The following is a 72,089-nucleotide window of genomic DNA, read 5'->3' as shown; positions in this document are numbered from 1 at the left end:
ATAAGGAGAGAAGAGTTAATCACTTACTTAAAAAACATCCAAATTTTAGCTATTAAGCTTGCCCAAATACTCCTTGTCAAAATCCCTAATATATTCAAACATTAATCTTAGGGCTCCAATGATAAACTCAACTCAAAAAGAGTGAAATATAGAGGTTAAACTCACCTAGAATACTCTAATAGCTTTGAGATCTAAGCTTGAAGAAGATGGAGATCAAAGTTTCAAGGTTTTTCCTTCCCCTATCTCTCTAGCCAATCCTCTTGTTTTTTTTTTTTTTTTTTTTTTTTTTTCTTCTTTGAAATGATATCTTTCTCCAAAAGCCAAAGTGGTTCCTTATCCTTTAAGTTTTGAGAAGGGTAATTTGATAATTTTATCCAATATCAAAATAAGAAACTTTGACTTGTTGACTTCACTTAATAAAACTTAAGTATAATTGCATTTATAAGAAACTGGGTATTACATATATAGCAATGAGTACTTAAAATTTACCAAGAACTTATTTGATCCTTGTAACCTACCATTATCTCGATGTCTGAGGGTGGTTTTATTATCACCATTGTTGTCTTTTTTTTCTGGGTGAGTATCGCAGTATAAACTCAAAAAAATCTGAGATATTTTCTTAATAACTTTTTCTCCCCTTGTTGAATTATTCGTTACAACTTGAGTAATAATTTGTCAACTTCTTATATCGCACAAGTTTTTTCTGAAACCCAAATTGCTTATACATGGTGATTAAAAATTTTTAGAAAAGTGTATCTCTTGCATACTTGGAGTGGTTTGATTTTTTGTTTTCCTTGTATTTTTCCTAACATTGTTCTCATTTTTGAGAATAAAAAGACGTGATTGTAGAAAAGTTGAAGTATAAAGCTACAGAATAGAGGTGTGTTGAAACTGATATTACAACAATCTTAACACCAGACAGGAAAAATAAAAAGAAAAGAACGGAAAGAATGAATGAATATATATAGGACCGCGTTCAAATGAGAACGGTGCGCCCATGAGAGAATATCAGAACGCATGACATCCATCCACGTGTCCAGATCTAATAGATCAGGAACACTGATTTTAAAAGAAAAACACGACGACATTTTTGTAAATAATTGAACATCGAAGTGCAAGTAAAATATACACTGATCATAAATATTAAGTGCACCTAACTTTATAACAAGTTGCACCTAACATTATAATTAGTTGCACCTAGGTGCACGAATGTTAACAAGGTAAATTGCTTGCACTTGTAAGTGATTTTATTTGCACTTTTTACTTGTAAAGGTGCATCAATTACTTGCACTTGTAACACATTTACTTGCAAAGGTGCACCACACCAATTACTTGCAAGTTCGAGTTATTTACGGAAATGCCACCATGTCGTTTTTTTAAAATTACATTTGATCTGTTAATCTGGACACGTGGACAGCTGTAAATAGTTCTTATTTCTCTTATGTGCTCTTGTTCGCATTAGAGCATGCCTATATATATATATATATATATAGAGAAAATTTCAATTCTGGTCCATTGACTATTAGTGGTCTATTAATTGCAGCACTTGACTATTAAAACTGTTAATGTAGTACCTTGACTATGCGATTTCTATCAATTTTGGTCACTCCGGCCAAATCAATGGCGAATTTCCACCGGAAAAATTTTAGTCAAACATTTCTCCGATTTGGCAGGGGCAAATAAGACATTTCATGTGCTAATATGGTTTGTATATCCGGGTTGTTGACCCTGTAAATACCCGACCCGTTTCCGAGTCATATTTCTCGCCGGGGCGGCTCATCCAGCGGCGACCTCAGGAGGAAGGCCAGCAACCGCAGCCTCAAGGCGGCTGCAGAAACAACGCCGCCGCCGCCTGACGCCGCAGAGAATGTCATCCTAAAGGACACATTAACATCCACCACGGAAGTAGTGATGAAGGAGACTGTAAACGTGGATTCCGTTTCGCGGCCGGGATCGCCTACGTCGGTGCCGGCAACAGAGCAGTTCATCAAAGACTTGGGCGTTCAATCTGAAGTAGCAGAGAGCATGACGAAGAAGCTGGGGGAAGAATGCTCCACCTTAAAGGACAAATTGGCGGAGAAAGAAGAACAGCTTTTGTCTGTTACCAAGACATACGAGCTATGAGCGAAGGAATTAGAGGATGAAGCTGCCAATTTGAAGCAGAAACTGGAAACCTCCATGGCTCAAACCAGAACCCTATAAGAGAAAATGGAGTCCAAATCAAACGATGTAAAGCAATTGGAAGAGAGTAAGCTACAAACATTGGCTCAGGCGAAAACTCTAGAGGATCAAGTTGCAGGTTTGAAGCACAAACTAGACACTTCATCTGCTCAGAAGAAAGAAACGGGTCGGGTATTTACAGGGTCAACAATCCGGATATACAAACCATATTAGCACATGAAATGTCTTATTTGCCCCTGCCAAATCGGAGAAATGTTTGACTAAAATTTTTCCGGTGGAAATTCGCCATTGATTTGGCCGGAGTGACCAAAATTGATAGAAATCGCATAGTCAAGGTACTACATTAACAGTTTTAATAGTCAAGTGCTGCAATTAATAGACAACTAATAGTCAATGGACCAGAATTGAAATTTTCTCATATATATATATATATATATATATATATATATATATATATATGGGGATGCACTCTCAGGTGCGAATAAGTGTTCATGAGGGAAATGCGAACGAATCAGCGCGCGACACGTGTCCAGATCTAATAACTTAAAAAAAAATGCGGAGGCATTTTCGTAAATAATTGAACATCGAAGTGCAAGTAAAATCACTTACAAGTGCACCTACTTTCACCTATAAGTGCATGTAATTTTTCCTTGTTAGCATTCACTTTCCGCAAACATTCATGCACTTGGGTGTGCTTATAACTCTATGTGCAACTATTTATAACTATAGGTGCAACTATTTATAACTATAGGTGCACATACTTTCACCTATAAGTGCATGTAATTTTGCCTTGTTAACATTCATTGATCTGAGTTCAGCGGGTAGTAATACCCCTGAAAATCACTCGCAAACATTCATACACCTGGGTGCAACTACTTATAACTATAGGTGCAACTATTTAGAACTATAGGTGCAACTACTTAGAACTATAGGTGCAACTAAGTATTGATTCTCAGTGTAAATTTTTACTTGCACCTATAATACATTTTACATGCACTTGTAATACATTTTACTTACACTTCGATGTTCAATTATATACGAAAATGCCACCGCGTTTTTAAAAAAAATCAGTGTTTCTCATCCATTAGATCTGGACACGTGGACGGACAGAATCCATTCCTATTTCGCGCCTGGGCTCGATATAACTTTGATTGAGACTTATTATGTTTTTAGATTATATTGAATAATTGTATATTTAATTTTTGCAGTAATTAATCAATGCCAACATTCATTCTTAAATTGTTGCAGAGGTTCTAACATCTACAGTTTGAGTGAAAGATGAAGCAAAAGGCCGCATGGTTCAGAAAGCCCGGGTAATTTAATCACATCACATTTCTTCTTTTACCCTTTCTTATATTGACCATATAATATATAAACATAAATGTGCAATTCAACTCCCAACTAAAATTTATCATAAGAAATAAGGATAGATCAAGTCTCACAATGTGAGAACAACCTCTCAAGATGAGAGAGGCTTTTTGTGCGCGCAAAAGTCTAGGCTATGTTGATCAGTTGAGTTACCATGATTTACCCTTCCACAATCCTGTCTGGTCGGGGTGTGAGGACGTCTAAGTGGATGATTCCACCTTTTTATCACAAGTTTAGACTTTTATTTGCTGCATTTTACTGGTATTACAAATAATTATTACTTCTGATCTACTAGTAAAGTACTCCAACGCCATATTACTTCTGATCTACTAGTAAAGTACTCCAACGCCAACTTATCATACAGTTATGAGTGCTCTGCATCACTAGTGGTGAAAGGATCAGAAGTCTCCGTGGTACGAATTCTAAAGCTCTACACCACCATCGACATATCAAGTAACATGTTCTGTGGAGAGATTCCTATTTCTATAGGAAACCTTTATACTCTTAGACTTCTCAATTTGTCTCACAACAGGCTCACTGGCCAAATACCTCCATCAATCGGACATCTAACTTTGCTCGAGGCCCTACACATCTCCAACAACCAACTCACAGGGAATATTCCGTGGCAACTCTCAAACCTTGGATTCCTTGGTGTTCTAAACCTCTCCTATAATCACTTTTCTGGAGCAATACCCCGCAGCAGACACCTTGATACATTCGGCAACGATTCCTATTTGGGAAACACAGCATTGTATGGGTTTCCATTGACACTAGAATGTGAAGCTAAAAACCCACTTGTGCACTCAAAAGAAGAGGAGGACGAAGAGGATTCAGGTTTTTTTAATGGATTTTCTTGGCAGAGCATGACGATAGGATCCTGCTGTTCATTTCCATTTGGAGTTTGTGTGGGATATTTTGCTTTGCGAAATGGAAAACTCAACTGGTTGGTAAGGAAACTTACATGGAAGAGAGGAAAGGGTTCCAAAACTACTGTTCCAAGAAGACATGGCAGAAGAAGAACAAATTAACTTAAATTTGCAAAGGTAATTAAATTAAAACGTACGTACTGCTTTTTCTATTGCATATAAAACAACCTTACGTTGTTGCATTTCATAGACCTTAAGCTTGTGATTGCAGGCAGATTAAAGGGCAGCATACGTGCACACAACTTTACACTTCTGAATTGCTTCTACTAATTGGCCATGGGAACCTTACTTGATGGAGTGCAGTACTACTTTTAATTTGTATAATTGTATGTCTTTTCCCTATTGTTTGTTGTGTTTTTTTAATTTCCAGTAATTTTAGTATACTCTGCAGATTTGAAGCTATTTTAAAACTGTTATCACAGTGTTTTTTTTTTTTTTTTTGTACTTGTTATAATAATTTTCAGACCTTTAATAAATAATTAAAAAAAAAAAAAAAAAAAAAAGAAGACAAAAGGCATGCAGAATCAATGTGTATTAAGACAGCTTGTTGGTTTCTCATTTAATTTGAGCATATTTTAGTCCTATTTTTCACTTGGGACTTTTAAAACCTATTTCGAACAAGCTATTTAGGACCTATATGGGTCGTTAAAGTATGGATTCCACCTCTTTGATTGATATGTTAATAATAATTGTAGCACATTTTTTTTTATTTTTCTTATAACATGTTTATTAAGTTTTAATTATTACTAACTACCGTATTTTGTTAACGGTATTTGTTGTTGGTAATAACATCAAGTTTGGATCTATTTCAACACTAGACCATTTATTATTCATGTTATAATTAACTTGGGACATTAAGGTTTATGGGCCTGACTTAAGCAATTTTGTGCTATAATTATTATCATTGTCTGATTTTGAGTCATTAAGTATCTAAGGATTACAATTACGATTTGAGGTCATTAAGACTTATAATTATTATTTTGGCCATTAAGAATTATAACTATTGTTTAAGTTAATTATAGTTTTAAGGGCATTAACAATAATATTCTGTTTTCTTAATGGTAAGCAATGTACATAGTTATGTTGCCTTTACATTATTGATAATTTGGTTATACCTTAATTTTAGTCCCCGACTCATTACAGTCTTGATTAATTATTATGTGGTAAATTGAGATTAGTATTTAGCATCTCTTAATTACAATTTTACATTTATTGTAATTATTATTAATTTACATTATTAATTAGTGTTATTAAGTTGAGGGGCTAATCTCATTTATTACCTTTCATAATAATTATTCATTCATGGTAATCTACTATATTTGGTACATTGGTAAGATTACCCATGTCACTTCATTTTTCCATTATTATTAATAATGGTAATTAAGTGTTACCATTAAACTGTTGCGTACCATTGGACGATTCAACTAAACTCTCCGTGAATATGGGAGATTTTGGAGGTTTTTCTTCGCTATCGCTGTTAGTGCTATTGATAGATGCAGTTTGCATCATTAAGGTACGCAAATCATTAATTACAGTTTATTATTATTGGTAACTACTGTTATAGCTGTTAACCATTTTGAACTAGTCACATTTTATCCTTAAGAATATGGAAACATTAAGATATGTATTACCATGTTTGTCATTATTAAAAATGTTCATAGTGATTATAATGCTCCTTATTACTATTAATATTTTATTTAATGATAACATCATTTTTATGGTATTAAGTCATGAATTGTTTCCAAATTGATTTATGTGGCATTTATTTTCGGACTTCAGTTTTATTAAATTTTGAAGTGATATCCAAAAATGTTTTAAAGGTTAACAAGTTTTAACTATTGTTTTTCATATTTAGTCTCCAAATTAACATAATACTATTATTATGGCTATTTATTGCCTTTTTGGTTATTTGCAATTTTATGCCATTAATAATATTATTAATTGAGTTTTGGAGAGTGATTTTTTAATCAATTCAGATTTTTGGAAAAACATGTTTTCTTGGCAATTTATTTAGTATTTGAATTATGATTTTAGATGCCATTGCCCACATTTAGTTAAGTATGAATAATTGAATACACATTTGATGTTTTTTCATACTTTTAGATTGTTTTATGCCTTTAATCACATTAAGTGCATAACATTAAGTTTAATTATGCATTAGGATTTGTGGGTTTTTTATTTACGAATAAACATATACTATGGCTTGATATTTGTGAATTCAGCCTGCTTCTCACAAATTTGATTTTATGCAATTAAAACATTTTCACGTGGGCTAGTTTTTAACCTTTCAAAGTATATATCTATTATATTATTATTCAAATTTTGGATTTCTTTTGGTTAGAAGTCATACTTGTTTTGGATATTAATTGTATACTTGAGGTTATTGCTCATATTAAAATTGTTTTCATTTATGCAATTTATTTAGAATATATGGGTTTAATGTTCGATTTTATGCATACTTGTCCACCGCATAATATTATGTTTTTTTTTTAAATTATGCAATTTTACTATGCCTTTAGAAATGCATACTTTAGGATGGAATTATATTAGTTCCTTATTAAGTTGGACCTATGCATAAACTTTAGCTGCGGTAGTGCCTGAATTTAAGAACGTTTAGTCCGCTAATTTAGTTCATCAATTTAAAGCCTTATCCATAAGTGAATCTACAATTGAATAGATCTCCCAAACGATTTTACTTCAAACATGAGAACACATGACTTAGGGAAGTTTCTTGGGGAGGAATACTAGTTCTATGGCCCTGGCTTAAAAGCCTTGTTGCTACTAGTCCCCTTGCGACGCTACTCTGTCTAAGGAGTTGGTATTTAACCGAGCTTCGTCTCGACCAACTTTCCTGGGAGTATACCTAATAATTGGCTATCATGTGTTGGTTTAATTTGTTTGTTAGGCTTTAACTTCCCCTTTGCCAAGTGATTACAATTTCTAGATTAATTAAAGAGTAGCCACAGCATCTTTAATTTACTAAAAATTGTCTAAAGTTCAAATCACATAAAGATGGCAATGATAAATGCCTAGTGGTCCTATAATTTTAATTAGTTGGGGAGTAGCCACAGCATCCTTAATTAGTTAAAATTATATATTGAGTTGTTGGGTCACATAAAATTTGATAAATGTCTAGTGATCTTATAATTTTAATTAGTTGGGGAGTAGCCACAGCATCCTTAATCAGTTAAAATTATATATTGAGATGTTAGGGTCACATAAAGTTTTAGACATATCAATTGTGATTAATTGTATGTAATATGATGGAATTTAGCCCACAGGCAATTTCGTTATATTTGTATGATTAATTAGGATGAAATACTGAACTATGATCATAATTTAGCCCACAGGCAATTATGTATCGGGATGTAGTTTAGCAGTTTTATCAGTGATGATAGGAATAAAGATTCACCTCTATCATGAAGTTTAATTTTATGATGTAAACTTTAGGTCATATATCTTAATTTGCCCACAGGGATTAAGATAAGGAACATGATCTCTTAAGTTTTTTGTCATAATGGTTGTAATGAATCTAATTGAATTAAAACTTCAGCCCATAGGCAAGTTTTATGTCACTTGATTCTTCAATCCATTTGATAATTGTATGGTTGTAATGAATCTAATTGAATTGAAACTTTAGCCCACAGGCAAGTTTTATGTCACTTGATTCTTCAACTCATTTGCTACTTGTTTCATCATAAAATTTCAGTTGGATCTAATTGAGTAGAACTTTAGCCCACAGGCAAGTTTTATGTCACTAGATTCTTCTGACTATTTAGTAATTGAGATAAAAATACTATCATAAGTGTTTAATTGAATTTAATAGAATTAAAACTTTAGCCCACAGGCAAGTTTTATGTCAATAAATTCATCAACCCATTAGATAATAACTTTATCTCAATTTCTTAGAATTTATAAATTTAGTTCAATTATAATTCTAAGTTTCGTGGTTTGCATTGGCAAAACATGTATTTAGTCACTTCCCAAAATTTAGATACACCTTTTATTAATTATTTTTCATGAAGCTTACTTGGTTATTTGGATTAACTATAGTAAGTTGCGTGGTATGATATACTTCTTTTGGATTCCAATAATAAAATATATCTTCTGAGCCGAATTCCAACTTGGTTTTGGAAGGCGTATTTTATTATTTTAGTATGTCCAACTATGGTGGAGAATCATGTCCTCATTAATCATTCATTTAGTTGGACTATAATTGAAACCAAATATTGATTATTTAGTGTGCCCAACTAATGGTGGAGAATTATATCTTCATTATTTAGTTGGTCAAATCAATTATGAGTGTTATATCATTAATTTGGCTAAAGAATATCTTAATCAGTGGGAGTGATCATTTAGAAAAAGATCATTAAAATACTCCACTAAAACTGATGGATTTAATTGTTTTCATACATTCCAAATTGGGTTGTGCGTCCAACAATAAGTCCAAAAGTTTCCACAAGTATTAATTAATTTTTTGTTCTTATAATTCATAAGTTCATTTCATTGAACGTTTGGCTGTACAACATATTTATGAAAATGTTGTAACAATATTAATGAATTTATTAGAACGAAATCATTTAACTTGTGGTGCACTGCCAATTAATAAATTCTTTAGCAATTAACAGAGTCTTTAGTTTCTTCAAAATTGATCTTGGGCCATTTTTGGTTTGTAAGGCTCAAAACAATTTTGCAAGACCTATAAGTAAGACTTGTAATGTTCAATTAATTTCGAGGGGGACCTTGAGATTATTTGGGAAGTTGGTGTATGTTTAAGATTCCAAATTATTGACTTAGACCTTATGGTTTATGTTATTGGAATGTTTCTGTGACTTGACTATCTTTTGGGCTATCTTAATGAGTGGGAGTGACAGACGTGTCAACTCCAAGCTCTTAGCCGTTAGAGGTAGTGTTTATGTTAACTTATAAACAAGTCATAGAATATAGTTAGCATTATGCTAACATTAAGAGATCTCTACTTAAGGCATGCTTCTAAGATTTTGGAGATCATACAGTGAATTTGGATGGTTTCTTCCTTCAGTTGTGCACATAATATATTTTGAGAAACATCCATTAAGGGACTAAGAATAAACGTAGGGTTTGTTCATAAAGAACCTAAGTTAGAGAATTTTAAATGCATGTGATCATAGTAGATACTACTCACTTGATTAGTAGATGACGTATTACTATGGTTCTTGTATTTTGTTCTTTAATGAAGGTTGTGCCAGTACTTGCACCAAGTGGGAGAATGTAAGTATTTTCCCTAAATACAATATATTATAATATATTGTATTATTGGGTGGTTGTGGTGCAAGTAGGAGATTGAGTCAATTAGTGACTTAATCTGTTATGCAACTCAGGATATTCAGTTAAGCTTTAACTGAATATCTGCCTATGTTGATGGCATGTAGGCTTCTAAGCAAAATAGTCCTCCCACAGCTCCCGAGTTCAGGACACGCACCATCACGTATTCGGGAGAGAAGTGGTAGACAAAATGACACTAATCTCTATTCTGCAGGTTTACCATCCCAGAGACAATACCAACAACCATGGCTGGAGATATTCGGGCGATCCTAAAGCTTCCGCTGCAACGAGACAGGTTACTCGTTTACTACAGTTCATGTTAGTTTAATATTATTATCTAACATATTTCTATTTGTTGTAAAACTAACATATACTCGCATGAATGTTGTATCATCACGATTGTCGAAAAGTAATAGGAATACAATAAAGTAAGAGAAACGTGATACAAGAAGAAAATCATCAATCTTTTATTATTCATCTTTCAATCAAATATATATATATACATGACGTACAAAATTATACTATAAATGATGAAGAATTATTATCATAATATAATACCTCTTAGATAGTAATGTCCACTTATATTTATTTACAACATTCCTCCTTGAATATTACTATATCATGCTTATGTCACGTAAAAATGGCCTAATGAGAAGGTGATGCTTCAAAGAGCCATATAATGGAAGTTCCCACGGAAGAGAGATTAATGCTAAAGTGAGGGACTATTATATTGGTCTGAACTCTGAAGAGAATCGGTAGAATCTTCAAAGACTGAAAGTGTTACTGCCTCCTCGGCTCCTCACATTATTATAAAAAAACATAGAGGACGGAGTTTTAAAAATATTGATTGGAATGATTACCAATATTGATGTAAGTTATGTTAGAATTTATAATGGGAATAAAAGTTTTAAAAATACAAAAATAAAAAATTAAGGTAATTTTCTTTTGAAAGGAAAAATCAAGGTAATTAATCCTATTATAATGATATCTATCCAAAATATCAATATGAACAAAAAATCAAAACAATTGCCTGAGCCTACCTGTTACTCTCAGGCGGTCAAGTTTCTTGAGTGGCGTGATGCAATGGACGCGGAGTTCAATGCCTTGGTCCATATGTGAGATTTAAATATACGAAGCATAATCTACGAGAAACTTAACTCGTAGTAGCGGAAGCGGAAGCATTGTAGATCTCCAACCATGGTTGATATCATGTTGTATTGCCTCTTGAATGATAGATCTGCAGAATAGGGTTAGCCGTTTTGTCTCATACTTGACTCAGAACCCTAGATGGTGTATTGGTATTTTCTGAGCAGTATGAGTACCATATAATATTCATGTATCTTGTATCCCATCAATACAAGCTTTATATAGGCACATTGGTGGAATACAGACTTAAACCTAAAAGTCTAACCCAACCAATTACTTAATGGGCCTAGTCCACTTGCACCACATAAGTAAGACCCATAATATATGTAAGTGTAAAATTTGATACACTTTGAAACCCTTTGTGTTGGCTAATTTATTTGTCAAATTAATTAGAATGTGTATATGAAGCACTTGGACCATCTCCTATCAAAGTTTTGTCTTCTTCTACTAGCACAGTGCATGGATCGAAAGTCAGGGAGTATACATTATGAAATGGCAGTCAACGAGCTAAGTGCTAATTTGATTTGTTATAAAGGGATTAATATTTTATTGTGGTCATGGTAATCAGCTCCATTATAAAGGGATTAATACTTTATTGTGGTCATGGTAATTTGCTCTATTATAAAGGGATTAATACTTTATTGTGGTCATGGTAATTTGCTCTATTATAAAGGGATTAACATTTTATTGTGGTCATGGTCTTTCTTCAATGAGTGGACAACATGCGTTTTGGGGGAGGTTGGTTGAAGAAGGAATTGCTATAAAAGGAAAGACTTTCTTTATTGATAGTATGGATTTTCACTTGCTAAATTGAGAGAAGCCAAATTATATTTATTACAGTTTTATTATGCTGAATTGAATATTGATATTTTGAGTGAAAGACATCCTAGAAAGCTACTGTATTAATCTTCATTATTATTATATTATTTCTTGAGAATTTCTGTCTGAGCTGCACAGTCAGTACCTGGTACAGCTGAAGCTTCGGTTGAAGATCGTCACGGCATGCACGTACAATCCTGAGTAGATGTTAGGAAGGTGTGGTAGTGGTAAAGGCTGAGGGCCATTTGTACTTACCTCTTGTAATACTCCTTTTGGTGAACATCTATAGTGGATTGGGCAGACGTGGGTTGCCCCGCAGACGTAGGAGAAGGAGCTCCGAACTGCGTGATCAATCTCTGAGTACTTGTTTTATTTTTATGCTTTTATATTTTGTTATGTATGTTCATTAAATAACCTAATTAATTGATAATGCAATATCTCTTCTAAAAACAAGTAGAACATTAAAGGTGTAATTGAATTCAAGACTCACGGTGCAATTTCAATTGGTATCAAAGCCTGTAGACTTAATTTATTAGTCTATCGATCTGGCGATTCCGTGCCTCTTGAATTCATATCTTCATCGGCTTTTATTATTTATCTGTTTATTACTTATTTGTTTGATCTCACGGGGTGTTAAGTGTTACAGAATGGAGCGAACAAAAGTCCTTCCCCAGTTGACCGGCGACAACTACGCATATTGGAAGGCTCGCACCCGTACGCATCTAAAAGCTAAAGGTGAAGCCGTATGGCGGTCTGTGGTGTCAGGTTGGACACATCCCACTAAACCCAGTTCCAGCACTGATGGAACAGAAGTCACTAAGCCAGAGACTGAGTGGACTCAAACAGAAATAACCAATGCAGGAAACAATGATAAAGCCTTAGACACAATTTATTCTCTTATGCATGAAAGTCAGTTTTCAATTGTTGCAGGTATTCCTTCAGCTAAAGGTGCTTGGGAGGCTCTTGAGTCTACATACGAAGGAACTACCTCGGTAAAACAGTCAAAGCTGCAACTGGTCCAGTCAGAATTCGAAGAACTGCACATGAACGAGGATGAGACAGTCATCGACTTTCATACACGCATACAGGAACTGGCAAATCGCGCAATGGTCCTTGGTGAACCATTCTTGCAGGAAAAACTTGTTAAGAAGATACTGAGATCTTTACCGGCCAGGTTCCGAATGAAAGTCACTGCCATCCAGGAGCATGATGGCTGGGAGAAAAAATCTGTTACTCAGCTAATGGGAAATCTTAAAACATATGAAATGGAAATTTTAACTGATCGCACAAAAACGAAAAAACAAAAAAATATAGCTTTTGCCGCTGAAGAAAATAATGTTGTATCCGATTCAGATGAAATTAGTGATGATACAGTTGCATTCTTAACTAAACAGTTTTCCAAAATTTTGAAACAGGTATCCAAAAACACGCGTGACCAAAGTTCACAGAAGGGAGCAGCATCATTCAGAACTGCACCGAAGCCAGGGACGTCGAATGCCAAACAGTCTGTCTCACGTCCTGGACAATTCAAAGAAAAGTCCAACAACAAAGGCATCAAGTGCTACGAATGTGAGGGATTTGGGCATGTACAAGCTGAATGTGCCACCTATCTTCGACGCAAAAAGTCTATGTCGGCCATTACCTGGAGCGATGATGAGCCTGACAATGAACCAACCGGGTCTGATATAGAAGAAATCTCGGGTAATTTTGTTGCATTTACGGCACTATTTACTGACAGTTTAGAACCTGTTGAAGATTCAGAAGGTGGTGACTACGTCTCTGCTGAAGATATGGAACAAAATGCGTTATCCTTTGAAGCTGAATTTAATAAGTTGTATCCCAAATGGGAAGCTTTAAGAAAAATGAACTGCAAACTAGCTAGTGAAATAGAGATTGTAACAAATGCGAATAAAGTGTATCAAAATCAAGTAGCTGATAGGAATGAATTGCTTAAAGAAGCTGCAGGTCGAGAAGAAAAACTACAACACGAGGTACAAACTGGAAAGGTACTTCTTAAAGAAGCAGCTACCCGAGAAGCAAAACTCCAACAAGAAGTTCAGAAATTAAAACAAGAGCTCAACACCTACAAACGACAAATCCAAATGATGGATACCACTTCAACACTCGATAAGATTCTTGATTCCGGCAGGAAAACCTCTGCAAAATATGGCTTGGGCTTCACTGGCAATAACTCCAAAGATAAGACTGTGTTTGTCAAAGCATCTGAAACTGCTCCAGACGACATTCCTGAATGCAGCACTGTGAAACGGTCGTATGGTAAGGTAAACGTTCAAAAGATAAGATATAAGCTATATAATCCTGTTTGCCACTATTGCAGGTTACGTGGACATACCAGGCCTGAATGTTACTACTTCTACAAAGATCAAAGAATAGAGAAGTTCAGGCACAAGAACATTCAACCTTTTACAAAACAGATTTGGGTTAAAAAGACTGACTATATTTCATTTATTTCTTTTCAATCTAAAAGTGCAGGACGAGAAGAGCAGTGGTATTTCGACAGTGGGTGTTCTAGTCACATGACAGGAAATGTCAAATTTCTAAGCAACGTGAAGGCTAGCAAAGGTGAAGTCACTTTTGGTGACGGTGTTAAAGGTCAAGTCACCGGCGTAGGCACTCTAAATATGACTGGCCTACCCAAGTTAGAAAAAAGTACTGCTTGTGAATGGTCTTCGTGAAAATCTCATAAGTATAAGCCAACTCTGTGAACAAAATTGGAACGTGTCTTTCACCAAAAATACATGCAGTGTCCTGGACGACACAAATCAATGCGTTATGGAAGGTAAGAGGTCAACTGACAATTGCTACATTCTGACCAACAAGGTTGTTTTTCTGCAGGTCTAGTGTTGATGAAGCTGAGTTATGGCATCAAAAAGCTGGGACATCTAAGCTATAGCTCAGGAAATTTCTAAGGCATCTCAAAATGAAAATTGACAAATTTGCAATTGAGGGTTGCAATTAAGAATTACAGGTTCATTACTCTTCAATTCCTTTCGTTAATTTCTTGATTTTTTTTTTTTGGGGTGTCATTGTCTAATATGTCTTGTGAAATACCTGCAAATTTTCTTATGTCAAAATCTGAGTTTTGTATGCGTTTTGTTACCTAAATTGGTGCCCTCTACTTCTATATACTTGCCTTCATCAAATCTTGACTTTCTTCATCTTTGCAAGTGTAATATTCTGCATCTATGATAGGATTTGTTTTAGGATCAGGAAAACTATCTTTTGAATTAATGGTTCTGTTCCTACATTGCATCTATGTTTTTTGTGCGTGTGTCTCTCTATGATTGATTCGTCCTCTATTCCAATTTTTTAAATGTTCTCGCAATTAGTCCTTTTCGTTACCTATTACTCTAAATTGCGGATTGATTCTTTGTGTTTTGTTTTTGACTGTTTTTGTGTGTTCACTAACTGTCATCTACGTTGTTTTGGCTGCTTTTGATATGATAATTCTTTGATTGTGCCTTTTTGTTGGTGTTTCTTGTGCTAAAAATTGGAATTCTATAAGGTTGCTTGAATGGTAAATTTTGCTGCAAGTTGATATTCGTAGCTATGTGTGTTTGCTTGTGTTCTTATTGTGCTAACTGTTATGAATTCTTGCATGAAGTTGCTTTATATGAGTTTGTGCCTGATGTTGCTGTAGTTGAATCTCTGACTGAATATGCTTTACCTGAATGTGCTTATTGTCTTATTTACCAATCTGTCTTTTTGAGTGACCCAATTGTGTGTTTTTTGTGTTATTTTCTACAAATTTTTGTTTGAGTGCGTTTATTACTTGGTATGTTTTATCTACTTTATCTGCTCCAACTGAATGTTTGTGCCTATATGTGCTTATATGTTATTTGCTTAATTGCTATCAAATTCTGTGTTTTTCCGTTTCTAATTTTCTTGTGCAGGTTCAGTTCAATTGGGCACTCCGTCAGACTCAATCCACTAATATAGATGTTCACCTTTGTCAATTTATTGGCAAAAAGGGGGAGTATAAACTAAGGGGGAGTATGGTTGGAATAAGGGGGAGACTTATGATTTTTGGTTGGATGCTTTGGTTGGTTGCATGTTGAAGTGACTAAACAGTATGATTTTTGCTATCTGCTACTTATTATCAGTATCACTTTGGTTATTTTTTGAATGGATAATCTCTTGGCTATCTATTACTTTTTGGTTATTAATTGGTTGGACTTCATTTATCAGTATTCGTATATGGACTGTTGGGTTCTCTGGACTTCGTTTATCAGTATTCGTATGGACTGTTGGGTTCTCTGGACTTCTCTATATTATTGGTCATATTTTTGCTTATGGAGTATATACAGATTGATTGGTGAGCATATGGATGGTAAAGATTTATGGGTGGAGCATGGTCCAAAGTGCCTTGGTAATTGTTTATTTCGTAGGATCTTTTGTCAAGCACATATACTAAGGGCTATTCTAAATAAAATTATTTTACTTATTGATTTTTTGCCCAAAGTATATATGCATTAGTTTTTGCCAAATAAATTGCCAAAGGGGGAGATTGTAAGTGTAAAATTTGATACACTTTGAAACCCTTTGTGTTGGCTAATTTATTTGTCAAATTAATTAGAATGTGTATATGAAGCACTTGGACCATCTCCTATCAAAGTTTTGTCTTCTTCTACTAGCACAGTGCATGGATCGAAAGTCAGGGAGTATACATTATGAAATGGCAGTCAACGAGCTAAGTGCTAATTTGATTTGTTATAAAGGGATTAATATTTTATTGTGGTCATGGTAATCTGCTCCATTATAAAGGGATTAATACTTTATTGTGGTCATGGTAATTTGCTCTATTATAAAGGGATTAATACTTTATTGTGGTCATGGTAATTTGCTCTATTATAAAGGGATTAACATTTTATTGTGGTCATGGTCTTTCTTCAATGAGTGGACAACATGCGTTTTGGGGGAGGTTGGTTGAAGAAGGAATTGCTATAAAAGGAAAGACTTTCTTTATTGATAGTATGGATTTTCACTTGCTAAATTGAGAGAAGCCAAATTATATTTATTACAGTTTTATTATGCTGAATTGAATATTGATATTTTGAGTGAAAGACATTCTAGAAAGCTACTGTATTAATCTTCATTATTATTATATTATTTCTTGAGAATTTCTGTCTGAGCTGCACAGTCAGTACCTGGTACAGCTGAAGCTTCGGTTGAAGATCGTCACGGCATGCACGTACAATCCTGAGTAGATGTTAGGAAGGTGTGGTAGTGGTAAAGGCTGAGGGCCATTTGTACTTACCTCTTGTAATACTCCTTTTGGTGAACATCTATAGTGGATTGGGCAGACGTGGGTTGCCCCGCAGACGTAGGAGAAGGAGCTCCGAACTGCGTGATCAATCTCTGAGTACTTGTTTTATTTTTATGCTTTTATATTTTGTTATGTATGTTCATTAAATAACCTAATTAATTGATAATGCAATATCTCTTCTAAAAACAAGTAGAACATTAAAGGTGTAATTGAATTCAAGACTCACGGTGCAATTTCAATATATAATATATATTATACGGGAAAGTCTTACAGTCTCCCACTTGGTGCAAGTAATAGCACAATTCGCATTAAAGAACAAAACACACGAATCATAGTAATATGTCTTCTACTGAATAAGTGAGTAATATCTCTTGTGATCACATGCATTTTTATTCCCCAACTTGAATCCTTTATGAACAAACCCAATGTTTATTCTTGGTACCTTAAGGGATGTTTCTCAAAATAAAATATATATGCGCAACTTAAGAGAGAAAACCATCCAAATTGTACAAAAGAGTACACTGTATGATCTCTAAGATCCTTAAAAGCATGCCTTAAGTAGAGATCTCTTAATGTTAGCATAATGCTAACTATATATTCCATGACTTCTTTATAAGTTAACATAAGAACTACATCTAACGGCTAAGAGCTTGGAGTTGACACGTCTGTCACTCCCACTCATCAAAATAGCCAAAAGGTAGTTTAGTCATAGAAGCATTCCAACAACTTAGACAATAAACCAAAGGTCTAAGTCCATAAATTTGGAATCTTAAACATACACCATAACTTCCCAAATAATCTTAAGGTCCACCTCAAAATGAACTGAACATTATGAGTATTACTTTTATGTTTCTCAAAATTGTCTTGAGCCTTACAAACCAAAATGACCCAGGATCAATTTTGAAGAAACTAAAGACTATTAAATGCTGAAGAATTTATTACTTAACAGTGCACCACAAGTTATATGTTTTGTTATAATAAACTCCTCAATATTGTTACAACATTTTCATAAATATGTTGCTAAACCAATATGAATTTATATGGACAAATACAATATTAATACTTGTGAAATCGTTTGGACTTATTGTTTGACATACAATCCAATATGGGATGTATGAAGCCAATTAAATCCAAAATCTTTAATGGAGTATCTTAATGATCTTTTTCTAAATAATCACTCCCACTGATTAAGATAATTTTTAGCAAAATTAATGATATACGTACTCGTAATTGATTTGACCAACTAACAAATGAAGACATAATTCTCCACCATTAGTTGGACATACTAAATAATCAATTTTTGGTTCCAATTAAAGTCCAACTAAATAATGAAGATATTAATTCCCCACCATTAGTTGGACATACTAAAATAATAAAACACACCTTCCAAAACCAAGTTAGAATTTGGCTCAAAAGGTACATTTTAGTCTTGGAATCCAAAAGAGGTATATCACATCACATAACTTACTATAGTTGATCCAAATAACCAAGTAAGTTCATGAAGCAATTAATAAAGGCGGCTAAATTTTGGGAAGTAACTAAATACATGTTTTGCCAATGCAAATTATGAAACTTAGAATTATAATTGAACTAAATTTATAAATTCTATGAAATTGTAATAAAATTATTATCTAGTGGGTTGAGAGATTTATTGACATAAAACTTGCCTGTGGGCTAAAGTTTTAATTCTATTAAACCCAACTAAACCCTTATGATAATATTTTATCTCAATTACTAAATAGACAGAAGAATCTAGTGACATAAAACTTACCTGTGCGCTAAAGTTTTACTCAATTAGATCCAACTGAAATTTTATGATGAAAAAATTATCAAATGAGTTGAAGAATCAAGTGACGTAAAACTTGCCTGTAGGCTAAAGTTTTACTCAATAAGATTCATTACAACTATTATGATAAAAACTTGAGGAATCATGTTCCTTTCCTTAATCCCTGTGGGTAAATTAAGAAATATGATTTAAAATTTACATCATAAAATTAAACTTTATGATAGAGATGGGAATTATTTACAAATAACCATAAAGTAAATAAAATTGATTTATTTCTATCATCACTGATAAAACTACTAAACTACATTCCGATACATAATTGCCTGTGGGCTAAATTATGACCGTAGTCCAGTATTTCATCCTGATTAACTATACAAATATAACGAAATTGCCTGTGGGCTAAATTCCATCATATTACATACAATTAATCACAAATGATATGTCCAAAACTGTATGTGATCAAGATAAACTGCTTAATATATAATTTTAACTGATTAAGGATGCTGTGGCTACTCCCCAACTCATTAAAATTATAAGATCACTAGACAATTATCATTGCCACCTTTATGTAATTTAAACCTTAGACAATTTTAGTAAATTAAAGATGTTGTGGCTACTCTTTAATTAACCTAAAATTGTAATCACTTGGCAAAATGGGAATTTAAAGCCTAACAAACAAATTAAACCAACACATGATAGACAATTATTAGGTATACTCCCAGGAAAGTTGGTCGAGACGAAGCTCGGTTAAATACCAACTCCTTAGACAGAGTAGCGTCGCAAGGGGACTAGTAGCAACAAGGCTTTTAAGCCAGGGCCATAGAACTAGTATTCCTCCCCAAGAAACTTCCCTAAGTCAAGCGTTTTCATGTTTGAAGTAAAATCGTTTGGGAGATCTATAAGATTGTAGATTCACCTACGGATAAGGCTTTAAATTGATAAACTAAATTAACGGACTAAACGTGCTTAAATTCAGGCACTACCGCAACTAAAGTTTATGCATTAGTCCAACTTAAATAGGAACTAATATAATTCCATCCTAAATTTATGCATTGTTAAAGGCATAATAAAATTTTTTTTGCATAATTTAAAACAGAATATTATGCTTAGGACAAATATGCATAAAATTAAACATTAAACTCATATATTCCAAACAAATTGCATAACTTGAAAGCAATTTACAATATGAGATTTCAAAAAAAATTTTGAAATTTTTAAACTATAAGCTCATGACTATATGTTTTAATGCATAAAGATCAAATTTATGAGAAATAACTGAATTCACAAATTATAACAATATCAAACCAAAAGGATATGTTGTCATTTGTAAATCAAAATCTCACAAAACGTAATTGCATAATTAAACTAAATATTATGCACTTAATGTGATCAAATGCATAAAACAATCTAAATAGTATGAAATCACACCAAATATTAATTTATTCATACTTAATCAAATATGGGCAAAAATATTAATCATAATTCAAAGACTGAATGAATTATGGAATAAATGTACAGTAATGACAATAGTCAGTTGCCTAAAAAAAATTTCTTATCTGAAGCATTGCCACATAAACATAATTGGAAACAATTTAGGATTCATAAATAAACCATAATAATAATGTTATCATTAAAATATTAATGGTAATAAATAACCTTATAATCACCATTAATATTTGGAATAACAACCAAAGTATGGTAATATACCTTCTTTAATGTTTCCACTTTTCTTAAGGAAATAAAATGTGGCAATTTCAAAATTATAGCAGTCAAACTATAACTATAGCACTAATTACCAAAAATAAATAATGATAAAATTTAATGACTAACCTTAACGATGCAAACTGCATCTCCGATATAGTGCTATAATTCTCTCATCTTCATCGTCAGCAACCTCAATGCAACGTCACGTAACAATAAACACTAAATAGGTAATCTTTCCAAACATAATAGATTACCAAGAAATAATAATTACTATGAAAGGTAATAAACGAGATTAGCCCCTAAACTTAATAACAGTAATTAACAATGCCAAATTTAACTTAATAAATGGCAAAACTATAATTAAGGGGATACTGAGTGCCAATCTCACATTACCACATAATAATTAATCAAGACTATAATGTCTTTTAGGGAGACTGAAGTTATGGTAATAATCAAATTACCATTGTTAAGCCAATATACCAACTATATTGCTTACTATATTATTAAAGGTATTAATATTATTATTAAGGCCCTGAAAATTATTGATAGATTTAAAAAAAATATAATGGCCAAAATAACAATTATAATCCTTAAATTCTTAATGTCTCATAAATAGACCCAATATAATAATTATAGCACTTAATCACTCAAATTAGACCCATAAACTCAATGGTCCAAGTGAGTTGTGACATGAATATAAAATGGTCTGAAATACATCCAAACTTAATAATTAATATTATTACCAACCAGGAATACCATTAACATAATATGGTAGTTAGTAATAATTAAGACTTAGTGAACATGTTATGCATAATAATCAATATTATTACCATAATAAACATGTTATAAGTCAAAATAAAATAGCTATATAACTATTATTAAAATATCAATCAAAAATGGTGGGATCCAAACTTAATGACCCAAGATAGGTCCCAAAAAAACTTGTTCAAAATAGGTTTTAAAGCCCTAAGTCAGAAATAGGACTAAAATATGCTCAAAATTAAATGAGAAACCAAACAAGCTGTCTTAATAGGTCATAATGTCCAAAATTGACCTAAGGATCCAAAGTTGAATGATATTTAATATAGAGACTATGAGTTAATAATATGTTAATCCAACTTTAATGCATGCTTTTATGAATGTACAATTATAATAAAATAATTTATGAATATACATAGCATGTTTGGATTTTTACATATTAATATATACTAATCCATAAATCCTAAATAAATTGCAATACTTCAAGCAATTTAATATACACTTTAATATTAAATTAAAATTCAAATAGCAAATTTAAAACTTAATATTTGTCTATAATTGAATAATAATTTAATTATCAATTTAATGCCAAAATTAAGAGAAAACTAAAAGGCATTAATATTTCAAAGAATATGCAATTACTATATATTTACCATTAATTTGCCAAAATAATGTACAATATAATATTAATTAAGGTAATTAACATAATATGGCAATATTAAACTAAATTATTACCATTTACTAAAATTAATATATATAATAAAACTAAATAAGGCAAATAAATATATGGTAAATAAAGTATATTGCAATTGAATAGGAAACTTACATACGCGTCTCCATCTTCTTCCAAAGCTTCAAACGAAACAAAAAAAAAAAAAACAGTGAGTCGTCTGTATCCTTCCATCGCCGGCCAGACTTCCACGTACACCCAAACTGAATCTGACGCCACTGAAGGAGGAAGAGAGAGAGTTGCGATGGTCGCCGGAAAGCCAGCCCACTCCACCGTCTCGTCTCACTGTGCGTCGCCACCCACCGCCACGATGCCAATACCCAAAGCTCGCCGGCATCGCCTGAAGCGGAAGACGAACCAGGACGTCGCCAGGAACTCAGCCTAGTCTCCGCCGTCTCTTCGTAACAATGCCAGTGACCAGCGCCACCGTCGACAGCCTTAGTCACGTCGCCGCAGGCCTCCAACGACTCCATGTCGCGCCGTCGTTTTCCTTTTGTTGAGGCACCGCCCGCCGTCCGGCGCCCGCGACTCCAAGTCGCATCGCCGACAGCGATCGGAGGGGAAGCCACCGGAAAACCATTGAGACCAGTGAAACCGGCGAGTTGCATCTGAAACCAGTGTCTCGGCGCTTTTCGTTTTTTTTTTTTTTTTTTTTTTTCGTCACGTCGAAAAAGAAAAAAAATCCAGAAAACAAAAAAAAAAAACGAAATTAAAATACGATTAATGCTAAAAATAATAATTTTCAGCGGTCCAAAAAAATAATAATAATAATAATCATATACAAAAAAAAACTTAATGTATATGAAATAAATTAATATTGTTTTTAGGCAAAACAATCAACCAGAGATTCATAAAGGCTCTTGATACCAAATGTGAGATTTAAATATACGAAGCATAATCTACGAGAAACTTAACTCGTAGCAGCGGAAGCGGAAGCATTGTAGATCTCCAACCATGGTTGATATCATGTTGTATTGCCTCTTGAACGATAGATTTGCAGAATAGGGTTAGCCGTTTTGTCTCATACTTGACTCAGAACCCTAGATGGTGTATTGGTATTTTCTGAGCAGTATGAGTACCATATAATATTCATGTATCTTGTATCCCATCAATACAAGCTTTATATAGGCACATTGGTGGAATACAGACTTAAACCTAAAAGTCTAACCCAACCAATTACTTAATGGGCCTAGTCCACTTGCACCACATAAGTAAGACCCATAATATATAATATATATTATACGGGAAAGTCTTACACCATAATCATACGTGGCGTCTCGTTCCATCTCAACCAGGTATGAATGTTGTTGGTTGCAAATAGTGGGTTTTCAGAACCAAACGGAAGGCCGATGGTTCAATAGACCGTCATAAAGCAAGGTTATAAGTAGCCAAGGGTTTTAATCAGGTTGTTGGAGAGGACTTTTTTGAGACCTTTAGTCCTGTGGTTAAGCCCACTACGGTTCGTCTTCTCTTATCTTTAGCCTTATCTCGTGGGTGGATATTCACAACGCCTTTTTAAATGGCGAGTTAACTGAAACTGTTTACATGCGACAACCACCTGGTTATGAGGATAAGTCGTTACCTAATCATGTATATTTGCTTAAAAAATCTCTATACGGTCTCAAACAGGCTCCACGTGCATGGTTCACAAGGCTACATGATTTTCTTGTCTCTATGGGCTTCTCGCCTTCTAAGACGGATGTGTCTCTTTTTATTTATTCTCGTGACAATATTCATCTTTATTCCTTGGTGTATGTTGATGACATTTTAATTATGGGTTCTGACTCAGATCATGTTACTGCTCTTATTGATAAATTAGCACTTGAATTTAGGTTCGTGATATGGGTGTGCCTTCTTTCTTCTTGGGAATAGAAATTGTCCCATTATCTGGCGGTATACTTTTATCCCAACAACGGTACATGAAGGATATTCTCAAACGTGCTGGCATGGTGGACTGCAAGTCAGTAATCATGCCTGTCTCTTCTGCGAAAATCACAGACGACGTGGCCGTTCCCTATGCCAATCCAACACAATACAGGAGTCTTGCTGGTGCTCTCCAGTATCTTACGGTAACTCGTCCAGATCTATCTTATGTTGTTAATCTATTGTGTCAACATATGCATGCTCCCACTACTACAGACTGGGCCTCTCTAAAGAGAGTCATGCGGTATGTCAAAGGCACCCTGAATCTTGGCCTGCGTATTTCTCGGTCTACATCTATGGATATTCATGACTATTCTGACTCAGATTGGGCTGGCGATCCGAATGACCGCAAATCTACTAGTGGCTTTGCTGTGTTCTTGGGTAGTAATCTTATATCTTGGGTTTGTCGGAAGCAACAGACTGTGACACGTTCTTCGACTGAAGCAGAATACAAGGGACTCGCTGATGTATCTGCAGAAGTTACATGGCTCGTTTCTCTGTTACATGAAATCGGCATCCCGCCTGCGCCTCCTCCTCGACTATGTTGTGATAATTTGGGAGCTACTTATTTATGTGCCAATCCAGTGTTTCATGCCCGCACGAAGCACATTGAGATTGACTATCATTTTGTTCGCGATAAAGTAGCCAAAAAGGAGTTAGAAGTGTAGTTTATTTCAACCAAGGATCAACTAGCGGATATTTTCACAAAGTCTCTGTCGTCTCTTCAATTCGTTTTAACTCTATCCGTGACAAGCTCAATGTTTTGGCTAGCCAACCTTGTGCTTGAAGGGGAGTATTAGGACTATATTATTCATATTAGACTAGGACTATATTATCCGTGTTAGACTAGGATTTTATCTAGCATCTCTATATATTCGCTCCCTATACTCTCCGACATTATTATTGAATACAACACAATTATATTCTCATCGTTTTTATGATATTTTGTGAACACAGGTTCTTTGCACCCCCCCTCCCCTCTTTGTCATGTATTGTGGAAAAAAAAAAGGTAATATTCCAAATACAAAATTTCTAAGTCATCTAATGACGCCAAAGACCACTGCTTTCATTTCATTTTCATTAACACTTAATTTCTCTACTACTACTATATTGTCTGTTTCATTTCTCTTTAATCTTTTTGAAGAGAAATATCTTTTCAACTAAATTTTATTTTATTTTGATATTATTTCTTAATTAATTAATTATTGTGTATTAGAAAAAAAAAAAGAAGATAAAACATACTCCGTATTAATTAGTTCACTTATAAATATTCCTAAAACATTTTAATTTGGATTCCTAAAACATGTCAACCTATACTTTATTGGGAGAATATTACCTTTTATTAGTTATATATATAGGTTGCGCTCTTCAATGATTATTTTACTTTATTATTTTTTTTTTATTTCCATTTGTTCTTCAAAAAAAAAAAAAAAAAAAGTAATCTAATCGATCACATTTGCATCCGTGTTTTGAATGGATCTTTATGTTGTGCATCCGTGTACACCATGCATATCATGCATACGGATGTAAAAACGACGTCGTTTTGACTACAAACGCGCGTCCCACTTAAAAAAATAAAATTTCAGTTTCGATACCCCTCAACAGCATTATGTTGTTCATTTATTCTGGATTTTTAGTTCATTGATTCTGAATTTTTGTTTCATTGATTCTGAATTTTTAATTCATTCATTGATTCTGGATTTTTAGTTCATTGATTCTGGATATTTAGACATAAATCGAAACTGATTTTTTTTTTCATTCATGCTGGTTATTTACTTCATTCATTATGGATATTTAGTTCATTCATTATGGATTTTTAGTTCATTCATTCTTTAGTTTTAGTTCATTGATTCTGTGTTTTTAGTTCATAGATTCTGAATTTTTAGTTAATTGATTCTGAATTTTTAGTTCATTGATTCTGGATATATAGTTCAAATTATGCACAACATAATATTGTTGCTGGGAATCGAAATTGATTTTTTTTTAAAGTGGGATACGCATTTTTAATAAAACAACGTCGTTTTTGCATCCGTATGTACTATGCATGGTGCATACGGATGCATAACATAATTTGCCGTTTTGAATTGGCCGGACCAGGCCGGGGATAAGAAAGCTATTTTAAGTTCATACCAATTTCATATAAAAACATATGTAAAGATCAGAGATAACAATGTTAATATATATTTAGATAAAGTATTGAAAAGTTGATCATATGTATATTGTAAAAATATATTGAAAAAAAAAAGATACGGATTAATAATTGTTAAAAGTATGAAATTTCTTAGTCCACACATATATATATCTCCAAAGACCTTTATTGCTTTCAATAATTCATTTTCATCAGTGTCTAATTTTTCTAGTGTGCCTATTCCATCAATTTCATTATGACTACTTGTTTTACGCGCTTTGCGCGAATGAAATAATGCCTAATGATTATTTTTTAATAAGTATTTCAAAGTATATTAATGCAATATTATACCGGACATCATGCATAGGTAAATAAATATTGAGGGTGTGTTTGGTTCGCACATAGGAATCGGAATCGGAATGGGTATCAAATACCTGGTAATGGATTTTGGTAAAAGTATTTAACATGTTTTGTAATAGAGTGGAATGAGAATTGTTACTAATAGTAGTGCTTGAGAATTAATAAGGGGATGAAACCCTTATTTTATTTGGGTATGAATTTTTCAAATTGATGGGGTATTCGATGTTAGTAATATTATATTTTGTGTTATATTATATAGGTATTTATTATGTGGTTTATAGTGTAGCTGACTTAGCTTGTTATGTCAGTTAGATTATTGTTAGAGTTTTGTTATAGATAGACTCTGTATGCCTATTGTTGTGTTAATGATTAACGATCCTTTTCCAATTTGGTATCAGAGCAGGTTATCGGATCAAACTCCACCACTCAATCTACCCCCTCTCTTCCCTTTCGTCCGCCATGTCGTTGAATTCTTCCGAGCATACACCTTCGGCCGCCGGTGTCTCTTCGCCGGGAACCTCCAACCCACTAGCCGGTGCACATCACTATGTCACCATGAAACTCACCTTGAAGAATTTTTTATTTTGGCGGATGCAAATCATTCCCTTCTTGCGTGGACGAGAGCTCTTGGGCTATGTGGACGGCAGTTTTCCGTGTCCACCGGAAACTATAGCCGGTGCCCCGTCGACACGCGCATCCTCGACGATCACCACTGCAGCTGCGGTTCTCCCGAATCCCGCTTACCATGCGTGGGTTAAGCAAGACCAAAACATCTTGTCGCTGCTCATCTCTTCGATGTCGGACGAAGTCCTTCATCTGGCTCTTGGACGGCACACCTCCGCGGAAATCTGGACCTCCATCTCCGGCGCTCTCGGTTCCACCAGTCAGGCGCGATGCCTGAGTCTTCTCGGCCAGATGCAGCTGCTTCGTCAGGGGAACTCCACCACGTCGGAGTATCTCGCACGGGCTGGAGTGCTCGTGGAATCCCTCCTCCAAGCTGGCCGCCCATTGTCCTTAATGGAACAGAACCTCTACGTGATCAGGGGCCTTCGACCGGAGCTCAAATCCCTGGCCACGTCGTTGACGGCGTCCGGCACGCCGGTGACCCTCTCCCACATGTCGGACTACCTCTCTGCACACGAGTTTATACTCGTTGATGACTATCCGACCGGGGATAGCAGCTCCTCCCATACGGCGTTCTATGCAGGTCCAGGTTCTGGCCGTGGCTCAAATAGAGGAGGTGGCCGGAATCCGCAGCGCAGCTCAAACAACCGCGGCGGTCGTGGCAGTAATCAGCATCGTGGCGGCGGTCACGGAGGTCGCGGAGGTCCGAGGTGCCAGATATGCCGGTCTCACGGTCATTCGGCGCTATATTGTTACAAACGGTACAGTACTCCCCCACCGGCTCAAGCTCACGTGGCCGTGTCAGGTGAAATCCCGTCCGTCCCGCAAAATATTCCAGGTGATGGTTGGTATCCTGATACGGGAGCTACAGCACACGCCACACCGGATGCCAATATGATGGGTCAATCTGATGAATACATCGGCCCGGACGTTCTCCGAGTGGGCAACGGAGCAGGTTTGGTTATTTCACGAATCGGTCGTGCATCGATCCCTTCCGAGTCAAAATCATTAAGTTTAAATAATATCCTACATGTCCCGAGTCTGTCTGTGCCTTTGTTATCTGTTCATAAATTCACTATGGATAACAATGTTTTTTTTGAATTTCATAATAATTGTTTTATTGTGAAGGATTCCACAACTCGGGCAGTTCTTCTTAGGGGTCCAACCGTTGGCGGGTTATACAAGCTCCCGGTCTCCCGTCAAAATTTCGCGTTCGTCAGTTCCCGGGCTACCCCCGCAATTTGGCATCGCCGGCTTGGCCATCCACACAAATTAGTGCTGAATAAAATATTGCAAAGCTGTCCGGTCACACCTAATAAAACCGAGTCGCTTGAGTCTTGCCCGTCATGTCACCTTAGAAAGTCATCCCGGTTTAAATTAGATAGCGTGCCACACTCCAGTAATAATGTATTAGATTTGATATTTACAGACATTTGGGGACCTTCCCCTGTATTATCGAATAGTGGCTATCGTTATTTTTGCCTGTTTGTAGATGATTTTTCTAGATTCTGCTGGTTTTATCCATTAAGGATGAAATCAGACATATATAAAATATTTGACTCGTTCCGTGTCTTGGTAGAGCGCTAATTTGCGCGTTCTATCAAATCAATTCAAACTGATTTAGGGGGTGAGTACCGTAAGCTACACAACATATTTCAAGCACTTGGCATTAATCATCGCCAATCGTGTGCTTACACACATGAACAAAATGGACGAGTAGAGCGGCGCAATAGACACATTGTCGAAACTGGCCTAGCTCTACTCGCTGAAGGACAAGTACCCCACGAATACTGGGACTACGCCTTCGAGTCAGCTACTTGTTTAATAAATTACCTACCCACTGCTACTCTGAATTATGAAAGCCCATACACTCGCCTGTTTAGAGTCACTCCGCCTTACACGTTTCTTCGTGTCTTCGGGTGTCGCTGTTACCCACATCTACGCCCTTACAACAGGCATAAGATTGAGTACAGGACTACCCCATGTGTCTTCCTAGGTTACCCTGTTTTGTTTAGGGGATATCGATGTGTCGATTTGACCAGTGGAAAGACTTATATCTACCGTCACGTCCGTTTTGACGAGACTGTGTTCCCTTTTTCTACAGGCAGGTCACAGCAGGTGTATACACCACCGGCTTTACCGTGGGCAGCTGCGCCCATCACTCATCCACCACCGCATATTCACCCGACACCTGCCCCGGCACACAGTGAGAGTGAACCCGTTCCCTTAGCCCGGGACCCTCCACAGCTAGCTATTACTCACACTGCACCGGCTCGGACCCGCAAGCGGCGTGCTCAGCCTGAGACCCGAGATCATGTAATGCGCTTACGTCATATGACGAAGGGCACCTCTGAGCCATTTCATGCGCTCAATACAGTTGTTGATCCTACTTGTTACTCTCAGGCGGTGGGCCATGCACATTGGCGTGAGGCCATGGACCAGGAGTTTAATGCCTTGCTGCATAATAACACCTGGAAACTAGTACCTCCGGAACCACACATGAATATAATTGGGTGTAAATGGGTCTTCCGCACAAAGCGCAACGCTGATGGGAACGTTGAACGCTACAAGGCTAGGCTGGTTGCCAAAGGGTTTAACCAAGTCGCTGGCGAAGATTTCTTTGACACCTTCAGCCCAGTAGTCAAACCGACTACGGTACGGATGTTGCTTTCGTTGGCTGTATCCAACAAGTGGACCCTCCGGCAACTGGATGTCCACAATGCTTTTCTGAACGGTCACTTAGCCGAGACCGTATATATGAAGCAACCCCCGGGGTATGAAGACCCCACTGTACCGGGACATGTGTGTCACCTTCAGCGTTCCTTATATGGCTTGAAACAGGCCCCCCGAGCCTGGTTCAAGCGGTTACATGATTTCCTGTTATCTACTGGTTTTAAGTCATCCAAGACGGATGTCTCGCTTTTTTACTTTGGTACAGGTGATTCCCGAGTATTCTTACTGGTCTACGTGGATGACATCATTTTGATGGGTAATGATGCCAATCTCATAAACACGTTCCTGCGAAGTCTCTCTGCAGCATTCAAGATCCGCGATCTGGGTACTCCAGGGTTCTTTTTGGGTATTGAAATGCTCGCGGCAGGCAACGATGTTGTGTTGTCTCAACGGCGGTATATGACGGATCTTCTTGGGCGTGCGGGCATGGCAGATTGCAAACCACTATCCACTCCGGCTGCTATCACTAAAGCAGCCACACCACCGACTGACGCTTTTGAGAACCCGACACAATACATGCGTGTTGTTGGAGCCTTACAGTACCTGACTATTACCAGGCCTGATTTGTCATATGCAGTTAACCGACTGTGTCAGTTCATGCATTCACCGACGACGGAACATTGGGGTCTTGTGAAGCGAGTGCTACGTTACATAAAGGGTACCTTGGGCTATGGACTTCGGCTAACTCCGTCCACCTCATCCAGCATACATGCCTTCTCCGATTCAGACTGGGCCGGTTGTCCCATTGATCGGAAAAGTACGAGTGGTTTTGCGGTCTATCTTGGTTGCAATCTAATTTCCTGGCTCTCGAAGAAGCAACGCACTGTAGCACGGTCTTCTACCAAAGCTGAGTATAAAGCTTTGGCTGATGTGTCTGCTGAAGTCACTTGGGTGATCTCCTTACTACGTGAACTCGGCTTACATTCTGGGGAACCAGCCACGCTCTGGTGTGATAATCTGGGTGCGACTTACTTGTGTGCTAATCCCGTGTTCCATGCAAGAACCAAACACGTGGAAATTGACTATCATTTTGTACGTGACAAAGTGGCCTCCGGGGATTTTGTTGTTAATTATGTGTCCACGACAGATCAGCTAGCCGACATCTTCACCAAACCACTACCGGCGCCTCGGTTCGCAGTTCTACGTGACAAGCTCAATGTTATTCTTCAACCACCTTGCGCTTGAGGGGGTGTGTTAGTAATATTATATTTCGTGTTATATTATATAGTTATTTATTATGTGGTTTATAGTGTAGCTGACTTAGCTTGTTATGTCAGTTAGATTATTGTTAGAGTTTTGTTATAGATAGACTCTGTATGCCTATTGTTGTGTTAATGAGTAACGATCCTTTTCCAATTTTCGAAACCTATAGTAGTGTTCTAAAAACCTATTAATCAAACAATAACAATCACTTTCATACTCATTCCTATGGGCAAAACCCATCAATCAAACACACCCTGAATTTGTTTAAAGTATATAAATACAAGATAATATATGAGAGATTGATTTTATTGTCACTAATAAAATAAATGTTTGCAACTTTGTAATAACGTTAGTCTAAATACTTAGTCTAAAAACGATAGTATAAATAAATACAATTTTTGGTTTAAATTTCTCTAATTCTTCTTAATTCTCTTTTGGGTAGCATTGTCATTGTCTTCATCTTTAGTACATGTCATCTTTTTCTTTTTCTTTTTAATTTTATTATTGGTAGTGTGTAATGTGCAATTGGGTTACTGGTGATAGCATAGATGGATTCATCGTGCAATGAGATTATGGTGTAAGAAGCTTTAGATTTACCTTGTTGGGTATATGATGAGATCTTAGTTGTACGATTAACTCTTTATCTTACAAGCACCTATTGATATTTGGTAGTGATAATCTTTTCCCTACATGTTTCATGCGTTGTAAGATGTGAGTCGTAGGTTATCATGTGAAAGTATTGAACAAAATATTAATATTTATTATATTTGTATAAAATACTTGGGAAATAAATATATATATATATAACATATTTTGTATTATAACTTTGATATTTAATTACAAGATAATGTAAAAAGCTAAGAAGACAATGGATAATGTAGTGAATATAATAAATTAATAAATTTGAAGGTAATGAATCTTTGAATTATAGAAAATAAAGATAATATAACTAATGAAATTATATCTCTTTTAAAATTTTTTATAATGAATAATTTTTTAAAATAAATGCATTATAGACATCTAATTATAAATTAATTAAATGCATATGTATTATTTTTTGTTGTAGTTACTTCTTTATTTAATTTAATAAGAGTAATAAAGTGGCGTACATACTTTTCATCAACAATAATGAAATCATTGATTTTTTTTTTAATTTACATTCGTTGTTGAGACAAATTGTTTTGAGAGTTTGTCAATGAAAATCGTTACAGTCTCTGTCAATAGAGGATGATAACAAATAATTCAAAATATATAGTTACAATAGATATTGTTATAATGATATAGTAAAATGAGAAAAGGGTCAAATAGACCCCTAAACTTTACCCCAAAGGTCAATCAGGCCCCTAAACTTTAAAAAAGTTCAATTAAACACTCAAACATGTCAAATTGGGTCAATGAAGCCCAAAAACCGATAAATGACCTGTTATTACAGGTCATTTTAATTCCGGCGACGAAATCCGGCCACCGGTGACGGATTCCGACGACCGGCGAGATTTTCCGAAGACGACCGAACGGCCGCCTTCTCCAGTGGAGAAGACGGCAGGCGGCCATCTGCCGCCTTCTCCAGTGGACTCCATTGGAATGGAGAAGACGACCGTCTGGTGGTCGTCTTCTCCACTGGAGAAGGCGGCAGACGGCCGGAAAATCTCGCCGGTGCCGGAATCCGTCGCCGGAATTAAAATGACTTGTAATAACAGGTCATTTATCGATTTTTGGGCTTCATTGATCAAATTTAACATGTTTGAGTGTTAAATTGAACTTTTTTAAAGTTTAGGGGCCTAATTGACCTTTAGGGTAAAGTTTAGGGGCCTATTTGACCCTTTTCTCTAATAAAATTAACTTACAAATTTCTTTAGAAGTTTTCATGCATTGATAAAATTCTAATGTGTAAACTTGTTCAATTGGAGCTAGTGGGATGTCAACATTGTCAATTCGTTAGAAAATGGTCTTACCGTTTTTGAGTCTAAGTGTAATTGTATTTATGATCAACAAGTTTGTAGTTAGGTCGCACAGGCCTGACAATGATGTAAGAACAATTTTGCCCGATAAAAAAATAATAGTATAATATTTGTAAAGTAATGTACAATTGTACCATTGTAAAAATACATACAAAAAATATTAATACCATAACGACCTAAATCATACCAATAATGCAAAAATATAATTGAAATATTAAATTTTGTTCTGATCTAAATAATCAAAATTAAAGAAGATTAATTAAACGAAAAAAAAAACCTTAACCTAAATTTGTTTTTGTTTTTTTAAATGGATAAAAATCAAATGACTTTTAAAGTTCTTGATTTATAATCTTAGATGTTTAACTTTGAATGCTATGTATTTAGTCGGGCTAATTATTTGAACAAACTTTATATTAAATTTTACATTATATATATATTTTTTAAATATATTTTAACATATTTGTAGTGTATGTTTACCAATTATGCCAACTCTAATTGGATGTGGTTCGAAACTAAGACATTTCTTATAGAATTTAATGAGTAAGTTAAAAATTATTGGATGATATGCACAAGACTGATAAAGAAGACACTACTACAAAATAATTAGAGGGCTTGTTATGTAATTTCTTCTCTTCAAAGCAGTTATAACCGTCCAGTGTATATAAGTCTTCTTCTCCAGTTGTATCAAATAAGATTTCCATTCTGTTACTTCAGCTTCCCTCTCGTTTCTCTCTCTTGTTCTAAATGAAGACTTAACCGTCATGGTATCAGAGCCACGGCGTAGTACATACGCCGCCGCCGTCACCGGCACCGGTGGAAGCAGCCAGGGAGCTCATGCAACCAACGCAACCACACCAGTTACGCATTCTCCAACTCGCGTAACTCCGCAGACAACTCCGCAAGGCAATCGATCGCTTCAATCACAGAGGAACTACAACACTCATGAATTGGAAGATCCTTTGTTTCTCAGCTCCAACGATAGCACATCCGCGATCCTCGTGAGTCCGCCACTGCTAGGCAGTTCAAACTATGGTACTTGGAGTATATCGATGCGGATCGCGCTCGAAGTGAAGAACAAATGGACTCTAGTCGATGGAAGCACCGCAATACCGAATCGAGAACAGAACCACTACGCTGCTTGGAGACGCTGCAACCTGATGATCTGTTCCAGGATCTTCAGATCGGTGCATCCATCCATAGCTCAGAGTATAATGCATTTTGATAACGCCAGAGATGTTTGGGAGGACCTCAGACGAAGGTTTTCACAGCAAGATGCGCAGAGGATTTCCAGTTTGCAGAGTGAAATTTACAGTCTGAAGCAGGGATCTCTTTCTGTTAATGAATACTACACGAAGTGCAGGACGTTGTGGGAGGAAATGAACACGCTAAGGTCGTTCCCTCTCTGCAAATGTAACCCTAGATGTGCTTGTGACCTCTTCGACACCATCAGAAAGGAAAGGGATACGGATCAAGTGATCTGGTTTCTGCAAGGCCTCAATGATGATTTCAACAGTTTGAAGTCCAACGTCCTTGTGTTGGATCCCCTACCAGAAGTTTACCAAGTTTTTTTCATGGCAGAAAAGGTGGAGAGACAAATCAGTCTAAGAAATCTAACTCTAGGAGGTCCAGATGTGAGTCATTCTAATGCTGTGCAAGGATCTACAAGCGATGAAGAGCTTGTTGCAGCTCTAAACAACTACAATGGCAGAAGAAGCAATGTGATGAAAGCCAAATGTACCTATTGTGGTATGAATGGACACACGGTGGACAAGTGTTACAAAAAACACGGGTATCCCCCCGGTTGGATACCTGGATACAAGTCGAAGGGTAAACAGCAGGTTGCAGCAGCCATGGACAGTACAGGGGACCTAGGGGTGACCTCTGAGCAACTACACAAGATCATATCCATCCTACAAACTCAAACAGCTGGATCATCTATGGCAAACTCTGGAGCATCATCTAATCCTAGCACTGCTGCTACCACAATGGCCTTAAGTCCGAAATTCAATGAAGGCAAGTATTCAGTGAACTCACTTTCTTTAACCTGCTCAACATGGATTCTTGATTCAGGGGCCACAAATCACATTGTGTGTTCCCTTGACTCTCTTATTAATCATCATATAGCTAAAGGAGTTGAGGTAAATCTCCCTACTGGTCAGTGTGTTGCAGTTGAATATATAGGAGATGTGAGGCTCAGTGACAGTTTATGGCTGAAAGAGGCATTATATATCCCTTCATTCAAGTTTAACGTCGTTTCTGTGAGCAAATTGATTCATGATACTGCTTATAGACTTATGTTCATGCCAAAACAGTGTTTGATTCAGGGGAATCATGGCCAGACAGTTGGATTAGCTAGAGAAGAAAGGGGATTATACATAATGATGCATTCGTCAAGGCTGCCAGAAAAGCTTTATGCTATGCAGTTAGGGATGTCAATCGGGCCAGCCCACTCGGTTTCGGGCTAGCCCTGTAGGGTTGTCGGGCTAATCGGTTTATTAATATTTTATTCTCGGGTTCGGTTTGGCCCTAACCCTAAACTTCGGGTTGTCGGGTTAATCGGGCGGGTTGAACCATCTGAACTAAAATTAGAAACTGAAAGTGAGTACTCATATTTAGAGTAGGGATAACAACAGGGCGGGGCGGGGCGGGGCTAGAAGTATACTCCTCATCTCCGTCCTCAACGGGAAATTGAAAATAGTCCCTATCTACGTTTTCGCGGAGAATTTGACGGGGACGAAGAATCCCGTCCTCATTAATTTTTAGTCAAAATATTAGATTAATGTTGTTTTAAATTTTAAAAAATTAAAAACTTTAGTTTTAATTTAAATTATATATATATATATATATATATATATATATATATATATATATATATATATATATATATATATATATTTATTTATTTATTTATTTATTTTTAATTATAATAATTATTCCATGTATGTTAGGTTTCATATCACTTTTATAATAAAGAATAGTTTTCAATAGTTCGGGTTGTCGGGCTAGCCCTTTTAATTTCGGGCTAGCCCTATCGGGCCACCGGGTTAATCGGTTTCGGGCTCGTCGGGCTAATGTGTTTTATCGGGCTAGCCCGTTCGGGCCATAGCCCTGTCGATTTCGGTTTTATCGGATTGACATCCCTATATGCAGTGCACTAGCCCAGAAGTTTGGCATCGAAGGATGGGGCATTTCCCAACAAATAAGCTACACCTCCTTTGTGATATAGATACTTCTAAGAATAAAGATGTGGCGTGTGATACATGTCATTTAGCTAAACACAAACGATCTCCGTTTCCAATAAGTGTCACTAATTCAAGGGCTTGTTTTGATTTGATTCATATTGACATTTGGGGGCCATTTCCTGTATGTACTTTGAAAGGGGAATATTACTTCTTCACTTTAGTTGATGACTATTCTAGATTCACTTGGATACATTTGATGAGGAATAAATCCGAGGCAAGACAGTTTGTTAAAAATCTCCATGCTTATTCTTTCACTCAGTTTGGCAGCCTGATTAAAACTATTCGCAGTGACAATGGGCCTGAGTTCAATATGGAGGAGTTTTATCTAGCTAATGGAATCATTCATCAGCGTTCGTGTGTTAATACACCACATCAAAATGCTGTAGTAGAACGTAAACACCAGCACATTCTCAATGTGGCTAGGTCTTTGCGGTTTCAAGCACACCTTCCATTAGATTTTTGGGGACACTGCATCATGCATGCGGTTTTTATCATAAACAGGTTCCCTTCCCCCATTCTTGCATTATCAAGTCCTTATAAAAGGTTGTATGGTAGTGATCCAGATCTGAGCAACATTAAAGTTTTTGGTTGTTTATGCTATGCTGCAACTCTTTCAAATGGCAGGCACAAGATGGCACCTAGAGGACGAAGGTGCATATTCATTGGCATTCCAGCCGGAATAAAAGGCTACATGTTATACAGTCTAGAGGATGGCTCAAATTTTGTATCAAGGGATGTTGTTTTCTATGAGTCTCAGTTCCCTTTGTCAGAAAAAGAGGCCTCCAATCAGAACATTCTAGGTGACGAGCCTTCACTGTCTAATGTTCCTACAAATATGAACCTAGACATGGAGTCACATGGTCAGCTCCAGCACTGATCAGCCAAGGCACCCTCATAATCCAGCAGACAATAGCATGTTACATCAGTATGTACCAGCAGATCTTAGCATACCAAATGAAACTGGGATGCATGAGCCACAGAGTGTCAGCCTTAATAATCAGGAGGTCTGTGACAGCCATAACGACCAAGAAGACACTGACCAGTCTCACTACACGCCACCTGCTCAACCTAGGCGTTCCGATCGAAACAAGCCTGCTCCATGTAAACTGCTGGACTATTATTGTGAAGCTGCCATAGCACAAGGTGCATCTCCTCATCTCCTATCTAAGGTCATTTCATATAGTCACCTTACACTGCCCCATATGAAGTTTGTACTAGTTGTCACCACCATTGATGAGCCCCGAACATACAGTCAAGCCATACATCATAAATGCTGGAGAGATGCAATGGCAGCCGAGATTAAAGCCCTCCAAGACAACAACACTTGGATGTTGGTTGATCTTCCTCCTGGGAAGCATCCAATAGGATGTAAGTGGGTTTACAAGGTTAAACTCAAGGCCGATGGTACAGTAGAGCGTTGCAAGGCCATATTAGTAGCCAAAGGCTACACTCAACAGTTGGGGAAAGATTACATCGAGACTTTTTCACCGGTTGCAAGGATCACTACCATACGTACGTTCCTAGCCATGGCAGCATCTTGGGACTGGCATGTACATCAACTAGACATTAACAACGCATTCCTCCATGGAGATCTAGATGAGGAGGTTTACATGGTGTTACCACCCGGCTTTCAAGGAGAAAAACCGGGGCAAGTATGCAAACTCTTGAGGTCCCTTTATGGCTTGAAACAGGCAAGTCGGCAGTGGAATGCCAAGCTTAGCAAAGCTTTGATTCAAAGAGGCTTTAAACAGTCAATGTCGGATCCATCTTTATTTACCAAGGGCAGTGATAGGGATTTCATATTGTTCTAAATGAAGACTTAACCGTCAAAAATAATAAATAGTTTACGGAATATTTCGTTACTAAAGTTTATACTAACGGAATTTAGGTTATTTAAGGAAGAAAATAATATAATAGAGGGTAAATAAAGAAAATCATTAAAAAAATACTAAAATCAAAATAATATGAACCATTTAAGAAATAATACTACCTATATTTTTTTGTTCCAGTTAAGGGCCTAACATTATTGGCTCTTATTAGAATTGTAGATGTAGATAGAAATGGTTGTTCTTTCACCCTGTGCTTAGTTCAAGAAAAAAGCTCGGAATGAAATACCATTCTTGTATTTAGACAGAGTTTTTTGCACTTTTGGTCCCACGACTATAGTGGCACTATCAGAATTGGTCCACGACTTTCAAACCTTGCTATTTTAGTCCACGACTATTTTTTTTTTTTTTTTGGCAAAAATGGTCCTTCCGGCCACTTTTCCGTCAAAATTCCACCGGAAGTAAATTTCTTCAGTTTTAGGAGGACTAAAATTGCTAAATTTGCCTAGTACGAAAAGTGCAGAATATGCTTTTATATAAAGTGTATTGCAAACCTGGAGTATTGATGTTGTTATTGCAAGCGAAATCTCAAATTTAGCCCTCTTAAAAATGAAGAAATTTTCCTCCGATGGAATTTTGACGGAAAAGTGGCCGGAAGGACCATTTTTGCCAAAAAAACAATAGTCGTGGACTAAAATTGCAAGGTTTGAAAGTCGTGGATCAATTCTGATAGTGCCACTATAGTCGTGGGACCAAAAGTGCAAAAAACTCTATTTAGACATCATCGAGGACTTTTTATTTTCTATATGCCAACTTGATATTACTGCCGTTGGTCTTGTCTTGCTGTGAGGTTGTCATTTGATAAGTCGTCGCTTTATTCAAAACTAGTATTTGTCCCGTGCGATGCACGAAAAATATGTTATAAAAATATTCTCTATATGAGGTTTATTCATATATAAAATTTTTGTTATTTAATAATTATTATGTGTGAATTCCTGTAATAAAATTATGAACATAAATATATTTACAATTAAAATAATATTTAAGGTGGGTGATTACTACAAATCTTAAACTATATTAAAAATTTAGTACATAGTATTTAATATTACAAATTTTTAAGAACTTAGTAAACTACAATAGTAATTGAATTACAATTTTAGAATCACCACGGATCAAATTTTTTAGACCTTTGAGATTTCTAACTCTAGATGTAGCACCATACAATTGACCTTTAAAGACCAAAATCACAATATTAGTTCGAACATTGATTTTTTCTTCCAAATACTATCGAATTAAGTGTGTAATCAATAAAAGATGAGAACTAATAATTCGAGAATATAATCTTAATGTTACTAAGCCACTTCATGTCAATTAAGTTGGAGAGTGTTGTTGGATAGTATCCGATGAATCCACGAATAACGCATCTTTGTCTCCGTAGTCCTCAATATGCACATCAACAATCTTAAATATTAGGCCGCCTAGCTATGCCATATATTAATTTCAAACTTATGAACTTTGGGGTTGCATGCAATAAAAAGTATATTTTAAATATACTAAGGGTACATTATATATGTATGTAAGGTACTTTCAATATAAAAATAATGTATTTTTAATATATTAAAAATGTATTTGATATTCATGATCCATACAATTATGTGGACCATCGTTCACACAATAATTTGCCAGTAGAAATTGAATTATAAATAAATAAATAAATAAATAAATAAATAAATAAATAAATAAATATATATATATATATATATATATATATATATATATATATATATATATATATATATATATATATATATATATATATATATATATATATTAGAAACTGTCCGTGGAAATTATCATTATTATTATTATTATTATTATTATTATTATTATTATTATTATTATTATTATTATTATTGTTGTTGTTATTAGTATTTTTATTATAATTAACAATATTATTATGGTTTTGTGAAAATTAAATGTTGATTATCAACATTTAATTTTCACAATAACAATATTATTATGGTCTTGTGAAAATTAAATGTTGATATTATCACCATTTAATTTTCACAAGACCATATAGCTTTATTATATATAGGATTAATGTATTAGAAATATTTTCAGGTGCGAAGGAGTCGTCAGGTGAAAATACGCAACAATCTCATCAGTTATTAATTTCATCTAATCTACTTGGCTTAAAAAAAAATACAAAAGAATGCACTTGAAAACATAAAAATGTACATTTGAAGACGAAAATTTTACACTCGAAGGCATAAAGATGTGCAATCGAAGCAAGTTATAGTACCAAAAAAGAGAAGTTATTCAGCTTTTAAGTGTTATTGAAGCAATTATCCTTATAAATCGTTAGTAAATCTTACAAATTTCCATTAGAAATTTAGTTATAAATTGTTGAAAGGAATGCAAAAGATATAACAAATAGTCAAATACTGGCTCATAATTGTGCACCCAAAATTCTGCACTAGAAGGCAAAATGATGTGCAATTGATGCAATTTATGATATCAAAAAGGAAATTATTTAACTGAAGTGTTATTGAAGCAATTACCCTTCCAAATCATTTAATTTGTAAATCTCACAAATTTCATTATTTGGTTCTATGTTTGGTTCTAGTTATTTCATTTTTCAAAAAGAATATAAATTCATCTCTGCATCATATTTTTATCCATTTTGAAGGAAATGTGATAACTTTCCATTTCTTAAATAATCTTAGATTCCCTTACTCTTTTTATTCATTTTGTCATTTTAACCATTGTTTTATCTTCTAACAATGTCATTTCGAGTTTCGACTTTGTCTTTTACGCTTGTAACCTTAATTTTAAATTAAAGTTTATGAAAATATGGTAATGGTATTAAATTAAAATAACCAATATACATAAAAGATAACCCATCAAACAAACAAGTTTATATTACATAATTTAGTTTTAACCAAATACAGAAATCTAACAATCTTAAGTTAATTAGATAGAACAAACATATAATGAAGGGATGTAATAGTGACATTAATGAATTCAAAATGAAAATAAAGAAACTTTGGAGATCAGACCAGACCATCAAAAAGAATGTCGATCACCTTCATATTAGCCTACCGGCCCTACCCTACCCTACACTGTTGTCTCTTCATCCACAAAAATTAATTATTTTACCACTTATTTCACAAAGTCATTCCCTCTAAATCCGCTATATATAGTATCACATAGAAGAGTTGCTTCTCATCATCCACTTTATTGTATTACTATTAACTAAACCATGATGAAAATCTCCATTTTCACTCTTCTTTTTCACATTCTTTGTTTGCTTGCATTAAACACCGCACCCTTACATGCAAACAAAGAAGAAGCTGAAGTTCTCTTACAATGGAAGAACAATGGCCTATCATCATCATCTACTTCTTTACTGGATTCTTCCTGGTCTATCAACAACCTCACAAATGTGTGCAGTTGGGAGGGCATTATCTGCAACTCCGCTGGTTCTGTTTCAGAGTTAAATCTACCACATGGGAACATCAGAGGTATACTTGAACCACTTCGTTTTTCCTTACTTCCTAATCTTACCCGCATCAATCTCAATAACAATAGTTTAAGTGGAGTGATACCATCTGCTATCAGCAGCTTCCTTAAACTCACTTTTCTGGACTTGAGCAATAACAACTTCAAGGGGGCAATACCAGTAGAGATTGGGCAGTTGACAGAGCTCAGGTACTTTAGTTGTTTCAGAAACTTTCTGGAGGAAGTGATTCCATTTGAAATTAGCAATCTTCAAAACCTGAGGTACCTGGATCTGGGAATGAATAATCTGAAAACTCCGAATTGGTCTAAATTCCATGCTATGCCTTTGTTGAAGCATCTCAACCTCCGTGCTAATGAGTTCAATTTGGATTTTCCAAAAGACTTGATAACAAGTTGCCCAAATTTATCTTACCTTGATTTGTCAAAAAATCATTTTACCGGTCAAATTCCAGTGTTTGTGTTTTCCAAGCTAGAGAACCTGGAGCACCTTGACCTTGGTAACAATTTCTTCCAAGGACCTTTTCCCATTAGTCTGACCTACTTATCCAACCTTAAATTTCTTTGCCTTTCATACAACAACTTTTCTGGAGCAATTCCAAAAGAAATTGGTTCAATCACCAGTCTTCAAGCATTGAAATTGGCCAATAATTCATTTCTTGGGAATATTCCACCTTCCATCGGAAGCCTTAAACATCTTCAGTTTCTTTCTCTTGAAATGAATCAACTGAATTCTATGATTCCCTTTGAACTTGGGCTATGCACAAATCTTGAGTACTTGTATCTAGATAATAACTTTCTAACAGGCGAGTTGCCTCCCAGCATGTCCAATCTTTCCAAGCTAGTTGTGTTAGATTTAGGTCTCAATAAGTTTTCAGGTCAAATAGTACCACACCTCATTGCCAACTGGACACAATTAACTTTCTTGTTTATAGATAGCAATAATTTCACTGGAAGGATTCCCTTTGAAATTAGTTTATTGACACAACTTCATCATCTTTCCCTGCATATTAACCAGCTCTCAGGTTGCATTCCCTCAAACATTGGGAATTTGAAAAAGTTGTCTGTACTTCACCTTCAGAAAAACCACCTCTCTGGTCCAATTCCTTCAACAATTGGAAATTTGACAGAGCTCAGTCTGCTAGAACTTTCAGAAAACTATCTTAGGGGGCCATTACCATGGGAAGTAGGATATTTAACATCACTATCTGCTGTTTCCATAAGTTCCAACTTGCTTCACGGACCTGAGACCTTATCAATCTTTTGCAATGTCACATCTCTTTCAGTCCTTCTCATAGCTAATAACACATTGAATGGACATATTCCACAATGCTTGGGAAACAACACGAATCTAAAAGAAATTTATCTTGGTGGCAATCAGTTTCACGGGGGTATTCCAAAATCACTCTGCAATGCATGCCACCTTCTTTTGCTTGACCTGTCAAGCAATTACTTGAGTGGTGTTATTCCAACGTGTCTGGGAAATTTTAGCAATCAACTCTCAAATTTGAATCTTGCCTATAATAATTTGCATGGTGCTATGCATAGAGAGTTTTGCAGTTCAACCCTTTTCAAATTTCTTGACCTCTCTCATAATAGTTTGAGTGGTGTTATTCCTTCGTGTTTGGGAAATCTAAGCACAACATTGTTGGTACTTGATTTAAGCATGAATCACTTTTATGGAAACATTCCAGAAGAAGCTTTAAAGGGTGATGTTCTGCAAATTCTCATCTTGCATTATAATGAATTTGAAGGACCATTACCTCGTACTCTGCTCAACTGTACAGCTCTCCAAGTTCTTGATGTTGGAAACAATGGGTTAAATGACTCATTCCCAGACTGGTTAGATGCTCTTCCACAATTGGCAGTGCTCATCTTAAGTTCTAATCATTTTCATGGGGTGATAGGCAATCCTACCGCCAAGATTCCATTCCCTATGCTGCGAGTTCTTGATCTTTCCAACAATCACTTCACTGGACATTTGCCTGAAAATTATTTGCTGCATTTTACTGGGATTATAAATGATATTACTCCTGATTTAGATGTAACATACTCTAGTGACCATTTTGTTTACGTTCATGGAAGCTCTGTAATGCTAGTGGTGAAAGGGTCTGTGTATACCGTGGAAGAAATTCTAAACCTGTACACACTCATAGACTTATCAAGTAACATGTTTGATGGAGATATTCCTATTTCCATTGGAATCCTTGGTGTTCTTCGGCATCTCAATCTGTCTCATAATAGGCTAACTGGCCATATACCATCATCATTGGGAAATCTAACATTGCTTGAAGCGCTAGACATGTCTTGCAACCAGCTCACAGGGGAGATTCCATGGCAACTGTCAAAGCTTGGATTTCTGGAAGTACTGAACGTCTCCTATAATCATTTATTGGGAGCAATACCCCGCAGCAGGCAACTTGATACAATTGCCAATGACTCCTACCTGGGAAACACAGCACTGTGTGGCTTTCCATTGACTCTGGAATGTGAAGCCAGCAGAAAACCACATGTACCGTCACAAGAAGAAGAAGAAGAAGAGGATTCAGGTTTTTTTAATGGATTTTCTTGGCAAAGCGTGACGATAGGATACTGCTGTTCATTTCCATTTGGAGTTTGTGTGGGATATTTTGGTCTGCGATATGGAAAACTCAACTGGTTGCTAAGGAAACTCACATGGAAGAGAGGAAAGGGTTCCAAAAATACTGTTCCAAGAAGAGATGCCAGAAGAAGAACACATTAAATTTGCAAAGGTAATTAAATTAAATTAAAGCTTCATCCTTTTGTTTTCAAAATTCCAACTTTACAATTCAATTTCTTCAGTGACATTTTTTATTACATATTATGTTACCTTATTACATATGCAAGAACACTGTTGCATTTCATATAGGCTTTTTTGGTTGCAGATTAAAGCAGCAGCGTGCGCACAAGTAGTATACCTACACTTCTCAATTGCTTCTACTTATATGAAGTACTACTTCTGTACTATATGGCTTTTCCCTCTTGTTTGTTGTGTTGTTTTCTAGTATTTAAGACTTGTTTTAAACGTCAAAAAATTAGACAGAAAGCAATAATGATCAATGTGAACGGCGTGCATGATTATTCTCAATATCTTAAATATGTGCTTTAATTTATAATGATTATTGTCTTTCGTTCTAAATATCATCTTCCATTCTTCGCAATAAGAGAATCTAACTTAATTATCAAACTGTTGGTGATAATGAACCAATAATCGATTTAATATCTCAAAAGAATATTTATATATACACAAGTATATAAAATATTATTCGATATTTATCCGGAATATATATATACACACAAATATATATATATATATATATATATATATATATATATATACATATATATATATATACATATATATATATATATATATATATATATATATATATATATATATATATATATATATATATATATATATAACGGAACCAACGGTTATATATACATATATATCTACGAAAAAGATATACCAACATATATTAACCGATAATTGGAACTAATAATCCTTAGATTATAAGTCCAATCCAACGAATATATCAAAAGAGGGAGAACGGATTTTTGCTTAGACAGTGCCTTTCTTTCCTTAAAATGCCTTTCTTTCCTTAAAACCTTATTTGCCACCTCCCAAAAGTTTAAACACGAGCTTGAATCAAGCCTTTTTGATCTCGTTTCTAGGAGTTTGATTTGCACACCCCCCACCCACGCGTGAGAGAGCCTCTACGCTATACAATTCTACAAGCTCCAAAAGAGCCCTTGTATAAAAGGGGGGTGAAATCCTCTTTCCAAACCAATGTGGGACAAAGCTCACTTTTACCTTCATTTTTCCAACTCAACGAGTCTACTTTGAGAATCAATATCTCATTCACCCATTATCCGTTTTGAGCGTACAATGTATCAATCTCTTCGTCTCACTACGAAGAACCCGAATCCGCTTTGACCCGACCCAAATCAGAAGTGGACCCCACTGATAATTGTACTACAAAATAGCCACTTAACATGTCAATTTATGCTATTTTAATGCTATTTTTCCAACACAAACCAATTATTCGTCCAACTTGCACTATTAGGAGAGATGATATTGTTTGTCCTTACGGGCTTAGCTCACTAGTTCAATAGGCAATATTTGAGAGAAGAGACCAATTAAGGTTCGAATCTCGGCAGCAACAATGTGGGGTTTAAGTCTATTGACCCTGTCTGCTAAGCCATAATTGAGACACGATCACGGGACTCGGAGTGTGTGGAGACACTTGGGGTTGTTATTGTTTGTTGGAGATTGGTTTTATCCTGGCTGCTAAGCCATTAATATAAGAACCATCACCGAGCTCGGAGTGTGGGGACACTTGGAGTTGTTATTGTTTGTTGGAGATTTATATAGTAATGAGTACTTAAAATTTACCAAGAACTTATTTGATCCTTGTAACCTCCCATTATCTCGATGTTTGAGGGTGGTTTTATTATCACCATTATTATTGCCTCTTTTTTTTTTTTTTTTTCTTCTGGGTGAGTATCGCAGTATAAGCTTATCAGTTGCAACTTGAGTAGTAATTTGTCAACTTCTAAATTAAACCAGGTAGACACGGTTTCACAGGAAAAGAGTGAAGTAAACTCAGTAGATAAATTAAACCATCATCGAACCATTATAAAACTTGCTTTGTGTCCTTAATTACTTTACTCACTTTAATTTCTCACATATTATTTTGTGTTGCTTAACAGTTTCATGCTTACATCCCCGTCCTCCTCTAATAAGTCTATATATCCATCCCCTTCTCCCACCCCCACCCCAATCGTTATGCTGTGAAACCGTATTTACCTTGCAAGGTGGACACGGTTCTATGTTCATAATTACTGAATTATATGTTCATAATTATAAAGCTATATATTCATAATTTTTTAACTTCATATTCATAATTATTGAACTCTATATTCACAATTACAGAACTCTATGTTCATAATTACTGAACTATATATTCATAATTATAAAGCTATATATTCATAATTTTTGAACTTCATATACACAATTATTGAATCTTTAATTTATATTCATAATTACCGAACTATATTTTCATAATTATGTTCACAACTCTATGTTCATAATTTTTGAACTATATATTCATAATTATGAATAGTTTTGGAACCATGTCCACCTTACAAAGTAGACACGGTTCCACAGCATAGTTCCCCCCACCACCCCCCCCCCCCCCCCCCCCCCCCCGACTCATTCTTTTAAAGCAGAGGATCTCGCTGAGGCGACTTTGCCTTCTCCGGTGAGAAGGCGACCGGAGAAGGCATGTCCATCACTTTCTCAGACCGGAGAAGGTGATGGTTTTTTTTTTTTAATTAAATTTTGAATTAAAAAGTTATTACTTACATCTAATAAATGAGGTTTGACTAAGGTGGTGCAAATAGCAATTTGATCACCCATTTGGCTATTTGCACCACCTATTTTTTTATTAGAAATTTTCACCTTTTTACACTTCCAATGAAATTTATACACCGTTTTGACTAAAGGGTGGTGCAAATAGCAACACTCCATTTATGCAGTAGAGTAGGCAAACAAAAAGTTTAGAAGTTCGGGATTTTAAAGATGAATTTAAATATTTATATTTGAGAGAAAACAAATCTATAAAAATCTTAATATAAAAGAGTTTATAAAAAGTTAAAACTGTTAGGATCGATACAGTTCACAACACCAAATTACAATAACAATTTGTACTGGAAATATTGAGAATATTTCTAGTGTAAGATTTAAAATAAATTATACACAGAATTAGACAATTTGAAGAAGAATTCTCTATAGCAAAATGATATTACAATAGGAATTACAAATATAACTCTCTAATTTTACTCTCTGTATTTTGCTATGCTAAAGAATGGATCGAATGGAATGGGATAAATGAATGAAGAGACGCCTATTTATAGCAACCCATGCAATTCTACTCCAGCAAGCAAAAAACCTTGCTCAAAACTTAACCCAAGCTTTTCCCTTTAATAGAAACCTATGCACAAGCTTTTCCCTTTAAGAGAAACCTACGCCCAAGCTTCTCCCCATGCACAAACCTCTCCCAAGCATTTCCCCTTCCTCAAGCCTATGCCCAAGCTAAGCAAACCTCATCCCATTTCCATATTTGACTTTATTATTTACAAAAACTTTTTAAATATCAATAAATTTTTAATACTATTTAAAAGTTTTGATCGAATATCACTCAACTTTTAAAAATATAAATCAAATATTATTAACTTTTTAAAACACTCTAAAATTCTTAATCAAAACTTACCAATGAGGTCCTATCGATTATTATTGCAGAGAAAAAAATATTCTAGACACTAATCTAAATACTTTCAAAGTTTTAAAGTTTATAAAAGTTTGAATGGAATACACCACTTTAGAGAGAAAAGTTAAGAATTATTTAATATGAACATTAATCTATGGTATAATTATTGGACAGATTTCCGACAAAATAAATGCGGAAGGGATGCCACCGCACCCAAGAAAAGAAGCGCTATCTTTGGTTACTAAACAAAAGATGGGAAAAAGAAGTTGATAAAAGAAAAAAGCTGGAAACAAAGAGGGAAAAATGGAGATTCTATGATCCACTAAGTGACTGATCAATAGCAAATTAGCAAGGAAAAAAGAGGTGATAGTGGGATAATAAAGGCAAGAGGATAAAAGATTTAAAGTGTTGAAAATATTAATAAAATTGATATTTTGAGTGGTTATTTTGTAGTATAAATATATGAAGAGTCTACTTTTGATTTGGGTTAAATCAAAGTGGATTGGGTTCTTCTAAATAAAACAAAGAAATCGATATACGCAAATTATGCTTGCATCCCTATGCACCATGCATGGTGCATAGGGATGCAAAAACGACGTCGTTTTGGTTAAAAAACGCGCGTCCCACTTAAAAAAAGAAATTAGGTTCGATTTCCGGCTGGTAGGGAATATCCCGACCGGAATAAGCCGACACCCGACCGAGATGCCTTCGTTCTTTTCTCTTCGTCTTTGCAGGTAACAGGTCGGGTTCCTTGTGAAGAACCCGGTCTGGGTCCGACCGGGTGTTGCCCGAGTGATGGTGTCGACCACCGAGCGGTAGCCCTTTGGCGAGAGAGCTGACAAAGGGCACGTGGCGGCCCTCTACGACGACAGACTGGGCACCCGGGAGGATGACACGTGGTGGCTACGTGGAGGACATGCCGAACGACCGGACTCTTGTCTCCGGCACAGCGGCTATAAATACCTACAGTAGCTACAGTGTAGAGGACTTTTGGACGATCGATAGGTTGTTGTTAGAGAATCCCGACCGCAGTCAGTCGGTACTCAGAGCAACCAAGTAGATTGTACTTAGGACCTTTACCGTGATCAATAAAGACCTTTATTCGCTTTGAGTGATCTCGGGTTCATTTTATATTGCTTACGTATAATTAGCAGTATCATTTTGGCGCCGTCCGTGGGAACCCGTGCGAGAAAGCAACGTCTTGACGAGCACCTGGTCTCTTTGCAACAATGTATCCGTGGGCATACAACAACTTCAGGGCGGATGCGGCAAGCTCATCTGACCATTACGCTACCCAACAGCAAGGTCAGACGGTGGACCTCAATCTCAACCTCTCACCACCGCATCCATCCAACACATACCCGGCCGCCCAACAGCCGGTGAACTACATACAACCGGGATTTCAGACGCCCGGTCAGCAATACCCGCAACCAATGATGTATCCCGGTCAGTATCCGTACCCGGTCCCACCTCAATCGTACGGGTATTGGCCAGGCCAACCAATGTACTACACTCCTCCGGTTGGCTACCCACCGTTCACACCTGCGTACACGGCTCCAGCCGCCGCCCCTCCAGTATACCCGGCCGCTCAAGTTGAGCCGCAGCATCAGCCCACTTCCCGGGCTCGACGCTCGGCTCGTTCGCGGTTGGGGTCGGGGGGTGCCGTTGCGATGGAGGCACCACGGCAGGCCCAACAAGCAGAGGAGGTCCCCGCCCGAGCGGAGGACCCCGAGGAAGTTACCCGAGCGGTAGCTTTTGACCGTCTTCTACCGGAAATGCGGCAAAGATTGGGACCCCAAGACCCAAATCGCCAACCGGAAGACGTGCACATGCAGGACGCCAACCAGGAGGCTTCATCCGGGCATAGCGGGTCGAGATCACACCGACGGCGACGCGCTCGGGACACAGCCCAAGCCGTTCAAACCGCCGAGCTCAACGAAACCCGAGGATTGCTCTATAACCTCCAGGCAGAAGTTGCGCAACTTAGGAATGCGTACCCTGCAACACCCCCGGTCGACCAATCGACCCTGCACCAGACGCCTTTCACAGCAGCGGTGATGGCTCAGCCTTACCCGCTTGACTTGAAGGTCTCTGGAGAAAAGAGTTATGACGGACGGGCGGACCCTGAAGCCCACGTTAATGATTTTTACAGCAACATGATGCTGAAGGGCGTTTCAGACGCCGTAATGTGTAGGGCTTTCTATTCTACGCTCACCGGTCGGGCGGCAGAGTGGTTCCGAACCCTGCAACCGGGCTCGATCGACAAATTTGACACCTTGGCAATCAAGTTTGTGAGGAAGTTCATCACTTCCAAAGTGGTGAGGAAGCCTTATATGTATCTTGAGAAGGCCAAGCAGCTCGAAGGGGAAAGCTTGACCGACTTCCTCATCAAGTGGAAGACGGCGGTCGGGGAGGTCGAGCCTATGGACGATGCGACCGCTACCCACATGCTTCACATCTCTCTCCGGGCGGGGTACTTGTATCAAGACTTCATCCTACACCCCCCGACCACTTATGAGGAGGCCCTTCGGAGGGTCACAGATTACGCCAACGCCGGTGAGGCGAATGCCGTAAAGCGCTTGCAGGAGGTCGGCTCTTCGTCCCGTAAACCGGCCGGCCGGGCGGAACATCGGTCGGGAGATGATAATCCCCGATCCCGCACCAGGCCTGGCGAGTTTACGACCTTGAACCAATCCGCAGCGGAGGCCATGCAGTACGCCCAGTCCTGCAATCTCATCAAACTCCCCCATCCCGATCGAGACGGCCCCGACAAGAGTAAGCATTGTGCTTATCATTGATGTGCCGGGCATGACACGGAGGAGTGTACCCACTTGCGCCAACTGTTAGAAGATTTGCTCAACTTGGGAAAGTTGGACAAGTGTGTGGGGAAGAGAGAGGACAACAAGAGGAATACCGATCGGAGAGATCACAGGCGTTCCCATCACCGCTCCGATCGGTCAGGTCAGGACCGAAGAGACGATCGAAGGGACGATCGTCATGATGACCGACGGGGCCCTGACCCTCCGTCTAGCAGCCGCCCATCCGGAAAGCCCACCATACATGTCATTTTCGGCGGGCTGGAAGACGCTTCCCGACCGAGGACTAATTGCCCGGTCGCAATAGTGGATTCCCGGGAGACCGGAAAAAGGCAGAAGATGGAGCCCATAACCTTCACCCTCGAAGATCAACCCAGTAGCGCTGACCATGGCATGGAGGCGCTCGTGATCACGATTGACGTTAAGGGGACGGATGTCCAGAGGGTTATGGTCGATACAGGCAGCAGTGTGAACGTCCTATACTTGGACGTCTTTGAAAAGCTTGGCCTTGACAGGAAGGAGCTGACTCCGGTCGGTGTACCACTGTCAGGTTTTACCGGGGCTCTTATTTACCCCGAAGGGAAGATAACGCTCCCAGTCGAGATCGGCGCACCTCCAAAGTCGATCAAAACGGAGCTGGAATTTGTTGTGGTCAACCTCCAGTGCGTCCACAACATTATTCTGGGCCGACCCGCTATTATGAAGATCGGTGGGATAATTTCTATGCCCCACCTGTGCATGAAATTCCCCACCCCTAATGGGGTCGGCGTAGTCCGTGGCGACGTCCAATCCGCCCGGAAGTGCTACACCCGAGCGGTCAACAGACGTGATTCCGGTCCGTCTTCCCGGGTGAACACCATAGCCAAGGAGGAGGCTAAGGATCGGAAGGAACAACCTGAGCCTTCTGAAGACATAGAAGAAGTTCCCCTATCCGAGGACCGGCCGGATAGGAAGATTAAGATTGGCCGGGCCCTCACCCCCGAGCTTCGAGCGGAAATTTTGGCCATACTCCGGGAGTATGCTGATATCTTTGCATGGGGTCCCGAAGACATGCCCGGGATCAATCGATCGGTAATCTGTCACAAGTTGGCCGTCGATCCCGCAGCAAAGCCAGTTGTGCAAAAGACCAGGCACCTTTCCTCCGATCGCGTGAGTTTGTCAGAGAAGAAGTCAAAAAGATGGCGGCGATCGAGCACATCCGTCCGGTGATCTATCCCGAGTGGGTGGCAAATATCGTCCTTGTTCCTAAGCCCCCAGCTTGGAGGATGTGCATTGATTTTACCGACCTCAACAAGGCCTGTCCACTCGACCCGTATCCTCTACCGAGCATCCACCAGATGGTCGACGAGACGGCCGGGGCCGAGTTAATGAGCTTCATGGATGCGTTCAAGGGATATCATCAGATCATAATGCACCATGAAGATGAGAGCAAGACAGCCTTCGTGACCCCGGACGGGCTGTACTGTTACCGAGTGATGCCGTTCGGCCTCCGGAACGCGGGAGCAACCTACCAGAGGATGGTCAATATGCTCTTTGCCGATCTATTGGGCCGAACGATGGAAGCTTACATTGATGACATGCTGGTCAAGAGTCGGGACCGAGCCGACCACACAAGGGACATCCGGGAGTGCTTCCAGATCATGAGGAAGTACCAGTTGCGGCTGAACCCGACCAAGTGCACATTTGCGGTTCAGAGCGGCAAGTTCCTCGGCTATATGATGACCAAGAGAGGAATTGAGCCTAACCCGGCCAAAGTAAAAGCGATTCTGGACATGCAACCACCCTCCACCGTTCGGGAAGTCCAGCAATTGACAGGTCGGTTAGCAGCTCTCAGTCGATTCCTCTCCAAGTTAGCCGAGCGCGCTCTACCTTTCTTCAAGGTATTGCGAAAGGTTAATGGATTCGTCTGGGACGAAGAGTGCCGAGCGGCTTTTGATGAGCTGAAGGAGTATCTCATGTCACCGATCGTGCTCTCAAAGCCCGAGCTCGGAGAAGAGTTAGACGTATACCTCGCCGTCTCCGATCGCGCAGTAAGCGCAGTATTGTGCCGAACCGATTCGGAAGGGGTCCAGCGACCGGTGTACTATGTAAGCCACGCGCTACATGGTCCCGAGCTCCGGTACTCCCGGCTAGAGAAGGTCGTCTACGCTTTATACATAGCCGCGAAGAAGTTGGCTCCCTATTTCCAAGGTCGAGCAATTCGCGTGTTGACCGATCAGCCGATCGGGCCAGTCCTCCGAACTGCTTCATCATCCGGGCGCCTAGTCAAGTGGGCGTTAATGCTGACCCAGTACGCAATCGAATACCGACCGAGACCTGCCATCAAAGGTCAGGCCCTTGCTGATTTCTTGGTCGAGTGCATCGCCCGGGATACCCGACCCCCCGAGGTCGCGGATCCTGAGGCTGAGTGGTGGTCATTGGCTACTGACGGGTCGAGTAGCAAGAAAGGAGCAGGAGGAGGAGTGGTGGTCACGAGCCCAGAAGGATTCAAAGTTTATTTTGCTCTCATGTATCAGTTCCACCCGACCAATAATGAAGCCGAATACGAAGCATTTGTTAATGGCTTACAGTGTGCTCGGGACTTGGGGGCCGAATACATCCGAGCTCAAACAGATTCCGCGCTCGTGGTCGGGCAGGTTCTCGGAGACTATGAAGTCAATGGAGAGCGTCTACAGCTATACCGAGACCTGGCCATGGAGAAGCTTGCTCAGTTCCGGGGGTATACCGTCCGGCACATACCCCGATTGGATAATGCCGATGCAGATATTTTATCTAAATTGGCTCAAGACGCCCCGGAACACATGTCGAAGATAGCTCGGATTTTGGTGATCCCGAGACACAGCATCCATCGCCTACCGGTCAATCCAATCCAACCGGTAGAAAACAATTGGATCACTGATCTGAAGGAGTTCCTCGAGCACGGTCGACTCCCAGACGACCCACAGCGTGCTCGAAAAGCCAAGCTGAGAGCCCCAAGGTTTCAAGTCTTGGACGGTCGTCTCTACAGGCGATCGTATGGAGGCCCTCTTATGCGTTGCTTGACCGCATTTGAGGCAGATTTGGTCATGAAGGAATTGCATTCGGGAATTTGTTCTTCGCACCAAGGAGGCCGATCGTTAGCCCGTCGTATCATGCTGATCGGGTACTACTGGCCGTCCCTCCAGCTAGACTGTGAAAAGTTAGCTCGGGAATGTGAGACGTGCCAACTGTTCGCCCGGATGCCTGGACGACCGGCAACCTTCTATCAGCCAGTCACGACTGCAATTCCCTTTGCTAGGTGGGGGGTAGACATCTTGGGCCCTTTCCCTCAGCTCTCCGGTTGGAGAAAATTCGTGATTGTCGCCATCGATTACTTCTCCAAATGGATAGAAGCCGAGCCTTTAGCCACGATCACTTCTCAGCAATGTGCTCGGTTCCTGTGGCGCAATGTGATTTCCCGCTTTGGTGTGCCCGTGCATCTCATCAGCGACAACGGCCGCCAATTCGTAAGCCAATATTTCCAGAACTTCTTGGCCACGATCGGGACGACTCACGTCCGGTCGTCAGTGGCTTACCCGCAGGGAAACGGACAAGTGGAGAACGCAAACCGGACGATTTTGGAAGGTCTAAAAAAGAAGTTACACTCGGCTGGTCGTAGTTGGGCCGATGAGTTGCCATATGTGTTGTGGACTTATCGGACGACCCCGAGGGAAGCTACTTTGGAGACCCCTTTCGCCCTGGTTTATGGAGCAGAAGCCCGACTCCCGATCGAGGCTTGGATCCCGACCGATCGAGAAAGAACCTACAACGCGGAGGAAAATGAACATGCGATGGTCGTGGATCTCGACGGGGTCGAGGAAAAAAGAGAGCTAGCCGCTCGGCGTATGGCCGAATACCAGAAGCGGGTCAAGAGTTCGAAAGATGTTCAGGTCAACCCTCGTTACTTTCAAGTTGGAGATTACGTTCTACGACGAAGGGAGGCCAGTCAACCTTTGGAGGGCGGAAAGCTAGCTCAGAACTGGGAAGGGCCATACATCATCAGCGCGATCATACGGCCGGGTACATACCGACTGGAGACGACAACCGGTCGGGTAATTGAGGGGACTTGGAATTCCGAGCACCTCGTTATGTTTAGGCATTAGCCTATTTTTTGTAATCTTTAGACGAAGTGGGGGCTCGACCTGCGAGTTAGTCCCGGTCGTCGCTTGTAATTAAATTTTATGTTTGTAAATATTTACTTAACCGCCTGCGAGCGGGAAGGTTTAATCTATGTACGATCGGTGAAGGCTCGACCGCTTGCATGCGGCGGCTCGGTCGGTTATTTTCTTTACCTTCAGTGCACGCAGATCAACTCATCTTCAAGTTACATCGACCGGGCGAATCTATCGACCGGTCAAATGCGCTCCACATCGGCGGACATTCGAGTCACGCCACTGATCGGGGAAGCCAGGAGCTCTCAGCACAATTCCCCGATCCGTCAAACTTCTTTCCATTATTGCACCCACTCGTGCCTCGAGCGCACAATAGTGTGGGGGCTGGGATGAAGGAAGTATCTATAGGCCCGCCGTTCGGATATACCCCGACCGTGGAGGCTTACCTGTTTTCAAAATTTCGCCAAGGCCTGGAGGTCGGGTAAACCCGATCGGGTCGGCCAGTTTTACGACGGAACCTCAAATGCACGACCAGGCCATAAGGCCTTAAGGTCGGGCATCGAGTGGGTCGAGTATTGCAAGACCGGGCCAGAGGGCCGTTAGGTCGAGCGTTTACGATCGATGTGTGCACGATTGAAAGCAAAAGTGTGAAACAAAAATCGAGTGACACAAGTTTGACAAAAGGCAAATTTTATTTATTACAAAGAAGGTGCCCGGTACAATATCGGGACCGGGCTCCCGAACAGCGTCTTTACAAAAAAAAGAAAGAAGATAAGTTATCTTCTATTTCTTCGCCTCCCGAGCGACGGCAGCTTCCTTCCCGCTCGGAGTGGCCGCAGAGGATCCACCGGGCTCGGCTGCCTTTTCTTTCGGAGCGAAGGGAGAGGGACCGGGGTCGGCTAGGTCCGGGGGTAGTGCCGACAGGACCAGCTGGAGGTCGTCCCCTTCGAGAGCTTGCTCCATCCGGGTACGAGCCCGTTCGAGCATTTTGCGCTGCCTGGCTTTGAAGGCCCATCGTCTGAAGGAGAGGATTAGATCTTCTCCGATCTTTGTTCCCCGGGCCGCTGTAAGAAAGGCCGAGCCCGACTCGCTGTCCCTGAAGACAGACTGCACCAACTCGTTCGGATTGTCGAGTCGGGCTTTTAGCTCCTTGGCCTCCCCGATCGCCCGTTGGGCGACCTTCTCCGCTAGGACCCGGTCCTCCTCGCTCTTCTTTAGGCCCTTCTGGGCCTTCTCCAGCTCGGCCTGGATGTCCTTGACTTCCTGCAGGCGGCGAGCGGCCGTCTTCTTATGATGGTCGGCTTCTTCGGCCAGCATGGCCCGACCTTGTAAGAGCTGGGCCGCTCGGGAAATCTGCAAGGCAAAAGATGTTCAAGATTAGCCCGGTTGAAGACACTTAAAAGGAGATGATTAATTGGAGAAGGCTTACCTCGGCCAGGTCATAGCCGATCCTCTCGGCTACTTGGGTCGGGGTCATCTTCCCCAAGTCTTCTCTGGCTGGCCCGGCGTTGCCGATGCGGGCCAGTATGGACGGCTCGTCCTTGTTTCGCCCGGTCGAAGGGCTCGGGCTGCGCTGTTCTCGGCGGCGCTTCACACCGCCCACCTCAGTCACGCCCTGCTCAGGCACCTTTTCTTTGCCCCGGGCAACTTCCACCCGGGTGACCAGGACGTCCGTCGGCTCGACGACGAAGCCCTCCGCCGTCGTGACGGTCGAGGTAGTTAGAGGTCGGGCCATCGGGATTTCCTTTTGCCCGACCGGCTTCGCCCTCGGTTTCTTCTTGCCGCCCAGGGAGATCTTGGCGGGTGGGGGAAGAGGGGCATCGTCATCTCCGAATTCTGCCATACCTGCAAACAAAAGAGTTAGTCGGCTCGTAGTATTAAGGATCGGGGAAGAAGTTAGCTTTAAGCTTTTACCCTTCCTCTTGCCCCGCGCGGGCATCCGCGCAACCGTTACACCCGCCGGCTCGGGCTTATATTTCTCGGTCTGGTCATAGACCGGATCGGGCAGTCGGGTCGCTTCGTAACACTCGGGCGATTTGAAGATGTGGTACTCGTAGATCTCGCCCGAGATCTTGGTCACGGCATCGATGAGGGTCGGCGTCTCGACTGGTATAACTTGCTTTCGGAAACGCTGACTCCAAACCCTTTCGACCGGGAGGATCCAAGGATCATATTTCACGGAGAAGAACCGGTCCTTCCACCCCCGGTTGTTCCCGGGCAGTCCCTCGATCGAGCATTTATCGGCTCGGGACTGCGTCATCAAGAAACCCCCCCCCCCCCCCCGTACGCGGCCGCTAGCACCTTCACTTGATAGACGAAGTTGAAGAGCTCCATGGTGCAGGCCACGTTGTGTCGACGGCAAATCTAGGGGAAGCACGCGATCATTCGATGCGCGTTCGGGCAAATCTGCCCGGGCATAACCCGGTAGTACCCCAGGAAGGCGGTGAGAAGGCTAGAGAAGGGGAACGTGATCGGGGCCATTAACGAATCGTAATGCAGCCCGATCCATTTCCCCTAGTGCCGCTCGATGATGTTCCCGAGCTGCCTGCTGGTGTCGAACTCGACCCGACCAGTGAGAGTTGCCGCAATTCTGCTTGCTTCCCCTTTGGTCAGCAAGCTCCTGTGGCCTTCCACGCTCTCACTGTTGAGGAACTCGTACCCGTCCCCGCGTGGCACTGCTGGCCCGGCCGGGTCTTCCTCAACCGCCTCCGCTTCGTTAGCCCGATGTCCTTCCTCGGGCTCGGCCTGAGGGTAATCCCCTATTACCCCCATAGGCGTTCCTTGAACGTTCTCAGCCGGGGAGTTCCGTCCGCTCGTGGACGTTTCCTCGTTCCCCGATCGGCTGGAGCTCGACCCCGATGTCTCCGACGAGCTTGATGATCTTTCTGGCTCGGGGGCTCGCTCGGGCATTTGCGGCGGTCGTTGCTCGACCTCCGGGGAGTAGGACATAATGTCCACCTCTTCGCTGCTCTGCTCGACCGTGTTGTCGTAGTCTGCAACCGAGACGTTTTGACTATCCGAGTCCGACATGTTTCTACCTAAAGGTCGGTCGGGGTTAGTACAGGGATCGGGAAGTTAGATCGGAGTTAGCGCTACTCTATTCCTATGCAGTACTAAGAGCAAAGTAAAAGCTAAGGAATAGAGACTTTACCGATCGAAGGAACTTGATTAAAGCCTTTTGAGAAGTTGCTCGGTTGATCTGCTGGATCGTATGCTCGGGACTCTCTGAGGGTGCCGATTGGATCAGAAGATTGAGGAAAGTTCAAATGAAGGCCTCAGGGGCCTATTTATAGGAGAGCATTTGGGCGGGAAACCCATCCACTTGCGTGACACGACCAGCGTTGATTCCGAGGCGACCGTTGCAGTCGCAGAAGCTGGCGGGGGTCGACACGTGGCAAGGGAGGGAATGACAGCTGGCCGGTCGGTTTGGTGGCCGACGGTTGGGCTTCTTCATCCCGTCCCATTTTTTCCCGGTCGCTCAAAAAGGCCTGGGCTGGGGGGGCTTTTGGTAGGGAATATCCCGACCGGAATAAGCCGACACCCGACCGAGATGCCTTCGTTCTTTTCTCTTCGTCTTTGCAGGTAACAGGTCGGGTTCCTTGTGAAGAACCCGGTCGGGGTCCGACCGGGTGTTGCCCGAGTGATGGTGTCGACCACCGAGCGGTAGCCCTTTGGCGAGAGAGCTGACAAAGGGCACGTGGCGGCCCTCTACGACGACAGACAGGGCACCCGGGAGGATGACACGTGGTGGCTACGTGGAGGACATGCCGAACGACCGGACTCTTGTCTCCGGCACAGCGGCTATAAATACCTACAGTAGCTACAGTGTAGAGGACTTTTGGACGATCGATAGGTTGTTGTTAGAGAATCCCGACCGCAGTCAGTCGGTACTCAGAGCAACCAAGTAGATTGTACTTAGGACCTTTACCGTGATCAATAAAGACCTTTATTCGCTTTGAGTGATCTCGGGTTCATTTTATATTGCTTACATATAATTAGCAGTATCACCGGCAATAACATTTTTATATATCCATAAATTCATAACTATATATCCACAGTGAATGAATGAACTAAAATATCAACAATGAATGAACTAAATATCCACAATGATCGAACTAAATATCCACAATGAATGAACTAAATATCCATAAATTCATAACTATATATCCAGAAATTCATAACTATATATCCATAAATTCATAACTATATATCCACAGTGAATGAATGAAGTAAATATCTACAATGAATGAAGTAAATATCTACAATGAATAAACTAAATATCCACAATGATTGAACTAAATATCCACAATGAATGAACTAAATATCCATAAATTCATAACTATATATCTAGAAATTCATAACTATATATCCACAATAATGTTATTGCCGAGAATCGAACCTGATTTTTTTTTTTTAAATGGGACGCTCGTTTTTAGTCAAAACGACGTCGTTTTGCATCGTATGATGGTGCATTCGGTTGCACAACATAACTATTGATCGATATATTGCAGGGCCGTCTTTTGGATTTTTGTGGCCCCGTTCTTGTAAATAAATGAGGCCGTAAGAGAGAAGTGAAAATTGATAATTAAAGAAATTTGGTAGAAAGTTGTAAAATTAATGGAGGAATGAATAATTTTTCCCTCTTCAATGATGGTGTGCGATTTGGGTAAAAAACTAATGAGTTTTAGACAAGATAGAAAGATGCGTGAATGATTGTGGGCTTAATTGCAGATTTAATTTTTTTTTTTTTAAATTTCTTAAGCAGCTAGGTCAAAACTAGATATTGGAACCTTTAAAATTGGGACCTTGTGTTGTTGGGCATTATGCATTGGCCGAAAATCGGCCCCGATATATTGTAGGCTCAAAATGAATAGTGTGAAAAAATGATATAATTCTCAAAGTATACACATGTAGTTAGAAAAATTAGAGTTACGAAAGCTTATAAGAAACATTTATCTTACATTGAAAAGTGATGTTGTTTGCACTAGTATATATACAATTTGCTTTTTCAAATTATTTAAATTATATAGAAGAGATTCTCTTTCGAATGCAATGTAGTTACTTCTCCATCACCAGCATGACACTAGCATTCTTTTCAAGCTTATGTAAATGAAGAATAATTCATATTGATACATGATATAACCATTGATTCCAACTCCTTGGGCTATATATCCATGCATATTGCATGTTGGGTCTAATGTTTTATATATCAGTTTTTCTATCATTTTCATATTGATACATGATATAACCATTGATTCCAACTCCTTGGGCTATTTCTCAGCCTATTGAGAACAAAGAGTCAATATGACCTCCACTGAGCCTCGATCCTACAACCTATAAGGGAGCAACTTGGTGCCGTTCGATTACAAGATCCTTGGCAAATTTATCGTAGCTTAAATGCCCAAAAGCTAATTAATAGAGAAGTTTTATCTTAATATTGTGTCGAAATAAATAATTAATAAAATTAAACTAGAAGAGAGCATTTTGGAGATTAAGGGATGCGATGATAGTGACGTTAGAGAAAGCAGAGACGACATTACTCCATTAGTAAAAATGAATGTAAAGTAACTTTGGAGATTAGACAATCTAATCTAATCTAGCCTAGCCTAGCCTCCTTTCCTCATCCACAAAAGTTAATTATTTTTTTCACATAATCATTCCCTCTAAATCCGCTATATATAGGATCACATAGATCAGAAGCTTTAACTTACGACATTGAATTACTATTAATTAAACCATGATGAGAATCTCCATCTTCACTCTTCTATTTCACATCCTTTGTTTGCGTGCCGCAGTAAAAACCACACCCTTACATGCAAACAAAGAAGAAGCTGAAGCTCTCTTACAATGGAAAAACAATGGCCTATCATCATCATCATCTTCAATGTAACTTCTTTACTGGATTCTTCTTGGTCTGTCAACAACCTCACAAATTTGTGCAATTGGGAGGGAATCACCTGTAACCGAGGTGGATCTGTTTCAGAGCTCAACCTACCTCATGGGAACATCAGAGGTACACTTGAACTACTCCATTTTTCCTTACTACCTAATCTTACTCGGATCAATCTCAATAACAATAGTTTGAGCGGAATGATCCCGTTTGCTATCAACAGCCTCCTTAAGCTCACTTTTCTGGACTTGAGCAATAACAACTTCACGGGGGCAATACCAATAGAGGTTGGGCAGTTGACACAACTTAGGTACTTTAGTTGTTTCAAAATCTTTCTGGAAGATGTGATTCTATTTGAAATTAGCAATCTTCAAAATCTGAGGTACCTGAATCTGGGAGTGAATAATCTGGAAACTCCCAATTGGTCTAAATTCCATGCTATGCCTTTGTTGAAGCATCTCAACCTCCGTGCTAATGAGTTCAATTTGGATTTTCCAAAAGACTTGATAACAAGTTGTCCAAATTTATCTTACCTTGATTTGTCAAAAAACCATTTTACCGGTCAAATTCCAATGTTTGTGTTTTCCAAGCTAGAGAACCTAGAGCACCTTGACCTTGGTAACAATTTCTTCCAAGGACCTTTTCCCATTAGTCTTACCTACTTATCCAACCTTAAATTTCTTTGCCTTTCATACAACAACTTTTCTGGAGCAATTCCAAAAGAAATTGGTTCAATCACCAGTCTTCAAGCATTGAAATTGGCCAATAATTCATTTCTTGGGAATATTCCACCTTCCATTGGAAGCCTTAAACATCTTCAGTTTCTTTCTCTTGAAATGAATCAACTGAATTCTATGATTCCCTTTGAACTTGGGCTATGCACAAATCTTGAGTACTTGTATCTAGACCATAACTTTCTAACAGGCGAGTTGCCTCCCAGCATGTCCAATCTTTCCAAACTAGTTGTGTTAGATTTAGGTCTCAATATGCTTTCAGGTGAGTTAGTACCACACCTCATTGCCAACTGGACACAATTAACTCTCTTGTTTATAGATAACAATAAGCTCACTGGAAGGATTCCCTCTGAAATTAGTTTATTGACACAACTTCAATATCTTGCCCTGCCTAGTAACCAGCTTTCAGGTTGCATTCCCTCAAACATTGGGAATTTGAAAATGTTGTATGCACTTTACCTTGGGAAAAACCACCTTTCTTGTCTAATTCCTTCAACAATTGGAAATTTGACAGAGCTCATTGTGCTAGACCTTTCACACAACTATCTTAGGGGGTCATTACCATGGGAAGTAGGATATTTAACATCACTATCTGCTGTTTCCATAAGTTCCAACTTGCTTCACGGACCTGAGACCTTATCAATCTTTTGCAATGTCACATCTCTTTCAGTCCTTTTCATAGCTAATAACAAATTGAATGGACATATTCCAAAATGCATGGGAAACAACACGAATCTAGATTCTTTCTTACTTCATGACAATCAGTTTCACGGGGGTATTCCAAAATCACTCTGCAATGCATGCCACCTTCATTTTCTTGACCTGTCAAGCAATTACTTGAGTGGTGTCATTCCAACGTGCCTGGGAAATTTTAGCAATCAACTCTCAATCTTGCGTCTTGACAATAATAATTTGCATGGTGCTATGCATAGAGAGTTTTGCAGTTCAACCTCCTTCAAATTTGTTGACCTATCTCATAATAGTTTGAGTGGCGTTATTCCTTCGTGTTTGGGAAATCTAAGCACAACATTGTCGCTACTTGATTTAAGCATGAATCACTTTTATGGAAACATTCCAGAAGAAGCTTTAAAGGGTGATGTTCTGCAAATTCTCATCTTGCATTATAATGAATTTGAAGGACCATTACCTCGTACTCTGCTCAACTGTACAGCTCTCCAAGTTCTTGATGTTGGAAACAATGGTCTAAATGACTCATTCCCACACTGGTTAGATGCTCTTCCACAATTGGCAGTGCTCATCTTAAGTTGTAATAATTTTTATGGGGTGATAGGAAATCCTACCACCAAGATTCCATTCCCTATGCTGCGAGTTCTTGATCTTTCCAACAATCACTTCACTGGACATTTGCCTAAAAATTATTTGCTGCATTTTATTGGGATTATAAATGATATTACTCCTTATTTAGAAGTAACAGACTCTGATTACGATTTGCATTATGCTTTTGGAAGCTCTGTAATGCTTGTGGTGAAAGGATCTGAGCTTCCAGTGGAAGAAATTCTAAACCTGTACACACTCATAGACTTATCAAGTAACATGTTTTATGGAGAAATTCCTATTTCCATTGGAATCCTTGGTTTTCTTCGGCCTCTCAATCTGTCTCATAACAGGCTAACTGGCCATATATTGGGAAATCTAACATTGCTTGAAGCGCTAGACATGTCTTGCAACCAGCTGAGGGGGGAAATTCCATGGCAACTATCAAAGCTTGGATTTCTGGAAGTACTGAACCTCTCCTATAATCATTTATTAGGAGCAATACCCCGCAGCCGGCAACTTGATACAATTGGCAATGACTCCTATTTGGGGAACACAGCATTATGCGGGTTTCCATTGACACTAGAATGTGGAGCTAAAAACCCACGTGTGCACTCAAAAGAAGAGGAGGAGGAGGATTCGGGTTTTTTTAATGGATTTTCTTGGCAGAGCGTGACGATAGGATACTGCTGTTCATTTCCATTTGGAGTTTCTGTGGGATATTTTGCTTTGCGGTATGGAAAACTCAACTGGTTGCTAAGGAAACTCACATGGAAGAGAAGAAAGGGTTCCAAAAATACTGTTCCAAGAAGACATGCTAGAAGAAGAACACATTAAATTTGCAAAGGTAATTAAATTAAATTTAAGCTTCATCCTTTTGTTTTCAAAATTCCAACTTTACAAATTCAATTTCTTCAGTGACTTTTTTTATTACATAGTATGTTTACCCTATTACATATGCAAGAACACTGCTGCATTTCATATAGGCTTTTTTGGTTGCAGATTAAAGCAGCAGCGTGCGCACAAGTAGTATACCTACACGTACTTCTCAATTGCTTCTACTTATGAAGTACTACTTCTGTATAATATGGTTTTTCCCTATTGTTTGTTGTGTTGTTTTCTTGTATTTTAAGACTTGTTTTAAACGTCAGAAAATTAGACAGAAGCAATAACGTAGAATCAATGTGACCGACATGCATGCTTATTACTAATATCTTAAATATGTGCTTTAATTTATAATGATTATTGTGTTTGGTTCTAAATATCATCTTCCCCATAAGAGAATTTAATTTAATTATCACACTAACTATTCCACCAACTAGTAGTTGTACTCGTATTATGATGCAAGATATAACACTTTGATAGATTAAAGATATAGTACCGATAAGGTTGAAGATATAACAAAATATAATTTATTCGCCTTCCACAAATAAAATGATTACACATTATTAAAAATTTCCAACTGTTTAGAAATTATGTTGTGTGAACCTCAGATTGCATATCAACATTAGTATATGACTTGCACACAGAATCACAACTCAAATACGTTTTGGAAGAGGTTTCATTCATATTGTTCATGTATTCATTGACATGGTCAACAACATCTAATGTTGGGGCTAAAATAACTCTACTCTTGTTACCCGTACGATATGAAGGAAATGTGCTATCAACAATTTGTTTAATGGGATCACCTTCATTTTTCAATACAAAGGGAGAGATATAATTATATTGCACTCACATCCATTGTCTTCACCAAGTATTTGCACCCGTGCGATGCAAAGTAATTAATTTTGACAATATAATATTACAAATTTACAATATAGTACAATATATAAAAATAAAAGAAAATTATCGAAATATAAATAAATGAACTAATTTAATAAATAACCAACTATTTGAGTAAATTACAAATTATTGAAAATTTCTTTATATATAACATTTTTTTTATCGTACTTAAACACTCTCTATTATCTTCACATATCAAAATATTTAACCCCTTTGTATTACTTACCTTGAAACTGTTATGTACATTTGGCCATAATTAAACATATGCTTCTTCAAGATAAAGACATGAAGACATTTAGGTAACACACTATTACACTAACACTATTACCTTCTATACGTTTATTGATGGGAAAGTAATTAAAAATAAGGGTACGTGGAAAATAAATTGAAGCTTGACTTGGAGCAGAAAATCGGGTCATTATATCGTGCACCGCGGTGTATAATCGATTATGCACCGCGCGCCAGACATTACAGTGTGTCTAAATCGACACTGGCTCACGTATTATTTTTTTATTATCAAATGAAATTACAGTTATATCAAAATGATGCTGTAGTTGGTGTGAAATGAAACTACAGTATATATAAAATGAAACTGAATAACATTTCACATGTTTGAGTGTATATTGTACAATGAAGCTGTAATTATATTCAAATGATCATGTAGCTAGTTGTGTTTTAATGAAATTATAGTGTATATAAAATAAAAGTAAATAACATTTTCACATATTTGATTGTATAAATATTGAACGAAACTGTAGTTATATCGAAATGAAACTGTAGTTGTGTTGAACTGAAACTGCAGTGTATACAAAATGAAACTGAAGAACAGAGTTATTTTTTGCGAAGATTCTGTTTCTTTTCATTAAATAAAACGACATTGTTTTGACAATGTCAGTTTAAACACACTGTAGTGTCTGACGCGCGGTGCATAATCGATTATGCACCACGGTGCACGATATAATTTGCCCAGAAAATCATTGCAATTGGTTAGAAGTCGTGATCCGGCCTGACCGCATACGCGTTTATTGATGGAAGTATTTCAGACAAAAGGTAAGGAAATTTCCAAACCTCTCTTTAAATAACGAATTGAATGCATTAAGACACACAAAGACCTCTGGGTCAAAAAGTAGTCGAAAAATATTGTAATGGTTTGCGGGGCCTCATTTTGATAATAAAGTATAGCGCAAATTATGCCCTGAAAACGTGTACACGGGTCTAAACGGTGTCATTTTTACAGAAAAAAAATTTAATTAATACCCCTCTCGTAGTGTAAATGTTGCTCCTCAATTTTCTTCCCGTACTATACGGGAGTGACAATATATGTACGTTTTGAAAATTGATGTGCAACATTTACGCCATTAATAATTCAGTAGTGACTTTGATAATTGGCATATTATGGAGGGGCATAAATTACAATTTTCACTAAATATATATATATATATATATATATATATATATATATATATATATATATATATATATATATATATATATATATATATATATATATATAGGAAAAATTATAATTTATGCCCCTCCATAATATGCCAATTACCAATGTTGTCCCTGGATTATTAGTGTTGTAAATGTTGTCCCTCAATTTTCAAAACGGTACATATATTGCCCTTCACGTACCGTATGGGAGGGGCAATATATGTACCGTTTTAAAAATGAGGAGCAACATTTACACTATAGGAAGATACTATATGTACCGTTTTGAAAATTGAGGGGCAACATTTACACCACTAATAATTCTGGAGTGACATTGATAATTGACATATTATGGAAGAACATAAATTACAATTATAATTGAATTAAAATTTAGTAGGAATCTTTAGGTTATCTCTTGCATTCAAGATCCACGAGTTTTTTCAAATTTGTAATTGTAGATGTATTTAAATTAAAATTTCCCTTTATTTTATAAAGCACAACTTCAAATTTTCAACTTCTTCAAACACATTTTCTATGTACATATTATATTAAAAATGTAAAGTTGTGGCATTTCACAGGCCTTTGTGATTGCATATTAAAAAAGTGGGCGGTGTGCACGAAGAGGTTAACAATCCACTTTTGATTTTGGGTCATGGGAACTGTTATGGTGTACTGTTATTGTGATGACTTCTTGGCCGAAGAGAGGAGGAAGGCTGCGTTTGGATAGTTATGCCATCGATCCTGGTCCACAATACACAATTTATATACTGATAATTGAATGTTACAAGTTGGAATTGTAAACATTCAGTATGTAAATTATGAACATTTAGTATATAAAACTAGTTTTACACGCGAATTGTGCGAATGAGTTAATATCCAATGTTTATAATTAAATAAATATTTGAAAGTATATCAATGCAAGATTATATATGAGAAGTTCATACATAAATAATTTAATGTCGAATTTGTTTATTTAAATATGTAACTCGTAGTATATAAATACAATGTAATATATGAGATTCATTATAATTGTTACGGGGTGTATTCAATCATGACTTTCATAAACTTTTAAAGACTTTTATGAACTTTAAAAGTTTGGAGGTATTCAGTTCAAACTTTTAAGGAGTTTTTAAAAGTCATGCAGTATTCAATCAAGATTTTTAAAGAGTCTTTAAAAGTCGGGTGGTATTCGATTAATACTTTTAAAGAATCTTTAAAAGTCATGTGGTATTCAAAAAGTTATGAATTTGAGTAGACTTTATAATTTTAGGACTTTTGTAGACTTTTCCTTCTCAAATATTAATAGTTGAAATCCTACCCTCAACCCCAAGATTTCAAAATTTTCTTTCTACCAACTCTAAAGGTTTTCTCTCTCTATTTAAACTTTATTTTTTTCTCACTATTTAAACTTTATAAACCTTATACCTAAATTCAATAAATTATTTTTTCTTCATTATCCTATATTTTCTTTATACCTAAACTCTACCAATTTTTTATCTCTCCTAAACTTTACAATCTTCCTCTAAAAATTTGAAACAATATTATTTTTTCTTTTATTATTGCTTGTATATTTTGATTTTTTTTTAATTTTACTATATGTTTCATAATATTGATTTTTATTCTTTTTGTGTTTATATTTGTAATATATATATATATATATATATATATATATATATATATATATATATATATATATATATATAACAATAAGCAATTTGAGGCTGCAAACATTAGCTACTACGAATACTCGAATAGCGAACTACTATTCCCAACAGCAATTTGAGGCTGCAAACATTAGCTACTACGAATACTCGAATAGCGAACTACTATTCGCAACAGCAATTTGAGGCTGCAAACATTAGTACCTTGTTCTTATTCGCAATCCCGAATTGCTATTGCAAATATTATTAATATTATATTTTTTATAATATTAAAAAATATAATATTTTTAATGTTTTATTTTATGCAACTAGTAATTATATTTTAAATACTTTATTTGAATAATTATATTACTATAAATTTTAGTGTTCAATATTGTTATGAATTTCTTATGATTTTTTTTGTTTTGTTGATGCTTATTAATACTACTAGTTTTTTACGCGCATTGCGCGATTGAGATAATGCCCAATATTTTTTTAAATAAGTATTTTAAAGTATATCAATGCAAGATTATATTGGAATTGTTCATGCATAGATAATTGAATGTTAAATTTATGTATTTAAATAGGCAATTCTAAGTTTACAAATGCAAAATAATATAGTCAAGATTGATTATAGTTGTCAATAAAATAATTGTATAGGTATGGTTGAAACCAAATACAGGACATAAGGGAGAGAAAATAAAAATTAGGGCATAAATTATTAAAAACTCCGTATATACTAATATTGAAGAGCTAACTACTGATTGCCAAACAAGGACATTGCGAGATAGTTTCCTACTTCAATTTATTGTGTGATTTGAATACTCTTTTTGTCAATAAATCTCCCAAGTAGTTACTATGATTGACTTAATTATATTTTTTATTTTTTTAAAACAATTATTATTATTATTATTATTATTATTATTACTATTATTATTATTATTATTATTATTATTATTATTATTATTATTATTATTATTATTATTATATCATCATCATACCCTTAGGTCATTTTACATGTTAATCTAAACAACTAATTTTTTCAAATATCTTTTTACCAACCATTGATATAATTCGCTGGTCAAATTCGCTAATATAATCCGCTAACGCTAACCGCTAACTACTGATTGTCAGACAAGGATATTACGAAGTTGTTCTCACTTCAATTTGTTATGTGATTTGAATAGTCTCTTTGTCAACAAATCCTTCAAGTAATTAATATGATTAGCTTTATTAATTGTATTTTTTAAATTTTTTCATGGTATTAATAGAATACTTGGTAAATAAATATATAGCATTATTTTGTATTATAACTTTGATATTTAATTAAAACAAATAGTGCACAAAAAAAGGTAATAGACAATGTGTGAATATAATCAATTGATGAATTTGAATGTAAAGAATTTTTACATTGGAGAAATATAAAGACAATATAACTAATAAAATTATTTCTCTTAATTAATTTATTAATAATGAATTATTTTTTTAATAAAGACATTTTAGGGACAATGTAGCAAATATAATCAATTGATGAATTTGAATATAAAGAATTTTTATATTGGAGAAAAATAAATACAATATAACTAATGAAATTATTTCTCTTATTTAATTTATTGATAATGAATATTTTTTTTTGAATAAAGGCATTGTAGACACATAATTCTAAATTAAAAAATGATATGTATTATTTTTTGTTGTAGCTACTAAATTATTATTTTTAATTAATTTAATAAGAGTAAAATAGGGTACTAATTATGTCAACTTTGATTGGGATGAGGTTCAAACCTAAGACCTTTAAATTCTTATTAAAATCAATGAGTAAGTTAACGGTGAATTAACAGAAATTAACGGAAAAGATAATATTTAACGGAAAAGTTAACGGAAAATCACATTCATTAAGGATAAATTAGGAAATCTTAAGGAAAAATTAAAATCTGATCAATCTGAGCCATTCATTTAATTAAAAAATTTGACCGTCATTTTTTCTACCCATTATAGGCCTAAGTCTCTTGGGCTCTTATTAGTATAGTAGATATAACTAATTCGAATATAATTCTCACCATAATATGGATAAAAATAATAATATCGATGTAGGTGAAGAACTATATAATAAGAAGAATTTTATGATATATTATAACATGTTTTGTAAGAAAATTATAAATGATAAAAATTGAAATCATTGGAAGTGTTGGGTAATAAGGTGGAAAATCTCAAAAAAAAAAAAAATCCTACGGAAAGATTAATATTATATGGGAAAAACAGAAAAACTGGGAAGGAAAATGTGGAGTGTTTGGGTATAGATTTAGCACGAGTTCGAACACAAAGTTCTTTTCCTTAAAACCTTATTTGCTACCTCCCACAAGTGCTAGGAGCGTTGTAGCCTAGGTTTCGCAGGATAAAACGTGTTACGATTCTTTGTTTAAGCACCTAAACAAAGAACCCGGCAAACAAAGCACAGCAAGAACACAAGTTGGCTAAAGAAGAGAGTAGAAGCAGAAGTTTTTAAGCAAAACTGTACTGGAATTCCTTAGTTTCTTGTACTGTGTAAAATGCTTCTGCCCTACGTCTCTTTATATAGGGCTGTTGGAAGGGATAGCATTCAACATGGCCATTAATTGGTATTAAAACCAATTGTGTAACACCTGTAACAGCCAACCATTAATTGGTATTAAAACCAATTGTACTGAACTTTCGGGTTTCAGACCGTTGGGGTGCAGGTTCGCTGTTCAGGACACGAGGAGGTGTTCACCGTTGCACTACAACCTCTCGTGCTCTCTGTAGCACGAGAGTGATGCTCTCGGTTTCGGCCGAACCAAGTGACTATATCGGTTGGAAAATGATTCCGAAGTTTGGCATAAACTTACGCCCGCAAGGCCAGCCAATTTCCGAACGACATTTGTGCCCTCAAGTGCCGGCGCACACGAGCTCGGGCTTGAATCAAGCCTTTCTCGTTTATCCGTTTTGAGCGTACAATATATCAATCTCTTCGTCTCACTACGAAGAACCCGAATCCACTTTGACCCGACCCAAATCGAAAGTGGACCCCACTGATAATTGTACCACAAAATTGCCACTTAATATGCTATTTTATGTCATTTTAAGCTATTTTTTCCAACAATCCCACACATGAATGAAAATTGATTTTCGGGGTAGTTTTATAATCGGAAACAACTATGTTCAACGGTCGATCCCTGCATAGGATAGGTAGGGTCACACCCTTTGAACCTTCCCTCGTGAAGATACATTTACTCTACTGACTGTAGGGTAGAATGCGATGTCTTTGAACCGACTGCCGTTTGTGTAGACGATGACATATCTCACACAGGAACATCCCAACCATGCTTTGTTCTCATGATTGTGCCCATTTTGGTCGTGGGTCACCATTCCTGGTTCTGTAAGAATTTGTGAAGAATTGTGCCCGTCAATTCTCCTTTGAAGCGACCCTCACTTCTCTCTCACATAGGTGATTCTTTTCCGAGTATCCCGCATACTCACACATGTCAACCGACATTCAAATCACTAAAGCATTTAACATGCTAACCTTGTGCAGGAGCCACTGTTTCTAACGATGAGTGGTAGGGAATCCGAGACCCCCACAGTGACACGCTCCGTTTCATAATTTAGTTGTCCCATTGAACCTAGGTGCCAGCTAGGTTGGGTGTCCACTATAGAACTTTATACCAAGGGCTTTAGACCCATTCCTCGTCTCAACTTCTCCACAGCTACTCTACATAACCCTTTGGTTAGCGGATCTGCTATATTGTCTTTTGACTTTACGTAGTCAATCGAGACAACACCAGTTGTGAGAAGTTGTCTAATGGTATTATGTCTACGACGCACATGTCTAGACTTACCATTATACATATGATTCTGTACTCTTCCAATTGCGGCTTGACTATCACAATGCACACACATTGTAGGTACAGGTCTTTCCCAATTAGGAATTTCCTCTAAAAAATGGCGTAGCCATTCAGCCTCTTCATAACATTTGTCCAAGGCTATCAGCTCAGATTCCATCGTGGATCTAGCTATCACGGTCTGTTTTGAGGATTTCCATGCAACGGCTGCACCGGCTAGTGTAAACACATAGCCACTCGTGGACTTGGAGTCCTTAATATCAGATATCCAGCTAGCGTCGCTATACCCTTCAAGTACAGCATGATATCTGCCATAGTGCAGTCCAAGGTCTCGAGTATACCTTAAGTATCTCAGAACCTTCACTATTGCCATCCAGTGCATGGCACCGGGGTTACTCGTATATCAACTGAGTTTACTAACCGCAAAGGTAATATCTGGCCTAGTACAACTCATTAGATACATCAAACTACCAATAACCCGAGAATATTCTACTTGAGAAATGCACTCCCCGTGGTTCTTGGTTAGATGAACGCTTCGATCTAATGGCATCCTAGTCTTTTGATGATTATCCTTGTTAAAATTTTCAAGGATTTTATCAATATAATGTGATTGGCTCAACACAAGACCATCAGGTCCTCTAATGATTCTAATCCCGAGGATTAAATCAGCCAAACACATATCCTTCATGTCAAATCTCGCATTTAACAT

General features: G+C 37.8%; 3 protein-coding genes and 1 long non-coding RNA gene across 6 annotated transcripts in view; 3 read left to right on the top strand and 1 right to left on the bottom strand.

Annotated features, from left to right (window-relative positions):
* LOC109158282 overlaps positions 1 to 270 on the bottom strand; it is a 1,713-nt gene extending 1,443 nt beyond the window's left edge. Inside the window, exon 1 of the long non-coding RNA XR_002050352.1 lies at positions 28 to 270. This is a non-coding gene — a long non-coding RNA (uncharacterized LOC109158282). The remainder of the gene's footprint in view (positions 1 to 27) is intronic.
* The window catches only part of LOC109158276 (receptor-like protein 12), a 10,648-nt gene extending 5,722 nt beyond the window's left edge, over positions 1 to 4,926 (top strand). The window contains exon 3 of one of the 2 annotated variants that reach the window (XM_019306186.1): positions 4,687 to 4,926. The gene's annotated coding sequence lies outside the window, so the exon portion shown is untranslated. Of the gene's footprint in view, positions 1 to 4,673 lie in introns of both variants that reach the window. The other variant, XM_019306187.1, reaches the window with a different exon arrangement.
* Positions 4,927 to 41,269: 36,343 nt separating this feature from the next.
* LOC109158054 (receptor-like protein 12) lies at positions 41,270 to 63,504 on the top strand. The gene is made up of 2 exons (XM_019305872.1): positions 41,270 to 42,489; positions 61,521 to 63,504. The coding sequence occupies exons 1-2, from the start codon at positions 41,270 to 41,272 to the stop codon at positions 63,502 to 63,504; spliced, it is 3,204 nt and encodes a 1,067-aa protein (XP_019161417.1).
* LOC109158279 (receptor-like protein 12) lies at positions 43,187 to 51,599 on the top strand. Of its 2 annotated transcripts, none has more exons than XM_019306191.1 (2): positions 43,187 to 44,279; positions 51,589 to 51,599. In XM_019306191.1, the coding sequence occupies exon 1, from the start codon at positions 43,193 to 43,195 to the stop codon at positions 44,267 to 44,269; it is 1,077 nt and encodes a 358-aa protein (XP_019161736.1). In that variant the 5' UTR covers positions 43,187 to 43,192; the 3' UTR covers positions 44,270 to 44,279; positions 51,589 to 51,599. The 2 variants fall into 2 exon arrangements, with proteins under 2 accessions (XP_019161736.1, XP_019161735.1); XM_019306190.1 differs by lacking the exon at positions 51,589 to 51,599 and adding an exon at positions 44,433 to 44,529.
* Positions 63,505 to 72,089: the final 8,585 nt, after the last annotated feature.

This window comes from Ipomoea nil, unplaced genomic scaffold (genome assembly GCF_001879475.1).
Source record: "Ipomoea nil cultivar Tokyo-kokei standard unplaced genomic scaffold, Asagao_1.1 scaffold2805, whole genome shotgun sequence".
NCBI classification, from domain to species: Eukaryota; Viridiplantae; Streptophyta; class Magnoliopsida; order Solanales; family Convolvulaceae; genus Ipomoea; species Ipomoea nil.
Note: the sequence above shows the minus strand (reverse complement) of the source record. Positions and strands in the feature narration are given on the sequence as shown.

Coding starts and splice junctions, on each gene's coding strand:
- LOC109158279 (XM_019306191.1), top strand. CDS start 43,193: ATGAATCACTTTTATGGAAACATTCCAGAAGAAGCTTTAAAGGGTGAT.
- LOC109158054 (XM_019305872.1), top strand. CDS start 41,270: ATGATGAAAATCTCCATTTTCACTCTTCTTTTTCACATTCTTTGTTTG. Junction 42,490..61,520: donor AATTTCACTGGAAGGATTCC/CTTTGAAATTAG, acceptor TTCTATGATTCC/CTTTGAACTTGGGCTATGCA.